Source organism: Rutidosis leptorrhynchoides, chromosome 4 (genome assembly GCF_046630445.1).
Source record: "Rutidosis leptorrhynchoides isolate AG116_Rl617_1_P2 chromosome 4, CSIRO_AGI_Rlap_v1, whole genome shotgun sequence".
NCBI lineage: Eukaryota > Viridiplantae > Streptophyta > Magnoliopsida > Asterales > Asteraceae > Rutidosis > Rutidosis leptorrhynchoides.
The window spans coordinates 569,822,507-569,894,595 of NC_092336.1; the positions used below are offsets into that span (position 1 = coordinate 569,822,507).

The following is a 72,089-nucleotide window of genomic DNA, read 5'->3' on the forward strand; positions in this document are numbered from 1 at the left end:
TCGAGTCATTGAGTTCATCAAAGATTATTATTAAATCAATTTATAGTTGGATAGTGGATATTATGAAATGGTATGCATGCCTGTCAATTTTCGATGTAAAGAAAGTTTGTCTTTTAAAAACGAATGCAATGTTTGTAAAATGTATCATATAGAGGTCAAATACCTCGCAATGTAATCAACTATTGTGAATCGTTTATAATGTATATGAACGGGTCCTTTCACGTATGTTTATGAGAAATAGAAATATGAAATCTTGTGGTCTATTAAAATTATGAAATGATTATTTTTGTTAAACTAATGAACTCACCAACCTTTTGGTTGACACTTGAAAGCATGTTTATTCTCAGGTATGAAAGAAATCTTCCGCTGTGCATTTACTCACTTTAAAGATATTACTTGGAGTCATTCATGACATATTTCAAAAGACGTTGCATTCGAGTCGTTGAGTTCATCAAGATTATTATTAAGTCATTTATAGTTTAGTTATATTATGAAATAGTATGCAGTCAACTTTCAATGTAAATGAAGGTTTGTCTTTTAAAAATGAATGCAATGTTTGTAAAATGTATCATATAGAGGTCAAGAACCTCGCGATGTAATCAACTGTTGTGAATCGTTTATAATCGATGTGGACTTCGTCCGGATGGATTAGGACGGGTCTTCACAGTTGGTATCAGAGCGGTGGTCTTAGTGAACCAGGTCTTGCATTAGTGAGTCTAACTGATAGTCGTTAGGATGCATTAGTGAGTCTGGACTTCGACCGTGTCTGCATGTCAAAAGTTTTGCTTATCATTTAGTGTCCAAAAATTTATTTCTTATCATCCTTAAAGTCTGGACATGTCTTACTAACTCTATTGCATAGACAGAGTATAGATAAATCCATATCTTAACGTATCTGTTATTGTTACCTTTGCGTGACAGCTTCCGTAGATTCCTCCGTAGTTTATGGGATTTTAGTATTATATATGCATATGTAAATTAGGTATTGCAGGGTACCAATCTATATCATATAATCTATTTCTTATCGAAAATCCTTCATCTGATCGTACGAGATGAATCCCTCAATCAGTTCGAGTCCCTCAGATTCCGATAGCTATTTCGATAGTTATTTCGACAGCTATTCCGATATGGATTTCCACTCGAGCTCCGAAAGCAGTATAACCGGAATGAATCAATCAATTAGCCATCATCTATTCTGGATGAATTAGAGATGGGTTCGTAGTCGACTTAATCAATGGAGATGAGAAGAAGGCGATCCTTTCCATCAACCAAATTCACCTCTTGATGAAGAACCTGAAGCAGGTACCGATTAAACCAATTCGAAACACCAAATTCACCCTTATTTCCCGGAGATCTCGCCATGATTATGTACTAACTCAATTTCTAAATCTTATTCATCCGCTTATTCCAATCGCCAATCATCCCGGAATAATAGAATAAGTCAACGAACTTCACACTCGAGTAATCAATTCGGAGAATATGGTGCAAAATGTACCAGCTTCAGCAACATCACCGGCACCAACAGTACAATCAATAATAACACCAGTACCATCAACAATCCATGCTTCAATATCATCATATGTACTTTGAGTATGATCTTCGTTCTACGTATCGTTCTACCTCATTTATCTTCGTTCGACATGGCGAATATGTAATCTCTAAAGTTTTAGAGATTATTTATTCTAGTTCCAACCGAAAAGCAAATGAGTTTAATATCATATTAACTCATTAAATCCATGAATACATCTGAAGAAAATATATATGTATATATGTTTTCATAAAGATTATAATTAAAAATTCTCTTGTACAAACTGTTAATGGTGAAAATATTTTAACGGGTAGGTAATACCCGAGGACTATTTAAATTTCACATTAATAAGTTACATTGTACGTTCTTCGAATCTGTTTCAACAAGTCATATACTATCCTACTTACATCCACCGATATACAAATCCGTTCACCACAGAATAACCATATTCATCCAATTACATATTTGGATTTTGATCTATCAAAATCCATCAAGTGGCATAACGAAGAAATAATGGACACAATAAAAATTTATTAGCAACAGATTAATTAACAATATGAAATTCTATTAAGAATCCACGCTAACAAAATCCTAGCTAACTGTTCCTAGCTAACTGTTAATTCCGTATTACCATTTAATTATCGCAATTTATTTATCGCAGTTTATTTATCGCAATTTATATTCTCGCAATTTTATTTATCGTCATTTAATTTCTGTTATTTACTTTACGCGCTTTATTTATCGTCATTTAATTTCTGTTGTTTATTTTACGCACTTTAAATATCGGGACATGTATACAATGTTTTGACATATCATATCGACCCATCTATATATATTATTTGGAATAACCATAGACACTCTATATGCAGTAATGATCGAGTTCTCTATACAGGGTTGAGGTTGATTCTATAATAATATATATACTTTGACTTGTGATCGAGTCTGAGACGTATACGGGTCACGACACGTATTAATTAATTCGAATATTATATATTAAACTATATATATGAATTATTGGACTGTCAACTGTGGACTATCGACTGTGGACTAATAACATTAAACAATTAAAATAAATTAAAATATTGATTATAACATATGAAACTAAACAAGTCTTTAAGTTTGCCACTTGATTTCATCTTAAACCTCATTTGTATCTTGACGATTACAATCTGCGTCCAAACCTTTCATGATTCTTGAAAACGCCTCAATCGATAGGATGAACCAACCGCACTTCATCTACGGAAGAAAAGATTGATGCATATAGATATGCACTTACAATCACTCGAAACCTGAGTGAACGTTTAAAACGTAGCTATGCAAATTTCTTAGTGTTATTATTACCCAAAATAACTTTGCAATCCCTTTCCAAATTAGCAAATTTTGTCACGGCTTCAACAAGTTAACTTTGACTTTTCGTTCGAAACAACCTTATTATAACCTTGATTTATATGTGTATTTTTTTTATTGTTACCGGGAAATCTTTTGTATTCCATCTTATTACCAGCAGACGTACCAGCAAACTCGTTACTTCTTGGCTTAAATCTCTTTGACAAATCATTATATTTATTCATTGAAACCCTATATATTGTAGCGAGAATTGCCATACCAATTACCGGGAATCAACAATCAGTACTTTGAAAACTCACAGTGTATCTACATCAACAGTTATTTGTATAACATTTATCTCTTAGAATTATGGTCTTTCATTCTAAAATTCTGGAAAGCACTCAGTCTACAAGTCAATACTTCGAATGTTGAAAAAGCTGAATGAAGCAGCATAAACCGTAGATAGCCGTAGACGACCTTAAATCATCGGAAGTATGATGATAAACAATAATATGTTGGAAAAGCTTAGAAATGTTGGAACTGGAAAACGGATTGAGCTAAACATAAAGGAAACCAAGGAGAAATACAAGTAACATACCCTAAATTCATAGAACCCAGATAAATCTAGATCCATTGAAATCTTTAGAGAATATCTTGCTCCGAAGTCATGTTAAAATTTTACGAAAAATCTTTCTCTATCAACCATCGAACTTAGAAATTCCAAAATATCATCATCAATATTTTCGATATTTCTGAGTCCGAAATTATATACCTCTTCGTGCTTTCTGTGTATCATTATATTGGAAACATTCAATAGAAAATTTAGTACCGAAAAGTAGATTATGCGAAACTATGAAGAACGCCGTGGACAAATCACAAAGAATAAGTTTGACTTCAAAGAATCCAAGTGATTCTGTTTCTGATGAAATCTTTAGCGAATACCTTGCTTCCGAATCTAAACCTTTACGGATAAATCTTCTTCATCATCCATCGATAATAGAAATTCCAAGATATCATCGTATCTTTTATCCTTCATATTTCTGAAGATATTTCATAACTATTCTTATTCTGAAATCATTAATCTCTTCGTGCTATCAGTGTTACATCATATAGAAACTGTTAGTTTCTATATTCTGTAAACTTTCGAGCTTAAAAAAATGAATTTTATTGAAGTAGTGTTGGGAACTGATGCATGAGTTAGTATAATATAATGACACTTGATCAACATGATTATATTACAGTAAGTCATGCTGAGTTTCTAAAGGGACGTGATGTTTCACAGATCATAACGTCATCATGTGCCATGTTACATAACTCTGTCATTCTGCTTGACTTCTGAACATATCAAGAAAGTATATTCTTGATAGTTCTATTCTCAGTGAATCTGGTAATTTGATAAATCAAATCGTGCTATTACGTTCCTTCTTATTTAGAACATTAATAATGTTCATTCTGAAACTTATATCTGCGAATCCTGAACCATTACAAGAGATGCCAAATCGCCAGAAGAAGAAACGAAGGGACAAAGCTCTGAAATAGAAATTGGAGTATAAATCGTAGCAAATAGGAAGGAGTATTAACTGTGGATGACAATGATTATAGGAAACAGAAAAGGGGACATTGAAATATAAAGAGAGATATAAAGCCCGATAACAACGCATAAATTACAAACCGTGTATATCAATGATTATTGCAACATAAAGACACGGGAGAATTAAAAGCACTATAACCCCAATAGTAAAGTAGAAGTAAGCAGATTCCTCGGGTGGAAGTTAGAAAAGGAGAATGATTGTTACGATAGTAAGGATAAGGACAAGGATTAGAACTGGATTAAGCATTTCCACAATCTTGTGGATGTATAAACTAAGGAAGAGAGTATGGGAACGGTGAGAATAATGGAACGGAGGAGTTTAATTTATAACGAAAATATCAGACAGAGTAATCTAAGTAGATCACCGTATTTAATTATATAGATCTTAATCTCTTTACCCGCCGAAGAATCAAATCTTTTAGATTTCGAAAATTTTCTTTAAATCCCTTGAATTTCGGAATTCAACCCTGACTACGTCACCAGTTATGACAAACCTATATTTACTCATTTCAATCTTTTATGATAGCTTCACTCGTACCATTCGAGTAATCGAATTGTTTTATCTATATTAATCATTAATTATAAAACTCTATTCATCAACTAATATTCGTCATGAAAATATTTTTTATTGTTAGCCATGACGACCTTACTCAAATTTCGGGACGAAATTTCTTTAACGGGTAGGTACTGTAGTGACCCGGAAATTTTCGACTAAATTTAAACTTAATCTTTATATGATTTCGAGACGATAAGCAAAGTCTATATTGTTGAGTCTAAAAATTTTAAACTGTTTTCATACAACCATTTAACTTTTGACCTTTCCCGGCGATTCACGAACAATTGTTTGTAAAGGAATATGTGTATATGAATGTGATTATAAATTGAAATTTATATAATATAAATTAAACATTAGAATTAAATATGTAAAATAAGATATAAAATAATTAAGTATAAATTAAAATGAATTTATATATAAACATATATATGATTGTTAGTAATAGTTATTATAATGTAATGTATATAGAATATATATATAAATGTTGATACATTATTATATAGAATAAGTATTACATAAATAATAAATTTAAAGTTAATATATTATATGTAAATACAAGTTAAAGTATAAATGTTGTATTATGATCACTACTTTCATTAAGGTTAATATTAATATTAATGTTGGTATTATTAATATTATTATTTTTAATATATATAAATATGAAATATGATACATGTAATTTATTATTGTTATTGTATTATTATTTATTCTTATTATAATTAATATAATTACAATTAGTATTATTAGTATTAGTAATATTATTATTATAGTATTATTAACATTATATATATATATATATATATATATATATATATATATATATATATATATATATATATATATATATATATATACACTTATTAGTTATCAAAAATTACGAATCTTTTAAACAGATAAATTGGATTCAGTTGTTACACTTCACTATCAATCTATTCCCTATACAGTTCGATTAAAAAGATGAAACAGTCACATAACAAATTTCTTTGCCATCTCTATCTGTTTATTTATTTTATTATTTCTCTGATTGAACATTTAGGTACTTCTTGTCTATAATCTGTTAGACGTCAACCTCATATTTACTACAAAAACAATTAAGAATGAATATTATTGCTGTAGTAATCATTCACAATCACATTACTTATATCTCCTACTATGATTAATGAAGAAAAACATGAAAATATAACAGAAAAGGAAAGGAACGACTTGGTACAATTGTCTTTCTTTTTCCTTAAACAATCAACCACAAGAACACCTTTATGAACTATATCGAATACCATTTCCCTATCCTTCAGCCGTAAACCATCACTACTCGTTCTGTTTTCGTTGTACACCAACACAAGATCCAAACCGCCACCGTCACCACTTGAAACACCATTACACCATCAAACCTACTACTACTTTTGTATTTTTTTTTCTCTTTTCTTTTTTCCTTTTTATGTCTTGCTCAACACCCACAAGCTGTTGTCCAGCTTCTGCTTCGTTTACAACTACCAACCATCATTTTCTGTCGTTGTACGAAGTCCCACGCACAAAACCGTTATCTTGTTTCTAAAACCGTCACCTTCAAACACAAAGACCACCATTGAACTACCCATTAAAAAAAATCATTACAACCATCACCAATTTTCTGTGAACTAGAACCCATCAATAACTCACTTCTCACCCGTACAGTCACCTTCCATGCTAACTGCTGCAGCTGTTTCTATTTTTTTCTTCTTGAAACCTAAATCATAAACTAAGATATATTTATAGAGTGCTTTTCTTTGTAGTTGATTTTCACCAAACACAAATACCCCACTAGCCACACATATTGCTATGATATGTTATTATTGCTACAAAATTGTGTAAATGATTAAAGCAAGTTAAAGTACCGGCTCCACTATCATCATATACGGCTGTTATAATTTTTTTTTTCCCCTTCTTCGATAATGATGTTTAAAGTTGATAAGAGATGATTAAAGCTTGATAATGATGTAGAGTGCTGTAGTTCCTATCCACCTCCTATTATTTGATTCGAAAACAAAATTTCCTTTATGATAGCTTGTTTCCCCACATGTCCATTTCGAGTTCTATGTCAAACACAAACGGGTGAGTGGATTCCTTGAATTGGGGCTGAGGGTCTTTTCTTCGACTAGGCTTATTATTTAATTCACGGGGCCACGAATTTGTTCGAGTTCATTTGGAAATGTTGCTTGGTCTTTTTTTTTGCTGTGTGCCGATAACCATGAGTGACAAAAAGGGATTGTTGAAAATAGAATAAGGAAAAGTCGACTTCCACTATGTTTATTAAATGGTCACGCAATGATGAAGATCAACTGCTATTTTTTTTTTATTCCTTGTGAAGTCAGATGAGCCTTGCACATATATTTTCTTATCACTATCGGATCATTATATGGACTACACAAGTTTTGAAACGTGGGCTGCGTATTCAGTGTTTGGTTGGGCCAAAATCTAGCTTGTTGGACCGTTATGATTTAATGGATTTTGCAATATGGGATTATCATGTTGGGCCATAACAAATTACGGCTTATATGGATTTAGTTTAGGGTATTAAATAGAAAAACTGAGATAGCAGCTTGGTTAAGGGGTGTTTTGGTGAGCGAGAGGTCGTGGGTTCGAGCCCGGGCATGGGCAGTTATTTCTTTTTGGAGCTTTTTCTAGTGAGGTAGTTAATATTATTACTCTCATTATTATTATTATTATTATTATTATTATTATTATTATTATTATTATTATTATTATTATTATTATTATTATTATCATTTTTACTACTAGTATCCTTATTATTATATTTACAACTATATTATTATTAAAAGAATCATTTTAGTAAAATTATCATTTTTATTAAAGTTATTATCTTTATTAAAATTATCATTTTAAAAATTAACATTTTTATTATTACTATTTTTACTATTATTATTATTATTATTATCCTTAATCTAGTATTATTTCAATTATTAATTTAACAAATAAATGATCTTTGTATAAAAATATATTTAACTATATTAATATATATAATACATATAACCTAACTCTATTTTTATATTATTTTTTTATATAAGTAATATATATAAAATGAATAGATATTTAAGTTATTAAAAGAACACATAAATCATAAATAACATATATCACTAATAATAATATATAAATTTGTTCGATTACAATTTTATGTGTTAATATTATATAAATGATATAGGTTCGTGAACCCGAGGCCAACCCTACACTTGTTCATTGTCGTTATATGTATTTTTACTACAAAGTACAATAGGTGAGTTCTTTTGATTCCCTTTCACTCTTTATATTTTTGGGACTGAGAATACATGCGCAGCTTTTATAAATATTTTACGAAATAGACACAAGTAATCGAAACTACATTATATGGTTGAATGATCGAAATCGAATATGCCCCTTTTAGTCTGGTAATCTAAGAATTAGGGAACAGACACCCTAATTGACGCGAATCCTAAAGATAGATCTATCGGGCCCAACAAGCCCCATCCAAAGTACCGGATGCTTTAGTACTTCGAAATTTATATCATGTCCGAAGGAGGATCCCGGAATGATGGGGATATTCTTATATACATATTGTGAATGTCGGTTACCAGGTGTTCAATCCATATGAATGATATTTTGTCTCTATGCATGGGACGTATGTTTATGAGAAATAAAAATATGAAATCTTGTGGTCTATTAAAATTATGAAATGATTATTTTTGTTAAACTAATGAACTCACCAACCTTTTGGTTGACACTTGAAAGCATGTTTATTCTCAGGTATGAAAGAAATCTTCCGCTGTGCATTTACTCACTTTAAAGATATTACTTGGAGTCATTCATGACATATTTCAAAAGACGTTGCATTTGAGTCGTTGAGTTCATCAAGATTATTATTAAGTCATTTATAGTTTAGTTATATTATGAAATAGTATGCATGTCGTCAGCTTTCAATGTAAATGAAGGTTTGTCTTTTAAAAACGAATGCAATGTTTGTAAAATGTATCATATAGAGGTCAAGAACCTCGCGATGTAATCAACTGTTGTGAATCGTTTATAATCGATGTGGACTTCGTCCGGATGGATTAGGACGGGTCTTCACAAAAAGGTTGAGGTTTTCGTATGGAGAGCGAGGAGGAAACGTCTTCCGGTATTGTTGGAGTTGGATAAACGTGGGATCGATCTCCATTCGGTTCGATGCTCGCTTTGCGACGATGATATAGAGTCAATAGAGCACGCTCTAATTTTTTCCAATCATGCGTATGACATTTGGTGCAAAGTGTTCCATTGGTGGGGTATAAACTTGTCCTCTTCTCTAAGTGTAAGCGAGATCTTCTTGGGTAATACAAATGTGTCGATGTCGGCTCTTGGGTCTTCGCTTTGGCAAGCGGTTATTTGGGTGAGTGGATAACTCATATGGAGTAATAGGAATCAAAAGGTCTACAATAATAAATGTTGGACTACTCCCGTAGCATTGTGCGAAATCCAATCAAAATCCTTCGAATGGGTCGCGAAGAGGTGTAAAAAGAAGATCATCAATTGGCATTCTTGGCTCCATAACCCTCGTGCTTTAGTTTGCTAAAAAACTACTTAACTTCTTGTTAATTCAATGCGAATTTCTGTATTATAGTTGAGTTTAGCCTGAGAATTTTTGCTGTATAGTCGAGTATGAACTCGTGGATATTCCTGGATGTTTGATCCAGTGGACTGCTGCAATATTTTTGAGTATATATATATATATATCATATCTGCTTTTCAAAAAAAAAAAAGAATTATTGCAATTTATATTTATATTCTCATGATTTCTACATTCATCGTCATGAAAAAATATATGAAATTAGCATTCCAATAAGATTATTAGGAATCAATGAAAATAATTAAGAACTCGTAATGAAAACGATAGCTTAAACCATAAGACGTTGACTTTTTTGATACGAACATGTGTTTGTTTTATTCGTGATTGTCACTTTTATATTACAGTATCAATATACAACAAAATAATTAAGTCACGTGTATGTAGCATATAAACATAAACACGAACTTCAACTAAGATCCATTCGTTTTCAGTAAACATTTTAATTCATAATTTTCTACCATATTAAAACAGTAATAGAATATAGAATTAAAGTTAAAGCAGGCCGAGGTGCTCAATTTGTGTCCATTGCTAAGGAGATTAGGAGACCCACAAAAAAGATATCCATTATTGTGGTTGCTGTACTTATTTTTCCTCACTAGTCACTACTACCTTTTTCTTTAAGCAAAGGCTAAAATAGTGCTAGATGCAAGCCCACAGTAATTATGACCAGCTTCATCATAGTTTTGGTAAATTTTCGTGATAAATTCATTCCATTTATAGTTTTTTGATACAAAACTTATATATAGTATTAGCTGCAGTAAATATTTACTTCAACAATACAAAAGTCAACATGTAAAGTTAAATAAAAAAAAATATTGATCAAACTTAATATAAACTCCACCTTTAACATTAACGTCCTTCCATGATAATTTTTTTAATTTAACTTAAAAATTGATGATTCAAAATTTTTTACTGAATCAAAATAAGTAAATGTCACGGTGTGAATTTATTATACTCCATACGTTCTAATTTAATTTTTTTCTTTTTAAAAAAAAGCCAATAAGTATATTTATATACCGAAGAAAGATACAACCAACGAAATTGGGACCCGAAGCTATACTCCCTATACATTAACGACAATTGAATTCTCGAGACAAGTAAAACAACAAACGATTTCAGAAAAACTTAGTTAAATATTTTTTTTATACACAATAACAATTTTGCCCTTAACTAATAAATTTAAAAGTTCTCACTTTGTAATATCAATCAATATCAATATTATTAGTTAAAATAGTATGGAAAACTCGACCAAGTCTACTTTTCATATTTAATAGTGAACAACTAAATTAGAATAAGAAAAATAATAATAGTGAAGTATCAAATTGGAATCGAAACGTACTTCCCCTTAACCTGAGTCTCGTTATATATATATATATATATATATATATATATATATATATATATATATATATATATATATATATATATATATATATATATATATAGAGAGAGAGAGAGATAGAGAGAGGAGAGAGAAGAGAGAGAGTGTCATAATTAAGAGGAAAGCACTTTTTTTGGGGGAAGTAAATTTTTTTCTTTTTTTCTGAATTTTTTTTTTTCAGGCATCAAGTTTAGGTGAAAATATGAACATTTCAAAAAGACACTTTGCGAAGAATTTTATTATTTTGGCGGTAAAACGCTCGAAGAAAAAAATGAAAACATTCAATGCATTGAATGTTTTGTTTCTGAGTTTATTTACATCGTTTTGTTTTCATCTTGTGTGAAGTGTTTTTTTCGAAATTTAGCCTGATTTAGAGTTTAGGCTTTAGTGTTTTGGCAAGATCAATGGGGAAGTATCCAATCGGGGGGAAGCGGGGGGAAGCAAACTTTTTTTTTTTTCGTTTTTTTGGAAAAAAAATTTCCGGCATCAAGATCACACGAAAATATGAACATTTAGAAGAGACACTTCGTGATGAATGTTATTATTTAGGCGGGAAAACGATCGACAAAAATAACATTCAAGATAATATTGTTCGTGAAGAATATGAACGTTTTTTTTTTCTTCATGTTTTGTGAAGTAAAATTTAGCCCGATTTAGAGTTTAGGGTTTAGGGTTTGGTGTTTTGGGTTTATTCCATAAACCTAAAACACCAAACCCTAAACCCTAAACCCTAAACTCTAAACCGTTCGTGTTAAAAACTCAATCTAAATCCTAAATCTAAACCCTAAATCTAAACCCTAAATTTCTATACCCTAATATCTAAACCCTATAAACCCTAATATCTAAACCCTAATATCTAAACCCCAATAGCTAAAACCTCAACATACGCTCGAAAAATACGATAATTGTTATATATTAATTCTTCGAGCGTTTTCCCGCCAAAATAAAAACATTTATCACAAAGTGTCTCTACTAAATGTTCATATTTTGCATCTCATCTATAATGTTCGTGAACAAAGTTTTTTCAAAAAACGAAAAAAAAAAAAAATTTGCTTCCCCCGCTTCCCCCCGATTGGTTACTTCCCTCTTGATCCTACCACTATAGATTATATATAGTTTTATCAGGGAGAATTTAATATATTTTTTTTCTATCCTACGAACATGAAGAAGGGTTTCAAGTCAAGAAGAGATTAACTTCTAATGAGGAAATAAGGAAGTCATCTCGAAAGACGTGAGTTATAGGGCTTACTTCCTAGCCCCCAGTCGGAGTAGTGACTAGCGTTACAGGTCGTCAGGCGACCGAAAGGTTGCCACTAGTAAGTCAGTTTGGGGGTCTGAAGCCAGTTCTCCGTGGATCGGACACATAACTTACCGAATCAGCTTCGACATGGATGATAATGCATTCTATGAAAGATAGGGTGGAGTCTAATACATCAACCTTCTACTCAACATCCTTGTACAAGTCCGCAACCACTACACGAGAGGAACTTGGTTTGGTGAACTGAAGTTGGCCTTAGGTGTAATAGGATTCCCAGTTAATGTACGCGATCGTATATCAAGGTGCTCCTTGCCGGTTGTTGGAATGACATAAGTCGGGCCAGGTCTCATTTCAAAAAGATGAAAGGCCCAAAAGTGTAAATATGGAGTTATAAATTCCCCATCTCATTGGGGGCGAAAAACGAATCGACATCTCGATGTGATATAGCCTTTTCTATTCTAGTTGGGAAAGAACGGCGAAGTCCATCCGAACCATCCAATGAAGAATAAGATGAGAGCAAAGCGCATGCGGACGGGTACAAAGAGTGTGTGTGTGTGTGTAACCACAAACTAACGCATGGGCGTAGCCTTCCTAGACGCGTGCAGCCTACCTGCTGAAGACCGCAACGTAAGTAACTCAGTGCTCCATACGCGGGAAATGAAAAAAAAAAAATTTCGTTCGAATCCATCCACATGTTCAATCTTCTTTTAGCGGTTTCCTGAGAGATCTTTAACATTAATGTAACCTTCATTTTGCTCATGCATATCTAAGAACTTTGATTATTCGCTTAATCAGTAATGTGGGTTGGCTATGATAACTAAGTGTTGCGGGCCTAGCAGGGTAACACACTTTGGGATGCAAAGGAGCTATTATTGCCCAGTTCCCTAAACTAATGTGGCACCCGGCTCGGACCACAGGGAACCGTAGCATGGAGGCTCATAATCCTTTTGTTACAGCTTGCTTTACTCTTGCAAGCAATGTGAGAAGTAATTCTCTTAGCAAGCATACCCGACAAATCAAACAAGCTATAATAAGGAAATCCATGGACATGGAACCCCGAAATAGCCAATCTACAATCAAACTTTTAATCAAGTCAAAAAATTATTTCCGGTGGGTAGCACACGCGCAATTCCTCTCCTTACAGGATAGCTTGTTTGTATTCCGCTCTTATCCCTGAATGGAAATATATGTGAAACTACTAGCATTCTATATATATATATATATATATATATATATATATATATATATATATACATCAGTTTGGGATCACCCAGGGGGGACTAAACCACTCACGCGTTCATCTCCCGTAGTTGCATAACCCGTCCCCAGCTACTAACCTGGAGGAAACCCGGACTAATCCGAGGGCATGGCGGTAAAACTCACCCCCCCCCCCCCCCCCCCGATGCGCACGCACTAAGCGATAGGTGGATACTTCATGTCAGAGATAACATTGAGTGCAATGTTGCAGTCCAATAGAGTCGAACTCCTGACCTCTAGCTAGAGGCTAAGAAGGTAACTAGTTGAGGATGAAGAGCACTGAACACGATCCGAATCAACGGAGAGGAGCGATAGAAACTCACACTTGTTGCCCTACTTCCCTCTTCCCTAAAAAATGTGTGATGAATGTTATTACGTTAGTGATGGTTGATATTACGCTGGTTCCCCTCTTCCCCCTACCGGCAACTAACTTGTTTTAACACCGCTAATTACAGTTTTAATTTAAAACAACGAATATAGTAAGGCACTCGGTACTAATCAATTCGTGTCACTGACTTTAGCCTGTTCCTCAAAACAGCTCCTTAGGTTCTCTCTCCATTTACCAAAATCAACAGCAAATTTTGTGCATCTTGACTCTTCACAACATCTTCATTCATTATCAAAGTTCGACGACGAATTTGAGGTTCATGAATTAACCTATTGCGCTATTTTCATATCAGCCATAGAAGAGTATATCTCGAGGCTGTACAAGCATGATTGCTCCATTTCGATCCAATAGACATGTTTGCAGAGCTCACGACATTTGATACACACGAAGGTGGTTTTCCCTAAATATCCCACCATGAACAGAAAGCTCGCCATAAAGGTATGTAAAGGTATTGCATACGTGCAACTTGTAAAAACATAGTTCTGGTCTTCAACTGAACTGCTGCAGAACGGACATAGGTCCTGCACTTCATAAATAAAATAATAGAAAGTGATCCGTACACAACCATCTTTTTGCCATACACAACCAAAATAATTTTTTAGACCATTTCACTCTTCCCGTTTGACCTTCTGTTTTAGACCATCTTAAGGAAGAGAAAGGTAAATAAGTCCAAAAATCTAATTTAGTGGTGTATGAATAAAAATAGGTTGCATACAGAGCATCACCCTAAAATAAAAGGTGATAAGCTTTATAGTAATCGACCAGCCATATATCCAAAATTCTAATCCTATGTTACTGTATTCTCGGTTCCCATAGTCAGAACATTAGAGTTTTTTTTTTTTTTTTTACTTTTAAATTTGTAAAATACTAAAGTATAATCGAGTTATTTGATCTAAAATGTCTTCAAAAGTAAACCAATTGGACTCAACAGTACAGCATGACCCAAACCCAGGCCCCTACTGTCCACCTTTAGAGTCTTGGCCATATTGTCAGTATTGCATGATCCGGATGTAAATGCACACAGATATACTTTTTAAGAGCCTCTTTAATGTGACCCTTGATTGATAAGATCATAATGAGAAAAGGATATGATTTTATAATATGGAAAACGATGTGAACGAATGGAACGAATTCATTTTACAAGTCTCATCTGCATTTCGAGTTTCAAGAATTACAAGACGAGTGGACCACCGACACTTACAGCATCACAAGGTCTTCGTCTGCAAAGCCTTATTTTTATCTCTCACCGGAGTGCGCACACATCATGTACTGTATGAAAAAACACCATGAACTTACTATAAGTTACAGGTGACAATTTTGAACAATTTATAAATAGATTAGTCGATATGTTTTATGTTTTTCTTTTTTAAATCTAACTGGTCAAACAGATAACGGTAAATGATTTAACTGAAAGGAAAATGGGTCAAAGGGAGGGAACATGTTGAAAATAATCCAAAGTATTCAAATGCATAAAAATACTCCGGTCCTGAATTCTTAACCAAATAAAGTTGTATTCTTAATAATGAGTTTTATCGTAAATTTGAATTGTTAATAAATGGACAAAATAACGGGTCAGACCAACCCAACCTATTTTGGCCTGCACTAGAAATTACACAGTATGACTAGTTTTGATCTTACAACAGCACCCATTTTTACGACCTATAAGAAGTCGCACGTTTTGGCAAAAATGTGTTACGGGACAGCACAACCCGGCCATTTTGACGTGTAAAAAGATTACTCACTTCATCAACCATTATCGAATTTCCTTATGGTACAAGATGCTTACCGAACATATCAGTGCTTTTAAAGACCAAGTGAAGGTTTATCTCTCTCTTCGACTATCTTCCTTGCTTTTCCTCCTCAGATACAACCTTTGGGTTAGTATCAGCTCGTTAACTCTTGTATATAGCCACAGACGACGGTTTGTTAACCGATCGTGTGGGGTTTAAAGATGACCGTTGAGTTTTAGAGTCGATTTGACTTTTGGAAGTCAAATATGTAGATGCAAAAATGGGCTTCTTTTGTACAGGGCCCGGAAGGGAGTTTCGCCGCCGCAGCAGCAAATGCTTCTTCCTGGGTAACCCGTTACTTTTATTGAAGTAATAACCTGAAGATGTGCCATGCTCCCATTCTGTCATGATGCACGAGATATCATTAGTAACCACAGTGAAAAGGCAATCCGGAATATCATAAAATGACCTCAGACAGGGTAATAACAAACACTATCAAAACAGGTTCACTCATAACTTCTAAAATACAATTCGATCTATATTATTTAAACATGTTAGATTTAATATTCTAGTAACAAATATTTGGACTTAATTACTTCATGTCAATACTCTGCTGGTCAAATGCTTCTAAACTCCATACCTATTACGGGATGTCTCTAAATGTTTAGTATAATATCATCACCTAACCAGTGTCATAACCAACAAGGTATCATCCAGAAAAAGCATAGATCATCACACTATATCAACTTGTATTCCATTTTTACACAAATCCATTAATAAAGTAAGAGGATAACTACATATTGTACCTTGGAGTGATTCTGTTATTACAAGAAAACATATTCCTCGCAGTAACATATTCTCTTAGATATCTGTGGTTACTATGCACTCATACATAATCGTACATCTTCAATGTTCTCATCATATGGTATCCTATCAATTGCCATGTAAACTGTATAACAAAAGAAAGACCCCAACAAATAATTCTACTAATGTGCCACCAAACTAGTGATTTGAGAGAGAAGATAACTTTAACAAAATGTGCTTGACTTGCAATCTATAATGGCTTCATGCTATTAAGACTTGTTAACGATCTACCAAAAACTGGGATAAGCAAAAATAAAAAATAAAAATTCTTTCAGTTTGGAGGATTCTGAAAATTAAATTTACAAAGAACAAAGCTTTGTTGATACCCTCTCCATCTAGTGTGACACTATTTTCTAAAGGAATGAAAACTTAGCATACTGTCTAACATTTGCATGAAGTTTACGGGGGTAACGCATGTCGTCAAAGGACAACAACTCATTATTTTGCAAGTAACACAAAACACTAGAGCACCTAATGAAATTACATTAGAATCCCTAGCCTTCTGAAAAGTCGATATATCCTTCTGATAACTCCGACTCGCTTTCTGCAACCAATTTGAAAGAAAAAAAAAAAAGGAACTATATAAGCATATTGAAGTACACCAATCAACACACCGGTTAACAAAAAGTATAATGCAAGATATGTGCCTTCTTGAAATTTGGAAAACAAAGAACAACTGCTTCAAAAGTACAATGCAAGAGCTTATTCTTAACAATGATCTGAAACACCAACATAAAAAAGAAAGCTAAAATCACTCAATACGAAGAATAACTACTAATGTTGACACAAATATGATATTCAACCTCTTCAATTTTTGTGAGAACACAGTAGTTATCGATAAATAGTAATCAGCGAAGATTATACTACGTCCATATCAGAATTTGGAGAAAAAAAAGATTATTGATAGAATTTATAGAATCATAGAGCACGTACACATTAAGTACGGCATAAAAGAGGGTACCTCAGTCGTATTTGTAAGATGAATCAGCTAGTTCAGATGTCGGTATACAATTCTACAAGCTATAATGTCCAAGAGACCTAAGTTACTCCGCTATTTGCCAAGATTTTGATCGTAATTTAGGGCAAGATGCTAAAATTCCCATTTCTGTAAAGAAAACCTTCTGTTAAGTCCCTGTAAATATTTGGATATTGCATATAAGGTCCTCTAAATTTATTTTGATGCTTTTGATTACATGATTATACTTCCTTTTAAAATGGTTTATTTATTTATTTATTTTTTAGTCGATACAAAAATATAAAATGTTTTCTTTTCTTTTCTTGCTTGTTGTTAAAAAGATCACATTATTCAAGGCTCACTAACCATTTTTTTTATTTTTTTTTCTAAACCGTGACACGAACAAATAATATAGGGACATCAATGTATATAACACGGCATGTTTATTTGTCACTTAATAATTCATTTCTGTATATGTCTTAATTCAATAAGTAAAATTGTTATATTCATAATTTAAAAAATAAAAAATCTCCTAGAAAATTTATTTATACGGCAAATTTGGATGATATAAAGTGTATTTACTACTAATGTTATATTCTCTTGAAAATTTAAAATCTTCCAGATAAATATGTAATCTTGATAAACACTTTCGTTTCTCATGATGGGTTTAGAAATTATGTTACTTGTACGTTACACGTTTTAAAATGTATAATTAGATGTATATAATTACATAAAAAATTGTCGAGTTATAATTATTTTTTCTCATTAAATTCAAAAAATGTTTTATATGATAATAACTATCTATAATCTTATTTTTTTTTTTTCAAAAATCGAAAACTAAACTACCTACCATATGTGAAAAAAAAATTCTTTAAAAACTCATAAACTTGTATATTAAAAATTCTAAACTAAATATAAGTAAGTACAATACAAAGTATTTTGATAAAGGTATAATCGCCTAATGTATAACCACAAGCGATAGTACTAACCTCTTCGTCTTATTATAAGTGTCAGCTATTAACATTAACCTCTCTTTTTTTTATCAAAGTAAGTATGTATATTTGTGTTATATAATAATTAATGAATATCATGCGAATGAAAACAGATTTATCACGCAATTCATTCATATAATTTTAATTAAATATTATATAATTTATATAATATAAATAAAAATATTTACGGTCAAAATTAACAAACATAGACTTTGAAAAGTCGAGAAAGTGACAACTTTGAGCCAAAAATAGAACTCTACAAATTCTAAACGGGCCATAAAAACTACTCCGCGTACATACAAAACACCGTCACCATCCACCTTCACCGGCAGATCCCCGACCAAAATTAGGGTTTCACAATTTCACAATTCCCCAAAATCGCCCAAAATATGGACCAATCCTTCTTAATCATGCTCACGAACCTCCTCCACCTTCAAAATCAACTCGATCCAACCACCTCTCTCCTCTCCGACACCACCACCGCCGCTACACCATCCAACCTCCTCACCTCCACCTCCGCCGCACCACTCCTCTTCTTCACCATCGCCTCCGTCCTCTCCTACATCTCCACCACTCGTACCAAATCCACCACACCATCACCACCACAGTCGCCTTCCACCACCTCCCAATTCTCCGTCTCCGCTTTTCGCGCGCTTTCAACCGAACGAATTTGGGCCATGGAAGCTCCGTTACGTGACGCTCAATGGCGATCGTTGTATGGTCTCTCTTACCCTGTTTTTACTACTGTTGTTGAAAAACTTAAACCTTATATTACACAATCGAACCTTTCGTTACCGTCTGACTACGCAGTCGCGATGGTTCTGTCGCGGCTGTCACTCGGATTATCGGCTAAAACGGTAGCGAAACGGTACGCATTAGAACCCTACCTGGTGTCAAAAATAACGAATATGGTTACAAGGTTGTTATCTACTAAATTGTATCCTGAATTTATTAAAATCCCTGCTGGCCGACGTAGGCTTCACGAAACGACAGCCTCTTTCGCGGAGATTACTTCACTTCCTAACATTTGTGGTGCGATTGATAATACACATATTAGGTTACATAGTTTGCCTAGTAGTGTAGTGAATCCAAATGTGTATATGAATAGTTATGGTTATAAGTCTGTGCAACTGCAAGTTGTTGCAGATCATAAGAAGATATTTTGGGATGTTTGTGTTAAGGCACCTGGTGCGTTTGATGATGCAACACATTTCAGGGATAGTTTGTTGTATAATCGGTTGATTTCGGGGGATATTGTTTGGGAAAAAGTTGTGAATGTGAAAGGGCATCCGGTTAGACCGTTCATCGTTGGTGACTGGTGTTATCCGTTGCTGTCGTTTTTGTTGACTCCATTTTCGTGGAACAGAACGGGGAATCCTGCACAGAATACTTTTGATGAAGGGTTGATGAAAGGAAGAAAAGTAGTTGAGGAAGCAATTGGGTTATTGAAAGGAAGATGGAAGATTTTGCAGGATATGAATGTGGGGTTGAATCATGCACCTCAAACAATTGTGGCTTGTTGTGTGTTGCATAATTTGTGTCAGATTGCGCGTGAGCCGGAACCGGAGATATGGAAGGAGCCTGAGGAGAGTGGTGCGGTCCCTAGGGTTTTGGAGAGCGAGAAAAGTTATTATTATTTTGGTGAAAGTTTGAGGCAGGTGTTGGCTGATGATCTTTATCAAAGACTTTCTTCTAGATGAAATCAGGTTGTTATGTAAGGTTGTTTCCGTTTTTTAGTTTTACAGTTGCTGTGACTTTGTTATAGGATGATTGCGAGGTTTAACCTTTTGGTAATAAGATGTGTAATATCTTGTATGTAACTGGTAGTTCTTGTAGTTAATTGAGACAAGCTAACTCAAGATTGGGAAATTTAATGTGTGGCAGGTTTCTTTTTGGGAAAAGGTTTGATCTTTATGCTTTTATTTTGATTTTTTGAAGCTACAGCTATACTTGCTACTGTTGAGTGTGCTTAAGATTTATGTTACTTGTTGAATCATGGCCTAGAAGATGTTTACCAGTAACCTGTAAGTTTGGTATATATATGACCTTGGAATTGATTTACTGATGTTAAAGTGGCATGGTTTTCATGGTTAATCTTTCACACAAATAATACTATGTAATAATAAGCGATTTGTTGCGATTGCTTCTGTAGCACTTGAATCATAAGAAAAGAATAATGAGTGATTTGTTATAGGTGTTTTCATGGCCCTAAGTGATTGCTTTTTTATGGTGTACGGATCAGAAGACTAATTGAATGAAATTGTAGTTAAAGCATTCACAATTAGTACAGAGGTTTACATATCTATTGGCATTATCAATCTCTGTAAGGTGTAGTTGGTTTCCCTTGAAAGTTCCAGTTTATTTTATAATACCACATCAGACCTTTTATACAGAAAACATAAAATTTATATCTCATTCTGCCTCTTAGGCCCCACTTGTTATGGAACCGCCACCCACCCCCCCCCCCCCCCCCCCCCCCAGCAACCGCCAGTGGGTCACCACCATCACCAGTAATCCGCCAGTGGCTCCTGCAACGGGAGAAAATCACGAAAATGGTGGGGGCCACATGAAATTTGAATGTATGAATGAGCCGTTGGTTTTTTGTTTTTTTTTAATTATTTTTTTTCTTTTTTCCAATCCATTTCATATATGTATACCACAATTATTTAACCAAAATCATACCATTTTACTCTCAATTTTTTCTTACACATACATTTTTTACTCTCAATTTTTACACAATCATGGTGCACACAAACACGGTTACGTTCGAGGTTCACGACGGAGGATTTTTTTTCCGATGACATGGACCGATACGACGGTGGGAGGGTCGATACCTTAGATGTGGCGGTTACCGGCCTTTACGTTTGCGATTTGTTCGATCATCTAGGCGAACCGTTGATTGCGAGGCTTCGCATTTTGCGTATTGGAATGAAGAAAAGAAGGTGTTCGAGTGGCTCGAGGATAATGATAATTGGGCTTGGCTACTCGGAACCGCCATAATCAACTCGACTAATGTCGTGTTGTATACGAAACATTGGGACGATATCCCTCACTTAATCGATCGTAGTGAGGATGAATATTATACCGACTAATCGGTATTTAGTTAATTTAATCGTATTTTTATTGTTATGTAATCGTAGTTTAATTTAATGTAATCGTAGTTTATATTAATGTAATCGTATTTATATTAATGTAATCGTCTTTTAATTTTATGTAATTTATTTTCGTTTAAAAATGTTATTTCTTTTAGTAAAATATTATTTGTATTTATTTAATAATTTTAAATTGGTTAAAGTTTGAAATGAAGTGTGAGATAGTGAGAGTTTAGTGAAAGGAATATGAAAGGAACGTTAAAAGGTTTGTGCTGATGTGACGCTGATGTGGAGGAGAGTTCAGTGAAAATTGAGGATGATAGTAAGGCCACATGCAATGGTTCATGGTTTTAACACAACTTTTATTCGCCACATCAACGTCACATCAGCACAAACCCTTTAACATTCCTTTCACTAAACTCTCACTATAATATACTCCATTTCAAACTTTAACCAATTTAAAATTAATAATAAATACAATTTAAATTATTTAACCAATTAAAATGTGTGTGCATATGATATTAAATGTGGGGCATTTGTTTCACAATTCATTTTCTTCCGTTGCAGGAGTGGCTGACGCCAACTTTAACCACCTACCCACAATCATTGTTAAACTTTAACAATTGTTAACATAGACTTAAACAAACTTTAACAATTGGCCTAAGTGGCCTTAAAGAATACACCTATCACAATACTTGACAAAATTAAAACTTTTCCTTTATTATCTTTAGTTGCTTCTATGGTCTAAAAGGTTGAAATACTGCCATCAAAAGGTTAAAATACTGCTATCAATTGGGTGTAACAATTGATCACTATGAATCATGCCCTATAAGATAACTTTATCTAGAGATGCAACTCAGGTCTTAGTTAAGTTATTCGGTTATACATGGATAGATCAATTTGCTGAAACTGCTTTTGTTAATGTATGAGTATGTTTAGTTTTCAGCAGTGGATTCCTTGGTGATATTAAGTAATCCCATTGCGTTTATATACCTTTTAATTGCAGCACTGAATGTTGAACCATTCAGCATTCAACGCGTTTGTTAAATGGTGCTAAATGGTATACTGAACCATTCAGAGCTGGAATTGTCTTTTAACCATTAATCACTTAAATTTTATGTAATATTTTATTTATTTTATATCAAATACACTTATTAAATAATTATATTGTAGTTATTATTAATGTCCAAGGTTAATAAGGTAATTTTACATCATTCACATTATTCGTTCAAAATGATTATCAAACACGTTATCGTCATTCAGATGCAATTTCATTCAGAACCTTTGAATCATTCAGATTATGAACCATTCAGCGCTTAATCATTCGGTTTTATCAAACGCACCCTAAGTATATTTTAACCAACATATACCGTCCTCCCTATCGCCCGCCCAAAATGAAAAAGAAGAAAATGGTAGAGAAATTAGATACTTGAAAACAAGGTAGATAATTAGACAACAATTTATTTGAGATAACTGTAACCAGGTCTCCTACAAATTGGAGATAACCAAGCTGCATCAAACCATCCTTTCTAGCTGCTCCTTGACAGATCTGGGTCCAACCATGACTCTATTCTAGCATTATCAAACTTTAAAAAGATTACCTACCTTATTTTTGTATTTCATCAAAAGAGTTAAGAGTCTCCCAATCCCTCAACGATTCATATTATAACTGAACAATAGAACATAACTCAATACGAGATAATGATGTGGTAAATCCCAACATTTATGCGAAGGGCTATATGTAATAACTCAAAACATTATTTATTTATATATTATAACATAAGAATGCCATACATGTTATATTCACATACAATAGTAAATTGCAGGTACTGCAATCGAAAAATTATTGAGCATAGGCGGTTCTCCCACTATTTGGAAGAAGCCCATCCTTAGCCATTTCAGCAAGAATCTTGAATACTGCATCCATATTACCCTGTTTATGGTTTATCTCAACAAGAGCTTTTGCAACCTCACCATCACTAAGCTTACAACTTCTCAATACATTTTCTATAACTTCACTCGACTCAACGTGCATTTCACCTTTTATCAGTTCTTTCACTAAAGCAATAATCGTTGCAGAATGAGGAATAAATCCATGATTTACCATCTTCTTATAAAGATCAAAAGACTTCCTCAAGTTCCCACCTTTACAATGACCATGTATCATAACATTATAAACACTTTCACTAGGCATTGTTTGCTGCTTTTCAAGCATTTTATCAAACACCTTATCTGCTTCATTCATTAAACCTTTCATACAGAACCCTTTTATAAGAGCAACCACACTCTTCAACTCCATGTTGCCACAATTATCTATCAACGTATTGTAAGTGACATCATCAGGCACCGCATTGTCATAATACAACTTGAAAAGAATCTGTTTTGCTTCACGCGTTCGTGCTTGTTTACTAAGCCCATTGATCAACACATTATACGTTACAACATCAGGTAACAAACCTTTATTTAGCATCTCATCATGCAAATCGAGCGCGTTTTTCGTGTCACCTTCTACACAATAAGCATTTATTAAAGCAGTGTATGTACATTCATCAGGTGGTAAACCTATTCTTAACATTTCTTGGAAAACATCACAAGCTTCTGTTAGTTTCCTTTGATCGCAAAGACCTTTAATCAGTGACGAATATGTAACAGCATCAGGTAAAACGCCATTTTTGACCATTTGGCGTTTCATTTCAAAGGCCTTATCTAGATCCTGATTCCTACAAAAACCAGTGATAATTGTACTATAACTTACAACATCAGGGACTAATCCTGTTATACTAATTTGATCAAGAACTTTTAAAGCACCTTCTATATTCCCATCTACTGTGTGTCCATGGATCAGAGCATTATAAGTTACAATCGATGGTGAAAAACCGTTTCTTTTCATTTCATCCAGTAACTTATAAGCTTCATCCATAAAACCCTGTTGTGAAAATCCATCAATCAGAGTTGTATATGTTCTAGCATTAGGAAACAATTTCCTTATCCTCATTTGCTCTAATAATGCCATAGCCCTATGTAAATTTCGAGCTTTACACATGCTATTAATCAAAGAAGTATAAGTAATTACATTCGGAGATAACCCGTTACTCGTCATCTCATCGTGCAAAACTAACGCTTGGTGAAAATTACCTTCTTTACAATACCCATTCACAAGTGTATTATAAGTAACTTCATCAGGAACAATTCTTTTACGTTTCATATCTTCAAGAACTTCGCTCGTTTCTTTCATCCTCCCTTCACGACCCAACCCGTTAAGTATCACATTATAAGAAATCAAATTCGGCTCTAACATTCTTGTAGACATTGTTTTAAACAACTTGAATGCATCATCAAGCCTCCTTAACTTACAATAAGCATCGATTAACGTATTATAAGTTACAACATTAGGCAAGCAACCATTTTTCTGCATTTCAGCGAAGAATCCTAAACCTTTTTCCAATTCCTTAACGCCACAAAACCCACGGATTAGTATATTATAAGTAAACACATTCGGTGAAACACCTATTTTGATCATATTCAAAAACATTTCCTCAGCTATTTTAATCGGCTCATTAGACCTAATTATTGCATCAAGAACCGAATTATACGAAAGCACACCAGGCATAAAACCATGAGATACAGCTAAATGAATTGTATTTAAACCTCTTTTAACTAGTTTTAAACTAGAGTAAGCTTTTACCAACAAATCGATTACGGCAGAGCTCGAATTACAATCGGAATACGTATCTTTAAGGCAGGAAAAAACTAAATCCCCATTTTCATCATTAGGAGTGTTAATTGCAACAGCTTCTGCAATAGTTTGAGCTGATTTGTAAAGTTTGAATCTTGTGAGAATGTGCAGTGACTGGCAGCTACATCGGAGATCAAAAAACGGATGTTTACGAGCCCAATTGATGAATGTTACGATTAGGGTTTTGTCAAATTGCGAATTGTATAGTAAATAAGAAGCTGATTGAGGAGTGAATTGAGAAGATAAGGAATCTAGGTTGCGTATGTGGTGTCGTTTGATGATAGCGATTGCTTTTACGACGAGATTGACGTCAGGTTCCGGCGATGGTAGTTGTATGAGGGTGGAGAATCGCAGGGTTTTCCGGTAGGGTTTAAGGAGGTTCATTACAGAGGGCAGTGGAAAAAAGAACAAGGTTGGCTGTGAACAATTAGTAAAAATCAAGGGGATGTGTATAATAAATTTTTGATTTTACATATATAGTCCCTACACTTTATGGACTGGTGAATCGAGATAGTAAAAGATTTTAACTTAAAAATGCAATTTTTGATAGAAAAATTACTCGTGAAATTGGTTGGATGTAAAATCGTATATTATACTGAAAAATAATGACCAATTGTGTATATTTTGACGGCTAAGAAGTATGATTGAAATTGCAATTGTTGTGTAATTGTGAATAATTATATTGAAAAAATCAATTACACGTAGCATTTGTGCCGTTAACAACAAATGTGATACACATTCTAATGATGAACCCATATGGTTTATTCTTGATCACACTTTAGGTCGTCTATCCATAATTTATGTTCATTTTTAAATTTTGTTGCTTGCCCAGATATGAATCAATTAAAGTACCAACTATGATTTGATTGATGTATTTATGTTCGGTATTATCTTTTGTAGATCAATTAAGATAGTTTTTGTTATTAAGTTTTCACCGTGAAGTCTTATTTAACTGTTATAATCAGAGAGAGTTTCTTTGTTCACTCAACTTGTAAAGGCGAATCAAAACCTTTCTTTTCTACGCTTTCTTCTCTTATTTGTGCAATTTCGTCTTTGTAATCGGAGGTCAGCCAAATATGAGATATGTTGCAGCTATAGTCAGAACTCTAACTGGGCCAATTGCGTAATATTGACCTGAGCTGAGGGTGCGATGTCTATCGAAGATGTTGAAGAAGAATAAGAAACCATGTATTAAGGACCCAAATCCGACCGTCTACCCCTCGGGATGGTATAAGGTCCGGATCGCTGTAATGCGGTTTCGGGTTTCCTGCCCGAAAGCGCGTGCGTGCGTGGCAAATGAGAGTATTCGATGCCAACAACTTGCATTTACTATGTTTTCTCTCTTAAAAATAAAGATAATCACTTTTTTTTCAAAATAATTTGCTATTTATTTATACGTTAGTAACACTAAATCAAATAAGATACTCGAATCACAATTCCAAACACCCCTAATTCTTCTATTCAGAGGCGGAGCCACATGTAATTCATTGGGTGCAATTGACACCAATGGAAAAGGATTTGTAGTGTAATCTTTTAGGCTTTTAAATCTGTAATATCGTAACTTTATCACTATGACACCATCACTTTCTCACTAAGGACACAATCTATTCTGTTTTGTGGCCCAAATAGAAGTTAGTTGGAATTCAGCCCAATATCTATTAATGCCCAATAACATGTGTTTACACACTTCTAATCAAATCTATGGCGGCGTGACCATATTTACCGTCCAATGTTTACAGCAAAACAATATCAATTATATATTGCCACATAACTCTGTTTATTAACAATCACACATTAAATAGCAACTATAATACATGTAATATTTACATAACTTCTCTTTTCCTTTGATGCTAACGAAAGAAAGATTTGAAGGAACATTATGCTAAAGGTAACTTGACTTTTTATATTTGTACTGAAACATACTTTGTAATTAAATTTTGGCGACTCGATAGTTGGATATTATTTTATGACACCGTCAATCTGAAATACTGGCTTCGCCACTGCTTCTTATTCCTATGCACACATTAGAAAAATGTTTCATGTGATAATCTAATAACTAAAGATATATGCTAATTGTTATTCAGTTCAAATAAATTATTATTGGTTAAAAATTATATTTCAAATCTCGAGGCTTAGACTTTTAGACAAAAATTCAAGAATACATGAAAATTTCACGTTTATAAGATTATATAGCATAAACAAAGTTTTGTGTGGCTTTTCACATGAATTGATCATTAAGCTTCTACAAAAGTTATCATGTTTATACGAGTAACTAAATTAATACAACCAAACACTTTAATAAATGAAAGTAGTTGTGACAACTCAAAAATTTCCGACCAAATTTAAACTTAATTTCATATGATCTCGACACGATAATGAAAGTTTGTAAAGTTGAGTCTCAAGAATTTTTGAACTATTTTTATGAAAGCATTTAACCCTTGACTATTCCCGACGATTCACGAACAATTGTTTGTAAATAAATATGTATATATAGATGTAAAGTATATGTATATTAACTTGAAATTATAAAATATAATTTAACCATTTGAAATAAATATGTAAAATAAGAAACATGATATTATATTTCTATTAATATCTATTATATATATATATATATATATATATATATATATATATATATATATATATATATATATATATATATATATATATATATATATATATATATATATATAAATTACTATCCAATGTAAGTTATTACATAATATAAATTATAAACGATAACATGTAATATTAATATATTAAAAATTTATACAACGATAATATTACTCTCATTACTATAAGAAGTATTAGTGGTAATATCTGTAGATATGAAGTGTGGTAAATTTAAATTATTATAATATTATCATTATTATTAATAATATTATTGTTATAAAATTTATAGATATTATTATCAATAATATAATTATTAGTACCATTACATTATTATAAAGTGTTATTATTATTATTATTTATAATATTAAGAAGTATTATTATTATAGTTATATTTAATAACTAATGAGGCTAAATATAATAAATATATGTATACAGTTATATATATAAACTGATATATTTAAATACAGTGTGTATATATAAATATATATATAGAATTACAAGTTATAATATAATTGACATGTTATTACATTCATTATTATTAATATGTATATTAATATTAGCATTAAAATCAGTATTATTGTTATTTGATATTAGATATTATTATTAAGAATTATTATTATTATAAATTATTATCATTATCAATATCTTAGTTATTAGAAAATAATTCAATTATTAATATCAATAATACTATTAAAATCATTTTTTTTAGATAAAGATAATATGAATATTATTATTATTGATTTTATTAGAAATTTAATTATTATTAATATAATTATAATTATTAACTATTAATAATAATTAAATAAAGTGATACGCATGATTTTAGAATCCAGAATCAGTTACAAATAGCTATTAAACTGTGCCATAACTTGTTTTACATCTACAAATCGATTCCCTTTGTCTCAGTATCAAACAAAATCCATTTAGGGTCGTTTTCCTCTTTTAATATTTTTTTTTATTTATTGGCCTTGATTGATTCTCCCTGTCTATAATCTGTTAGGCGTCAACATCTAAACAATTTAGATCGATTATATGTACTACAAGTCACTCAATTACTCAAAGAAATTCATTACTCACTGCATTACAAAAATCATAACAGGTATATATTTTTTTTTACGAATACCTCTGTTTTTTCCTTGTTTTTCCAAATATTCGAATTCGGAAATAATTTAAAAATGTAATATTGCCAAGTTATTAGGAATTGATTATATAAACTATCTGCAAATCTTCATCTTCCAATTTTTCTTAAGTAATCCGAATTTGGAGGTCAAAGTTTTAAAAATAAAAGTCAACAGGATTGTTCTTGAGAAAATTCGAATTCAATATCATGTTTTATGATCAATTGATGATCCAGAAACTTTCTAGAGGTGATTTGTAACATGTTTGATGTTATAATTTTTGGTTAAAACGTTTCAGAAATCGAAAGCAATTTTTGAGTTCTTAATTTTTTTTTTATTTTCGATACAGCAGTTTCTTTTACTTTGATTCTGTTAAAAGAAATTGTTATTAATGAGTAGTTAGATGTTAGTGAAGAATCTAAACATGGTTGGATAGTTAATCCTTTGTTGATTTTGATCTCTGGATCGATTCGAATCAATGGAGAAGAAGAAGAAATAAATGAAAACAGAAAAACAGTTTAAATTAAATTTGGAATGGGTAAAATTATGAAAGACAGCACTGGAGCAATGGTTAGGGAGGTGACGGGTATTTGAGAGGTCAGGGGTTCAAGTCTCTGAATGGACAGTATTTTTTTAGCCGATTTTTCCATGAAGGTAGCTCCATTTTTCATTATTATTATTATTATTATTATTATTATTATTATTATTATTATTATTATTATTATTATTATTATTATTATTATTATTATTGATAAGTATTATTATTAGTATTAAGTTAATCATTATTATTACTATCATTATTATGATTATTTGTAGGATTATGATTTTAAGTATTATTATGATTGTTATCATTATTATTGTTAATAATATTATTATTATCATCATTATTATTATTAATATAATTACTAATATAATTAGTATTGTTATTATTAGCATTAACATTATTATCGCTACAATTATTACTAAGGTTATAAATATTGACACTAATATCATGTTACTTATTTATTTATTACCAATACTAAAATATTTAATTTAACACATTAACAATTATAAATCACCTTTTTAATTTAATATTAGGCATTTACTTCAATTATTGAAAATAAATATATTTAACTTATGATGAGTTATAAATCATTCTTATTACCATTATATTAACAATATAATTAGTATTATTATTATTATTATTATCACTATTGTTATTATTATCGCAAATAAACATTGCAAATATTGTAAGTTTTAATACACGATATTTTATTTCTAAACATCAATATAGGATATATATAATAAATGACATATCGTATACTTTAAATCTAATATATACATAAATATTAAGTATTTATATATATAAGATGAATATAGATAATTAATACAAGAGGTATATTAATAATATTAATATATATAAACTGATTAATTGTCATTATATATTTTAATATATATACGAATGATATAGGTTCGTGAATCCAAGGCCAACCCTGCATTGTTCAATGTTGTCATATGTACTTTTACTACAAAATACAGTATAGTGAGTTCATTTGATTCCCTTTTACTCTTTACATTTTTTGGACTGAGAATACATGCGCTGTTTTTATAACTGCTTTATTAAATGCTTTTGAAATATATTTTGAACTGAGAATACATGAAATGCTTTTATAAATGTTTGACGATATAGACACAAGCAAAACATTCCTCGAATGAATTATTATGCAGACAGAAGTTCTGTGGATTATTATTGAATTAGTTGGACGTGATAATTGCCACTAATTATTGTGAATATTTTCCCCTGATTATTATTGCTTGGTAACCTAAGAATTAGAATCGGGTATGGCCCTAATTCACGCGAATCCTAAAGGTAGCTACCGGGTTTAACACCCCCACCCAGAATGTTCACTAGACGGAAGAGCTAGTGGGCGTGGTGTTTAGTACTTCGAAGTTTATATGATTATTATACAGACGAGATGTCTGTTTTGGGGATATTATTGATGCGCATTATATGTTAAGGTCGATTACCAAGCCAAGCAATGAATGTAAAGTGAATTTTATGTATTGAGAGAATGATTTTATACACAGGTTATGTGTATGTTATTTTTGTGCACGAGATATGTGTACGATTATTTAAAAATCGCGAGGCAACCTACGGGGGAGAAAAGGATATGAACCTACTCTGCTAAGCATTATGAAAAATGGTTTCGTACACGAGATAGCTGTACTGTATTTAAAATCTTGTGGTCTATCAAAATGAGGAATTTTATTGTTTACGATAAACCTATGAACTCATCAACCTTTTGGTTGATACTTGAAAGCATGTTTATTCTCATGTATGAAAGAAATCTTTCGCTGTGCATTTGCTCATTTTAGAGATATTACTTGGAGTCATTCATGGCATATTTCAAAAGACGTTGCATTCGAGTCGTTGAGTTCATCAAGATTATTATTAAGTCAATTATAGTTGGATGTATTATGAAATGGTATGCATGCCATCAACTTTCGATGTGATGAAAGTTTGTCTTTTAAAAACGAATGCAATGTTTGTAAAATGTATCATTTAGAGGTCCCTCGCAATGAAATCAATTGATATAAATCGTTTATAATCGGTATGAACAGGTCCTTTCAGTTGGTATCAGAGCTGGTTTAAGCTGTGTTGTCGGCTTAATTGTAGAGGGGGTTTTCACAGTGTTACCTGCGACGAAGCATTGGCTCTTACTTCTCGCGGTCCGAATATGGTTGGCTTTGCCGAGAGGCATGGCCGTAAAATCAGTGTCTGAGGTACATTCAGTGGTCACCAGGCAGTTAGCTGGGAAGGCACTGGGTGGGACGTGTGGTGTCCCCAACTGAGCTTTCAGTTGGTATTAGAGCGATGGTCTTAGCGAATGATGTTATGCGAGGTGTATACAAAATAGTTATATTTTTATTGCGAAATACTATTAAATACGATACAATTTTACACAAGTTATTTATTTATTTATAGAGTGGATATAACTAAACCTTGCTACAACACTATAGGTAGTGTACCTAATCGTAAAGTAGTGTAGTTTTTAGTAAGTCCGGTTCGTTCCGCAGGGAGCTAGCCAAGTTTAACGCTATATTTTTAAACTATATTTGTATAAATATATATATATATATATATATATATATATATATATATATATATATATATATATATATATATATATATATATATATATATATATATATATATATATATATATGTAATATTATTATTATTATAAAAGGGGGGGTTTTTACCATTTAATGACCGGTTTGTCGATTTTATGTCTTAAGTCACAATTAAAACCTAATGTAAAATATTAAAAATAAATATAACTTAATTTAAAGCGTAAAGTAAATGATGATAAATAAAAATGCGATAATTAAAAGTGCGATAAATAAAATGACGATAAATAAAATTTCGATAATTAAAAAGTACGATAATTAAAAGTGCGATAAGATATAAAATAAATGAATTATGCTTATTTAAACTTCCGTAATCATGATGTTTGACGTGTTGATTTTAATTTATTACCATGGGTTAATTGTCCTTTATCCTGGATTATTTGATATGTCCATCTGGTTTTTGTCCATAACAGTCCATCAGTCATGAATATAAAGTGCGAGTGTCCTCGTCAAATTATCCTTATACCCGAAGTCAAATATTCCAACTAATTGGGGACTTAAACTGTAATAAGGTTTTAATACATTGTTAATGATTACTCCAGGTTATCGACTGTGTGCAATCCAAGGTTTTAATACTTTATTATCAATTACACCAAGTGTCCTTGTATGTAATCCACCCCTATTTTAATAAGTCCATTGACTATTAATCCATTCCCGTGTCCGGTTAAATGAATGATTATTAGTATTTATAAATATCCCGCCCATCGTGTCCGATCGAGTGTATATGGTTATTTATAGATACGTCAAATTGTAAATCTCTATATTAAATTAACGAACTATCATTCAGTTAAACAAATATAAAGCCCATTAATAGTCCATAGTCCAATTTCCACAAGTGTCGGTCTTTTGTCCAAACCCCAATTATGGTACAAAGTCCAATTACCCCGTCTTTAATATTTAGCCCAACATCACGATTACTTCGGCTTAAATAAGCATAATAATAATTTAGCTACGAGACATTAATTTAAAAAGGTTGAACATAACTTACAATGAGTATTAATCGCGTAGCGTTACACGGACAGAGTTTCGACTTACAAAACCTTTAAAACATTCCTTACAATAACCCAATTATTATTAAACTTAAATTAAAATTAAAATTAAAATTATAAATATATATATTCTTTACAGAGGAAGAAAGAAAAATTTAGGTGTATATTACTCGTCGAATTCGTTGGCTATTTATAGGACCTGACCAACATTTAGCTACCAAGCGATCGCATGGAAATTGTGCTTCCAGGCCATGCGATCGCATGGCCCCCTGGGACAGCTCACAATCTTTTGTCTTCTTGTTTGCCGACGGTTTTTATTTTAATATATAAATATAATATATATATATAATTTATAGAATTATTTATATATTATATTATATTCGTGTGCATAGTTGATTTGTAATTTTAGCTCCGTTGCGTCGCGCGTTGATAGTTGGTTCATGTCCCGGTTTCGGATTTTCGAACGTCCTTGCGTACTATTTGATATCTTGTACTTTGCGTTTCGCGGCTTGTACTCTTGTAATTTTGAGACGTTTCTCATCAATAAATTGAACCACTTGGATTGTACTTTGTACTTTTTAGCTTTTTGGTCGTTTGCTTCTTAAAATCGTCGAATCTGTCTTTTGTCTTCACCTTTTATTATTTAAACGAATATCACTTGTAAATAGAACAATTGCAACCAAACGCTTGTCTTTCTTGAGGGATAATGTTATGAAATATATGTTCGTTTTTAGCATTATCAAATATTCCCTCACTTGAGCGTTGCTTGTCCTCAAGCAATATAGAACTTGAATATAACTTTACTAGAATTACTTCTTTATTCTTCACACTTTGTACATCAGTGATTTTAATACGGCGGTATGAACAATGGTAGTAACGATGTGGTTTACAGTCCCACATGACTATAAAAATTTAGATCCTTTGAGAAATTGGATATTTATGAAAACGATTGATCTTTTGAAAATTCAATCTAGCTTTTACCCTAGATAAGTTTTCCGGAATAACCCTTCACCGGTGTTTGCAAATTGTTTTTGTGGGTTTTGTGGGTTTCAGATTTGAAAATTTTAGCTCAAAACTTGCGGTTTTGTGTCACCCACTTGCTAACCTTGTATTAGGAAAGCAACACGTCCAGTTTACTTGCTCCGTATATTACCTTTCGATAAACTACCGTCCGGTTGTAAAGGAAAGCGTTGAACAAACAATTGTTAAGGCAATATCCCGTGACATGCTTTTGATTATGGTCTATATCTTGTCGGATGCAATTACTATCCTTTGTAGGAGCAATAGTAAAGACCACCCTATAGTTTTTCGGTCTGGCACAAGGTCCTGTCTTTAACCATGCTATGCAACCACCGTTCTTACGGTTGACACCCGATTTGGTTCAGGTGACCTAATGAATTCTAGGTGAATTCCTAGGGACGTTCAATGGTAATGAACGCATTTGAAAATAGGTTTTCAGAAAACAAATCGGTTTTAATTTGATCAAAATATTTTCTCGTTCAAGCTCGAGTTTAGATATCATCGAATTCCATGAGTTTGTAATTCTCAATCTTTAAGGTCAATCTCAAGGATTGAGTAATATCAGACTTAAAAGCTGATTTTTGATCTTTAAGGAGATTATCCTTTTCTGGGGGTCTGATTCATTAGTCTTATCAAGCTAATTTGCACGGAGCCCTCCCCATTTTACGAGACAGATCCTCTCATGGTTAGGATAAGTCTGACCACTTGGCGACCTTGTTTGATGCTGAGGTCCGTGGATTTTCAGCTGATTTTTGAGAAAACTTTTCAAGGTTTTTCGTAGTCTCTACAACTGGTCTTGACGACAACTTCCTGACCTAAATCAAGAAGCGCGTGTCTTTTTCTCGGATGACTGTACTTCCTTATAAATTCTATTTATATTACAATAAACTGGGTAAAACTGATTAATATCGTTCAAAACAAAAGTATCTTTAATTATTTGTACAAAAATATGTGACATATGTTCTAAATAACTTGGTAAATTTTTCCCACACTTGGCTTTTATTTTCATTTCTTTGCCTTTTTATTTTCCTCTATTCCATTTTAAATGAATTCTAACATTTTGGGTTGTTTCTCAATTTATGTCCTTTCCGAGGTAACAATAATTTCGGTGTTAACACCTAGTTTTATCGTTCATAAATATGTTTAAACATGATTTGGAATTCATTTATTTGAAAAAAAAATTAAAAATTTTACTAGAATTGGGTAGTCAGTATATAAGACTAGGGCTGTTCTTTATTATCAGAGAACATTAGATTCTAATACAACTACTGCGTTACTAGTATTTTTAATGGTAACCAAGTGTTTAAATTAAAATTTAAAAATCCGAAAGAATTTAACCCCTTCCCACACTTAAGATCTTGCAATGCCCTCATTTGCAAGAAATCAGTAGTAATTTAAATTATTGAGGGTGATTAGCGTAGAAAAATGATTAAATTTTACCAAAGTTTCCAAATATATTGTTGTTTGTGTTGAATGATAAATGGTGCATATCATTTGTTCATTCCGTCTGTTGTTACATCACACTTGTTTTTCGTTTTGTCGTCAAAATTAATAGCTTTTGCTGAACTTAATCCAGTCTTTGAAAATGCGATGTTTTACCCTGTTGTGTACATGAGATAAAATACATACAATACAAATATAAACATGCATGGTAATTTGAAATGGGACTTAATATCCCACTTTCAAATTACAAAAATTAAATATTAGTACATAATAATAAAAATATTAAACATTACATTAAAGTATCAAAATATTAAATGTTTAGCATAAATAGATAATAAAAGAGAAGACATCACCAATGAAACACTATTGATTTGGATAGGGGTTCCAGTTCATATCATTGTTTGGGTTCCATGGTTGGTGATAGGTGTTCTGGTAGGCTTGGTTGGGGTCGTACAGGTCATAGGGTGGTCGCATGTCGGGCTGATGCGGTGGATAGTAAGCAGGCCGAGTCGGGATGTAGTTATTTGGTACCTGATATGATAGTTGGCTCATAATTTGGTGCTGATGAACTTGCCAGCTATCGTGTTGGCGTCGCCTGGAAGTCTCATACTCATTCGCGGCTTGCCACTGCTCATACCGACGATGCCTATCCTCATTAGTCATTCCTACCTCATCTATACGCTGGAAAACGTCAGTAGCACTATCCCTAATGACATCCCAATGTCATCCGCTTCCTCTATCTCATCATCCGAACCCCTCTTTACCTGTGGATGGCGGCCCTGATATTGTACTGCCCGATTGCGTCTCCTAGTCAATACCTTTGCACCTTGATAGACTTGCAAACCTAAAGTCTCGTCCTGTTCTCTACATACCATCATCGGACCCCCTTGATCCCTATCTACACCTAAATACTCTCCAATGAGAGTAACAAAAATACCTCCTCCTATTATTCCCCCTTCATGTATTCCTTCTGAAATGTCCCGTTCTTATTGATTAAAAACGTTCCATATTAATTGATTTCGTTGCGAGGTTTTGACCTCTATATGAGACGTTTTTCAAAGACTGCATTCATTTTTAAAACAAACCATAACCTTTATTTCATAAATAAAGGTTTAAAAAGCTTTACGTAGATTATCAAATAATGATAATCTAAAATATCCTGTTTACACACGACCATTACATAATGGTTTACAATACAAATATGTTACATCGAAATCAGTTTCTTGAATGCAGTTTTTACACAATATCATACAAACATGGACTCCAAATCTTGTCCTTATTTTAGTATGCAACAGCGGAAGCTCTTAATATTCACCTGAGAATAAACATGCTTTAAACGTCAACAAAAATGTTGGTGAGTTATAGGTTTAACCTATATATATCAAATCGTAACAATAGACCACAAGATTTCATATTTCAATACACATCCCATACATAGAGATAAAAATCATTCATATGGTGAACACCTGGTAACCGACAATAACAAGATGCATATATAAGAATATCCCCATCATTCCGGGACACCCTTCGGATATGATATAAATTTCGAAGTACTAAAGCATCTGGTACTTTGGATGGGGTTTGTTAGGCCCAATAGATCTATCTTTAGGATTCGCGTCAATTAGGGTGTCTGTTCCCTAATTCTTAGATTACCAGACTTAATAAAAAGGGGCATATTCGATTTCGATAATTCAACCATAGAATGTAGTTTCACGTACTTGTGTCTATTTTGTAAATCATTTATAAAACCTGCATGTATTCTCATCCCAAAAATATTAGATTTTAAAAGTGGGACTATAACTCACTTTCACAGATTTTTACTTCGTCAGGAAGTAAGACTTGGCCACTGTTGATTCACGAACCTATAACAATATATACATATATATTAAAGTATGTTCAAAGTATATTTACAACACTTTTAATATATTTTGATGTTTTAAGTTTATTAAGTCAGCTGTCCTCGTTAGTAACCTATAACTAGTTGTCCACAGTTAGATGTACAAAAATAAATCGATAAATATTATCTTGAATCAATCCACGACCCAGTGTATACGTATCTCAGTATTGATCACAACTCAAACTATATATATTTTGGAATCAACCTCAACCCTGTATAGCTAACTCCAACATTCACATATAGAGTGTCTATGGTTGTTCCGAAATATATATAGATGTGTCGACATGATAGGTCGAAACATTGTATACGTGTCTATGGTATCTCAAGATTACATAATATACAATACAAGTTGATTAAGTTATGGTTGGAATAGATTTGTTACCAATTTTCACGTAGCTAAAATGAGAAAAATTATCCAATCTTGTTTTACCCATAACTTCTTCATTTTAAATCCGTTTTGAGTGAATCAAATTGCTATGATTTCATATTGAACTATATTTTATGAATATAAACAGAAAAAGTATAGGTTTATAGTCGGAAAAATAAGTTACCAGTCGTTTTTGTAAAGGTAGTCATTTCAGTCGAAAGAACGACGTCTAGATGACCATTTTAGAAAACATACTTCCACTTTGAGTTTAACCATAATTTTTGGATATAGTTTCATGTTCATAATAAAAATCATTTTCTCAGAATAACAACTTTTAAATCAAAGTTTATCATAGTTTTTAATTAACTAACCCAAAACAGCCCGCGGTGTTACTACGACGGCGTAAATCCGGTTTTACGGTGTTTTTCGTGTTTCCAGGTTTTAAATCATTAAGTTAGCATATCATATAGATATAGAACATGTGTTTAGTTGATTTTAAAAGTCAAGTTAGAAGGATTAACTTTTGTTTGCGAACAAGTTTAGAATTAACTAAACTATGTTCTAGTGATTACAAGTTTAAACCTTCGAATAAGATAGCTTTATATGTATGAATCGAATGATGTTATGAACATCATTACTACCTTAATTTCCTTGGATAAACCTACTGGAAAAGAGAAAAATGGATCTAGCTTCAATGGATCCTTGGATGGCTCGAAGTTCTTGAAGCAGAGTCATGACACGAAAACAAGTTCAAGTAAGATCATCACTTGAAATAAGATTGTTATAGTTATAGAAATTGAACCAAAGTTTGAATATGATTATTACCTTGTATTAGAATGATAACCTACTGTAAGAAACAAAGATTTCTTGAGGTTGGATGATCACCTTACAAGATTGGAAGTGAGCTAGCAAACTTGAAAGTATTCTTGATTTTATGAAACTAGAACTTTTGGAATTTATGAAGAACACTTAGAACTTGAAGATAGAACTTGAGAGAGATCAATTAGATGAAGAAAATTGAAGAATGAAAGTGTTTGTAGGTGTTTTTGGTCGTTGGTGTATGGATTAGATATAAAGGATATGTAATTTTGTTTTCATGTAAATAAGTCATGAATGATTACTCATATTTTTGTAATTTTATGAGATATTTCATGCTAGTTGCCAAATGATGGTTCCCACATGTGTTAGGTGACTCACATGGGCTGCTAAGAGCTGATCATTGGAGTGTATATACCAATAGTACATACATCTAAAAGCTGTGTATTGTACGAGTACGAATACGGGTGCATACGAGTAGAATTGTTGATGAAACTGAACGAGGATGTAATTGTAAGCATTTTTGTTAAGTAGAAGTATTTTGATAAGTGTATTGAAGTCTTTCAAAAGTGTATAAATACATATTAAAACACTACATGTATATACATTTTAACTGAGTCGTTAAGTCATCGTTAGTCGTTACATGTAAGTGTTGTTTTGAAACCTTTAGGTTAACGATCTTGTTAAATGTTGTTAACCCAATGTTTATAATATCAAATGAGATTTTAAATTATTATATTATCATGATATTATCATGTATGAATATCTCTTAATATGATATATATACATTAAATGTCTTTACAACGATAATCGTTACATATATGTCTCGTTTAAAAATCATTAAGTTATTAGTCTTGTTTTTACATATGTAGTTCATTGTTAATATACTTTATGATATGTTTTATTATCATAGTATCATGTTAACTATATATATATATCCATATATATGTCATCATATAGTTTTTACAAGTTTTAACGTTCGTGAATCACCGATCAACTTGGGTGGTCAATTGTCTATATGAAACATATTTCAATTAATCAAGTCTTAACAAGTTTGATTGCTTAACATGTTGGAAACATTTAATCATGTAAATATCAATCTCAATTAATATATATAAACATGGAAAAGTTCGGGTCACTACAGTACCTACCCGTTAAATAAATTTCGTCCCGAAATTTTAAGCTGTTGAAGGTGTTGATGAATCTTCTGGAAATAGATGCGGGTATTTCTTCTTCATCTGATCTTCATGCTCCCAGGTGAACTCGGGTCCTCTACGAGCATTCCATCGAACCTTAACAATTGGTATCTTGTTTTGCTTAAGTCTTTTAACCTCACGATCCATTATTTCGACGGGTTCTTCGATGAATTGAAGTTTTTCGTTGATTTGGATTTCATCTAACGGAATAGTGAGATCTTCTTTAGCAAAACATTTCTTTAAATTCGAGACGTGGAAAGTGTTATGTACAGCCGCGAGTTGTTGAGGTAACTCTAGTCGGTAAGCTACTGGTCCGACACGATCAATAATCTTGAATGGTCCAATATACCTTGGATTTAATTTCCCTCGTTTACCAAATCGAACAACGCCTTTCCAAGGTGCAACTTTAAGCATGACCATCTCTCCAATTTCAAATTCTATATCTTTTCTTTTAATGTCAGCGTAGCTCTTTTGTCGACTTTGGGCGGTTTTCAACCGTTGTTGAATTTGGATGATCTTCTCGGTAGTTTCTTGTATAATCTCCGGACCCGTAATCTGTCTATCCCCCACTTCACTCCAACAAATCGGAGACCTGCACTTTCTACCATAAAGTGCTTCAAACGGCGCCATCTCAATGCTTGAATGGTAGCTGTTGTTGTAGGAAAATTCTGCTAACGGTAGATGTCGATCCCAACTGTTTCCGAAATCAATAACACATGCTCGTAGCATGTCTTCAAGCGTTTGTATCATCCTTTCGCTCTGCCCATCAGTTTGTGGATGATAGGCAGTACTCATGTCTAGACGAGTTCCTAATGCTTGCTGTAATGTCTGCCAGAATCTTGAAATAAATCTGCCATCCCTATCAGAGATAATAGAGATTGGTATTCCATGTCTGGAGACGACTTCCTTCAAATACAGTCGTGCTAACTTCTCCATCTTGTCATCTTCTCTTATTGGTAGGAAGTGTGCTGATTTGGTGAGACGATCAACTATTACCCAAATAGTATCAAAACCACTTGCAGTCCTTGGCAATTTAGTGATGAAATCCATTGTAATGTTTTCCCATTTCCATTCCGGGATTTCGGGTTGTTGAAGTAGACCTGATGGTTTCTGATGCTCAGCTTTGACCTTAGAACACGTCAAACATTCTCCTACGTATTTAGCAACATCGGCTTTCATACCCGGCCACCAAAAATGTTTCTTGAGATCCTTGTACATCTTCCCCGTTCCAGGATGTATTGAGTATCTGGTTTTATGAGCTTCTCTAAGTACCATTTCTCTCATATCTCCAAATTTTGGTACCCAAATCCTTTCAGCCCTATACCGGGTTCCGTCTTCCCGAATATTAAGATGCTTCTCCGATCCTTTGGGTATTTCATCCTTTAAATTTCCCTCTTTTAAAACTCCTTGTTGCGCCTCCTTTATTTGAGTAGTAAGGTTATTATGAATCATTATATTCATAGATTTTACTCGAATGGGTTCTCTGTTCTTCCTGCTCAAGGCATCGGCTACCACATTTGCCTTCCCCGGGTGGTAACGAATCTCAAAGTCGTAATCATTCAACAATTCAATCCACCTACGCTGCCTCATATTCAGTTGTTTCTGATTAAATATGTGTTGAAGACTTTTGTGGTCAGTATATATAATACTTTTGACCCCATATAAGTAGTGCCTCCAAGTCTTTAATGCAAAAACAACCGCGCCTAATTCCAAATCATGCGTCATATAATTTTGCTCTTGAATCTTCAATTGTCTAGATGCATAAGCAATCACCTTCGTTCGTTGCATTAATACACAACCGAGACCTTGCTTTGATGCGTCACAATAAATCACAAAATCATCATTCCCTTCAGGCAATGACAATATAGGTGCCGTAGTTAGCTTTTTCTTCAATAACTGAAACGCTTTCTCTTGTTCATCATTCCATTCAAATTTCTTCCCTTTATGCGTTAATGCAGTCAAGGGTTTTGCTATTCTGGAAAAGTCTTGGATGAACCTTCTGTAGTAACCAGCTAGTCCTAAAAACTGGCGTATGTGTTTCGGAGTTTTCGGGGTTTCCCACTTTTCAACAGTTTCTATCTTTGCCGGATCCACCTTAATACCTTCTTTGTTCACTATGTGACCGAGGAATTGAACTTATTCCAACCAAAATGCACACTTTGAAAACTTAGCGTACAATTCTTCCTTTCTCAATACTTCTAACACCTTTCTCAAATGTTCACCGTGTTCTTAGTCATTCTTTGAGTAAATAAGTATGTCATCAATGAAAACAATGACAAACTTGTCAAGGTATGGTCCACACACTCGGTTCATAAGGTCCATGAACACAGCTGGTGCATTAGTTAAACCAAACGGCATGACCATAAACTCGTAATGACCATAACGTGTTCTGAAAGCAGTCTTTGGAATATCATCTTCTTTCACCCGCATTTGATGATACCCGGAACGTAAGTCAATCTTTGAATAAACAGACGAGCCTTGTAGTTGATCAAATAAGTCGTTGATTCTCGGTAATGGGTAGCGGTTCTTGATGGTAAGTTTGTTCAACTCTCGGTAGTCGATACACAACCTGAATGTACCATCTTTCTTCTTGACAAACAAAACAGGAGCTCCCCATGGTGATGTGCTTGGTCGAATGAAACCACGCTCTAAAAGTTCTTGTAATTGGCTTTGCAGTTCTTTCATCTCACTGGGTGCGAGTCTGTAAGGAGCACGAGCTATTGGTGCAGCTCCTGGTACAAGATCTATTTGAAATTCAACGGATCGATGTGGGGGTAATCCCGGTAATTCTTTCGGAAATACATCGGGAAATTCTTTTGCAATGGGAACATCATTGATGCTCTTTTCTTCAGTTTGTACTTTCTCGACGTGTGCTAGAACAGCATAGCAACCTTTTCTTATTAGTTTTTGTGCCTTCAAATTACTAATAAGATGTAGCTTCGTGTTGCCCTTTTCTCCGTACACCATTAAGGGTTTTCCTTTTTCTCGTATAATGCGAATTGCATTTTTGTAACAAACGATCTCCGCTTTCACTTCTTTTAACCAGTCCATACCGATTATCACATCAAAACTCCCTAACTCTACTGGTATCAAATCAATCTTAAATGTTTCGCTAACCAGTTTAATTTCTCGATTCCGACATATATTATCTGCTGAAATTAATTTACCATTTGCTAATTCGAGTAAAAATTTACTATCCAAAGGCGTCAATGGACAACTTAATTTAGCACAAAAATCTCTACTCATATAGCTTCTATCCGCACCCGAATCAAATAAAACGTAAGTAGATTTATTGTCAATAAGAAACGTACCCGTAACAAGCTCCGGGTCTTCCTGTGCCTCTGCCGCATTAATATTGAAAACTCTTCCGCGGCCTTGTCCATTCGTGTTCTCCTGGTTCGGGCAATTTCTAATAATGTGGCCAGGTTTTCCACATTTATAACAAACTACATTGGCATAACTTGCTCCGACACTACTTGCTCCGCCATTACTCGTTCCGACACCATTTGTTCCTTTCGTTCTATTAACCCCTGGTCCGTAGACCTCACACTTCGCCGCGCTATGACCATTTCTTTTACACTTGTTGCAAAATTTGGTGCAGAACCCCGAGTGATACTTTTCACACCTTTGGCATAGCTGCTTCTGATTGTTGTTGCTGTTGCGGTTATTATTGTTGTTGGGATGATTGTTGTAGTTGCTGTTGTTGTTGTTGTTGTTGTTGGGCCTTTTGTTGTAGTTGCGATTGTTGGGATAATTGTTGCGATTATTGTTGTAATTGCTGTTGTTGCTGTATTGGCGATTCTTATCACCGTTTTCCTCCCACTTTCTTTTGACTTGCTTCACATTGGCCTCTTCAGCAGTCTGTTCTTTAATTCTTTCTTCAATCTGGTTCACTAGTTTGTGAGCCATTCTACATGCCTGTTGTATGGAGGCGGGCTCGTGTGAACTTATATCTTCTTGGATTCTTTCAGGTAATCCTTTCACAAACGCGTCGATCTTCTCTTCCTCATCTTCGAATGCTCCCGGACACAATAGGCACAATTCTGTGAATCGTCTTTCGTACGTGGTAATATCAAATCCTTGGGTTCGTAACCCTCTAAGTTCTGTCTTGAGCTTATTGACCTCGGTTCTGGGACGGTACTTCTCGTTCATCAAGTGCTTGAATGCTGACCACGGTAGTGCGTACGCATCATCTTGTCCCACTTGCTCTAGATAGGTATTCCACCATGTTAACGCAGAACCTGTGAAGGTATGCGTAGCGTACTTCACTTTGTCCTCTTCAGTACACTTACTTATGGCAAACACCGATTCAACCTTCTCGGTCCACCGTTTCAATCCGATCGGTCCTTCGGTTCCATCAAATTCCAAAGGTTTGCAGGCAGTGAATTCTTTGTAGGTGCATCCTACATGATTTCCTGTACTGCTAGATCCAAGGTTATTGTTGGTATGTAATGCAGCCTGTACTGCGGCTATGTTTGAAGCTAGAAAAGTACGGAATTCCTCTTCATTCATATTCACGGTGTGTCGAGTAGTCGGTGCCATTTCCTTCAAAATAGTTAAATGGAACAAGTTAATCATACAGAATATTAAGAGTAGTTAATAGTATTTCGTAGCATAATATGAACTCATTTATAAAAGCTTTTTCTTCATATTAGCGTTTTATAAGTTTAAATTCGGGTAGTACCTACCCGTTAAGTTCATACTTAGTAGCTAATATACAATTCAACTACTACAATTCTATATGAAAAACTGATTGTAATAATATTTCGCGTTCAAACTTTTATACAATATTTTACAAACTTACAATACCGCTTATTTTACATAAAGCATGAAATATAGCACACAATAACTTTGATACAAGATAGTTGTGAAGACAATTCTAGCTAGTACACAAGTCGTTCGACAAAGGCAATAAAGACACGTAATTCATACGTCCAGAAACAAGTCATGCATTCTGGTTTTACTAGGACTACTTCCCATCCTTGGTCTTGTGCAACATAACCGTTATGGCCGTTGATAAGACAGCGTGTTGTAACGTCGTCAAAGGGACGAGGGTTACGTAATGTCCAACAGTCCCGTAATAATCTAAAAACCTCATTTCTTACCCCAATTACCGACTCCGTCACTTGTGGAAACGTTTTGTTTAATAGTTGTAGCCCGATGTTCTTGTTCTCACTTTGGTGAGAAGCGAACATTACTAATCCGTAAGCATAACATGCTTCTTTATGTTGCATGTTAGCCGCTTTTTCTAAATCACGAAGTCCAATATTCGGATATATTGAGTCAAAATAATTTCTTAACCCGTTGCGTAAAATAGCATTTGGGTTCCCCGCAATATATGCGTCAAAGTAAACACATCGTAACTTATGGGTTTCCCAATGTGATATCCCCCATCTTTCAAATGAAAGTCTCTTATAAACCAAGACATTCTTGGAACGTTCTTCGAATGTCTTACAAACTAATCTCGCCTTAAATAGTTGTGCCGAAGAATTCTGGCCGACTCTAGACAAGATTTCATCAATCATGTCTCCGGGTAGGTCTCTTAAAATATTGGGTTGTCTATCCATTTTGTGTTTTTAAACTGTAAAATAGACAAGAGTTAGTTTCATAAAAAAAATACTTATTAATACAAGCAATTTTTACATATATCATAAAGCATAAGAACACTATATTACATATATTACACCACACGAATACAACTATCTTATTCCGACTCGCTCGTTTCTTCTTCTTCAGTTTTGGTTCGTTTTGCCAAGTTTCTAGGGATATATGATGTTCCCCTAATACGAGCCGTCGTTGTCCACATTGGTTTAGAAAAACCTGGTGGTTTAGAGGTTCCCGGGTCATTGTTACAACTTAAGGACTTCGGAGGTTGACGATACATATAAAGTTTATCGGGGTTGGAATTAGATTTCTCTATTTTTATGCCCTTTCCCTTATTATTTTCTTTTGCCTTTTTAAATTCAGTTGGGGTAATTTCTATAACATCATCGGAATTCTCGTCGGAATCCGATTCATCGGAGAATTGGTAATCCTCCCAATATTTTGCTTCCTTGGCGGAAATACCATTGACCATAATTAACTTTGGTCGGTTGGTTGAGGATTTTCTTTTACTTAACCGTTTTATTATTTCCCCCACCGGTTCTATTTCTTCATCCGGTTCCGATTCTTCTTCCGGTTCCTCTTCGGGAACTTGTGAATCAGTCCACAAATCATTCCAATTTACATTTGACTCTTCATTATTATTAGGTGAGTCAATGGGACTTGTTCTAGAGGTAGACATCTATCACATAATATCAAACACGTTAAGAGATTAATATATCACATAATATTCATATGTTAAAAATATATAGTTTCCAACAAAAATGTTAAGCAATCATTTTTAAAGAAAACACGGTCGAAGTCCAGACTCACTAATGCATCCTAACAAACTCGATAAGACACACTAATGCAAATTTTCTGGTTCTCTAAGACCAACGCTCGGATACCAACTGAAATGTCCCGTTCTTATTGATTAAAAACGTTCCATATTAATTGATTTCGTTGCGAGGTTTTGACCTCTATATGAGACGTTTTTCAAAGACTGCATTCATTTTTAAAACAAACCATAACCTTTATTTCATAAATAAAGGTTTAAAAAGCTTTACGTAGATTATCAAATAATGATAATCTAAAATATCCTGTTTACACACGACCATTACATAATGGTTTACAATACAAATATGTTACATCGAAATCAGTTTCTTGAATGCAGTTTTTACACAATATCATACAAACATGGACTCCAAATCTTGTCCTTATTTTAGTATGCAACAGCGGAAGCTCTTAATATTCACCTGAGAATAAACATGCTTTAAACGTCAACAAAAATGTTGGTGAGTTATAGGTTTAACCTATATATATCAAATCGTAACAATAGACCACAAGATTTCATATTTCAATACACATCCCATACATAGAGATAAAAATCATTCATATGGTGAACACCTGGTAACCGAAAATAACAAGATGCATATATAAGAATATCCCCATCATTCCGGGACACCCTTCGGTTATGATATAAATTTCGAAGTACTAAAGCATCCGGTACTTTGGATGGGGTTTGTTAGGCCCAATAGATCTATCTTTAGGATTCGCGTCAATTAGGGTGTCTGTTCCCTAATTCTTAGATTACCAGACTTAATAAAAAGGGGCATATTCGATTTCGATAATTCAACCATAGAATGTAGTTTCACGTACTTGTGTCTATTTTGTAAATCATTTATAAAACCTGCATGTATTCTCATCCCAAAAATATTAGATTTTAAAAGTGGGACTATAACTCACTTTCACAGATTTTTACTTCGTCAGGAAGTAAGACTTGGCCACTGTTGATTCACGAACCTATAACAATATATACATATATATTAAAGTATGTTCAAAGTATATTTACAACACTTTTAATATATTTTGATGTTTTAAGTTTATTAAGTCAGCTGTCCTCGTTAGTAACCTATAACTAGTTGTCCACAGTTAGATGTACAGAAATAAATCGATAAATATTATCTTGAATCAATCCACGACCCAGTGTATACGTATCTCAGTATTGATCACAACTCAAACTATATATATTTTGGAATCAACCTCAACCCTGTATAGCTAACTCCAACATTCACATATAGAGTGTCTATGGTTGTTCCGAAATATATATAGATGTGTCGACATGATAGGTCGAAACATTGTATACGTGTCTATGGTATCTCAAGATTACATAATATACAATACAAGTTGATTAAGTTATGGTTGGAATAGATTTGTTACCAATTTTCACGTAGCTAAAATGAGAAAAATTATCCAATCTTGTTTTACCCATAACTTCTTCATTTTAAATCCGTTTTGAGTGAATCAAATTGCTATGATTTCATATTGAACTCTATTTTATGAATCTAAACAGAAAAAGTATAGGTTTATAGTCGGAAAAATAAGTTACAAGTCATTTTTGTAAAGGTAGTCATTTCAGTCGAAAGAACGACGTCTAGATGACCATTTTAGAAAACATACTTCCACTTTGAGTTTAACCATAATTTTTGGATATAGTTTCATGTTCATAATAAAAATCATTTTCTCAGAATAACAACTTTTAAATCAAAGTTTATCATAGTTTTTAATTAACTAACCCAAAACAGCCCGCGGTGTTACTACGACGGCGTAAATCCGGTTTTACGGTGTTTTTCGTGTTTCCAGGTTTTAAATCATTAAGTTAGCATATCATATAGATATAGAACATGTGTTTAGTTGATTTTAAAAGTCAAGTTAGAAGGATTAACTTTTGTTTGCGAACAAGTTTAGAATTAACTAAACTATGTTCTAGTGATTACAAGTTTAAACCTTCGAATAAGATAGCTTTATATGTATGAATCGAATGATGTTATGAACATCATTACTACCTTAATTTCCTTGGATAAACCTACTGGAAAAGAGAAAAATGGATCTAGCTTCAATGGATCCTTGGATGGCTCGAAGTTCTTGAAGCAGAGTCATGACACGAAAACAAGTTCAAGTAAGATCATCACTTGAAATAAGATTGTTATAGTTATAGAAATTGAACCAAAGTTTGAATATGATTATTACCTTGTATTAGAATGATAACCTACTGTAAGAAACAAAGATTTCTTGAGGTTGGATGATCACCTTACAAGATTGGAAGTGAGCTAGCAAACTTGAAAGTATTCTTGATTTTATGAAACTAGAACTTTTGGAATTTATGAAGAACACTTAGAACTTGAAGATAGAACTTGAGAGAGATCAATTAGATGAAGAAAATTGAAGAATGAAAGTGTTTGTAGGTGTTTTTGGTCGTTGGTGTATGGATTAGATATAAAGGATATGTAATTTTGTTTTCATGTAAATAAGTCATGAATGATTACTCATATTTTTGTAATTTTATGAGATATTTCATGATAGTTGCCAAATGATGGTTCCCACATGTGTTAGGTGACTCAAATGGGCTGCTAAGAGCTGATCATTGGAGTGTATATACCAATAGTACATACATCTAAAAGCTGTGTATTGTACGAGTACGAATACGGGTGCATACGAGTAGAATTGTTGATGAAACTGAACGAGGATGTAATTGTAAGCATTTTTGTTAAGTAGAAGTATTTTGATAAGTGTATTGAAGTCTTTCAAAAGTGTATAAATACATATTAAAACACTACATGTATATACATTTTAACTGAGTCGTTAAGTCATCGTTAGTCGTTACATGTAAGTGTTGTTTTGAAACCTTTAGGTTAACGATCTTGTTAAATGTTGTTAACCCAATGTTTATAATATCAAATGAGATTTTAAATTATTATATTATCATGATATTATCATGTATGAATATCTCTTAATATGATATATATACATTAAATGTCTTTACAACGATAATCGTTACATATATGTCTCGTTTAAAAATCATTAAGTTAGTAGTCTTGTTTTTACATAATATAGTTCATTGTTAATATACTTTATGATATGTTTTATTATCATAGTATCATGTTAACTATATATATATATCCATATATATGTCATCATATAGTTTTTACAAGTTTTAACGTTCGTGAATCACCGATCAACTTGGGTGGTCAATTGTCTATATGAAACATATTTCAATTAATCAAGTCTTAACAAGTTTGATTGCTTAACATGTTGGAAACATTTAATCATGTAAATATCAATCTCAATTAATATATATAAACATGGAAAAGTTCGGGTCACTACACCTTCCACCATTTTGGAAAGATAAAAACCAACACAGTAGGGGATATTAACAAAGCTTCTAGTGTTTCGAATGCACTTAAGGTAAAATAAATCGTGTAGGGTCATTTTCTCCTTGTTGTTACCTCTTTGTGTAATCGAGTTTGCTAAGAATCTATGTATTATATGAAGCTCAGCTTTATTAATATCTAAATAGGAGTGTCTTCCTCCCGCGTAAACACATTAAAATTTGACATACACCTCCAGATGGCGTTAGCGTCAAAATTTCTATCTACCCGCTCACCATGATAAATCAAATTTGTACAATCAGGTGATAGTAATTCAGCGAGAGTGTAAATCTGTAAAGCCCTGGCCATGTCCAGCATGGACATCCTGTACATCCTACGGCCAAGTAAAAACATAAGAAAACTCTTATCTTCTAACCTATCTACATCTTTATTAAAAACTATAGAACTCATTAGCTCAACACACCACTCTTTATATACAGGCCTACGAGTGGTAAATAAACGTTCCTAATCAGTAAAAGAAGAGCTGCCATACCTTTGCATTAGATGCTGCCTAACTGGGTTAGCTAGATGGACCCTTTCCAAAGGCTCCCAATCTATTACCCTTGGTACTTCTACATTTTTGGTCCAAAGCTTAAATTTGTTACTTTGGTACGTCGGGTAATCTCTCCAACTTTTATCAATCCTTAAATTGGGATGCAACTGTTCTTCATGAATTGTTGGGTGTTCTATTATATGGTGAACGGGAAATGCTACGTAGGCAATAAAAAATTGTGGCTCCGGCTCATAGTATGGTACGTGTTGATCATAATGTTGTTGTTGTTCAGGTTGGTGTTCCGGTTCGTGATATTGCATCTCTGGCTGTGGTTCCAGATCAGGTTGCTTAGACGATGATGCACCGTCCGTATCAGTATTTCTCTGCAAAACACATTAAACACAAAATTTGTGCATCCAAATATGCATTAGTGTTAGCAAAATAACAAATTAAAATAATTACAATAACATGTTTAATCCATATTAAATTTATACTCAATTTCATATTTTTTTTTTATCAATTCTACACTTTTTCAAATAAGCATATATGAAAATGTTTACAAAGTTCATAAGCATTCAACTCAAATAACATGTCAAAATAATCATTACTAGCAATTAAACAAGTTTCAAATGACATTTATATCAAATTAATCAAGTTCATGAATTTTAGACTTAAAAAGTCCACTTTGATGCTCAAAAATCATGTTTATGATCAAAGTTTGGATCATTTAGCAACCTAAACATGTTACACTACTCAATTTAGCAATAATTCATGAAAAAAATCGGCCATAACCTGTTTATATCATAAAGCCCCAAATTGCTCAAGAACACAAACCCTAGATTTCTAAAAATTTTGAAGTTTTTGGCTTCAAATCATGTTAAATAGCATCAATCTAGGTTATACATGCATAATATACTAACAATTTAACTATAATTATACTAGAAATTAACAAAATCAAATTAGGTAAAAATTAGCTCAAGAACACTAAAATTTGAATTTTAATAGTTTTAGGGGTGAAATCTTTACCTTTCTGCTTCCCCATCTGAGAAAAGACATGATTATAGCGAATTATTGTGACGAATTTCATTGATTTTGGTGAAAAATTTGTGAAATTTGAGAGTGTTTTTGGGAGGGTTTTCGTATGTATGTGTGTGTGTTTTTGTGAAGACAGAACAGCTCGTCTGCTTTTTGATCCTGACCAGTTTTTAAGGGTCATGCGATCGCATGACATTGAAGGCTAAACCCCATGTGATCGCATGACATTGAAGGCTAAACCCCATGCGATCGCATGGGGTCTGATCTTTTTTTTTTTTATAAAACCTTTAACTTATAAAACAAAAATGGAATAAATTTAAAATTTTGTTTCCTTTTATATTGAGGGCGTTTCGGTACGTTAACCTAGTCCGTCCCTCGACAAAATTTTAAAATTTGTCATTTTAAAGCGATTGTTTTAAAAGCAAAGATTTTTGGCATACTTTAATTCAATAAGATTAAAAATAATGATAATAAAATTTCTCGTCCCACCCTCGGGTAAAGCAATTTCGGTTCAACGACCTAGTCTTCAACTTACGACGAATTTTAAAAATCATATTTTTAACTTAATGAAATAAAGTAAATTTTGTTTTTAAATTCACACCAAACTTAAATTTAAAATGCATAAAATTTAAAATTTATATAAATATCATTAATATTTTTATACATTAATTTTACAATCTTTATATTGAAAATATTAATTTTAAAATATTAAAAAAACTTAAATATATTAGTTTTAAAAATTTACAATAATAATTTAATATTAATTTAAAAATAAGGTAAAAATTAAAATTAAAAATCTTTTTGGTCTTTTATCCCACTTTAATCAATCAAATATTATCAAAAATATACGCCCCTCTTTTGGGTAAAGTAATTTCGGCTATTTTACCTAGTTTTACTCCTGACGAATTTTTGAAATATTTTGGATTGATTGATTAAAGATATTTATACCTTAAGAATAAACGGTAAATTTCGCAGTGATGTAATAAATTTTTGTATGGTATCAATAATTTCGATTTCGCATACATAATTTTATTGAATATCAATTTAATACTTTATAGCGAACGATTCAGCGTTTATTATCAAAAGGTTAAAAGCAATAAATAAAATAAAAACTGTACATACTTACCTGTGAGAAAGAATTCTCAGAGACCTGCTTTAGCTGAATCATAGGAGAGTCGTGTGATTTGGTTTTCCATAGCTACATAAGCGTAACCTCGATTCTTCAATAACTTTTCTTCTAAACATATGAACGGTTCTTCTCTGCATAGAGTAACAAATTCGGTATTTGAATATGTTTGATTGTTCGAACATTTACCTTCGTGTGACCATTTTCCGCATTTATGACATCTTTCAAGGTGCCGTGCTCTTCTTTTTGTTGCGGATTTTGATTTTCCTTTACCAAAATGTATCTTATGATGATCTTTCCTGAGTTCTTTCCTTACTTCGTCCATTTTTCCTCTTATGAATGATACTAGTTCACTCGGGAAGATGTTATTATTACATTTAGTAATCAAAGCATGTAATAGTAGACCATGGTTCAGATCAAAGGAATTCTTCATCTCGTAAAACCTAAAAAAAATAAAAATTTAGAATGGAGGGAGAAGACTAGTTCTTTAGGGTCTGCTAGGGAAAGACCATTCGGATTCCATTTTAGAGAACTACACGAAAACAGACAATCTAACTCTAACAGAAATACATATTACCCTTAAAATATTCGAATCTTCCCACACTTAGTTAGCTGTGGTGTCGAAATTGTGATTAACTTCATCTTCAACTTCCATTGGACCATGTATGTAATGTTTAACTCTGTGACCATTAACCTTAAATTCAATCCCATTTGAATTTATTAATTCTACAGTTCCGTACGGGAAAACTCTTTTGACTATGAATGGTCCAGACCATCTTGATTTCAATTTTTTAGGAAATAGCTTGAATCGTGAATTGAAAAGAAGGACTCTGTCTCCTTCCTTAAATTCTTTTGAACTTCTGATTCTTTTATCATGCCATTTCTTCGTTCTTTCTTTATAGATTAACGAATTTTCGTATGCTTCATGTCTTAATTCTTCTAATTCGTTTAGTTGACTTAATCGTAGACGTCCGACTTCATGTAAATCAAGATTACACGTCTTCAAAGCCCAAAATGCTTTGTGTTCAATTTCTACTGGAAGATGACATGCTTTTCCATAAACAAGTCTAAAAGGTGTGGTTCCAATTGGAGTTTTGTAGGCTGTTCTAAAAGCCCAGAGTGCATCCTCCAATTTAATGGACCATTCCTTCGGATTTGATCCTACGGTTTTCTCTAGAATACGTTTTAAAGCTCGGTTGGTATTTTCAACTTGTCCACTTGTTTGTGGATGATATGCGGTGGAGATTTTATGAGTTACTCCATATCTTTTAAGAACTTTCTCAAGTTGATTATTACAGAAATGAGTACCCCGATCACTTATTAAAGCTTTCGGTGTTCCAAACCTTGCAAAAAGACGTTTTAAAAAGTTGACTACAACTCGTGCATCGTTAGTTGGGAGAGCTTGTGTTTCCGCCCATTTAGATACATAATCAATGGCTACGAGTATATATAGATTATTATGAGATTTTGGAAATGGACCCATAAAGTCAATACCCCAAATGTCAAATACTTCACATACTTGGATGACATTTTGTGGCATTTCATCACGTTGACTTATTTTTCCGGCCCTTTGACAAGCATCACAGGATTTGCAAAGAAGGTGTGCGTCTTTGTAAATTGTAGGCCAATAGAATCCAGCATCATAAACTTTTCTTGCTGTTAGTAGAGGCCCATAATGCCCTCCTGTTGATCCTGTGTGACAATGGTTTAATATTTTACTGGCTTCATCCCCGAATACACATCGGCATATTATTCCATCGGGACAACTTTTAAACAAATGTAGATCTTCCCAAAAATAGTGTTTTATATCACTAAAGAATTTCTTTCGTTTTTGGTATGACAACCCTTTTTCAAGGAATCCACATACTAAGTAGTTTGCATAATCTGCAAACCATGAAATTTCATTATAATCGATCTTCAATAGATATTCATCAGGAAAGTTATCTTGTATAGCTGATTCATTTAGAACTTCTAATTCGGGATTTTCAAGACGAGAAAGATGATCAGCGGCGAGATTTTATGCTCCCTTTTTGTCTCGAATTTCAATATCGAACTCTTGTAAGAGTAAGATCCAACGGATTAATCGTGGTTTAGCATCTTGTTTTGAAAATAGATATCTAAGAGCAGAATGGTCGGTATAGGCCACCATTTTTGCTAGAACGAGATATGAACGAAATTTGTCAAAAGCAAAGACAATAGCAATGAGTTCTTTTTCAGTAGTTGTGTAATTTGTTTGTGCTCCTTGTAACGTCTTACTAGCGTAATAAATAGGTTGAAATCGTTTTTCAATCCTTTGTCCTAAAACGGCTCCCATTGCAAAATCACTTGCATCGCACATAAGTTCAAATGGTAAATTCCAATTTAGAGTTATCATGATCGGCGCATTATTGAGTTTTTCTTTAAGAATATTAAAAGATTTGATGCATTCATCCGAAAAGATGAATGGAGCATCCTTTTCTATGAGTATATTCATAGAAGTGGCAATTTTAGAAAAATCTTTTATGAAATGTCGGTAAAAACCGGCATGCCCTAGAAAACTCCTAACTCCTCTAACATTGGTGGGATGTGGAATTTTAGCAATTACATCTACTTTAGCTCTATCCACTTCAATTCCTTCCTTTGAAATTTTATGACCAAGAACGATGCCTTCTCTAACCTTGAAATGGCATTTCTCCCAATTAAAAACTAGATTTGATTGCTCGCATCTAATAAGCATTCGTTCAAGAATAACTAGACATGTTTCAAAAGTATCACCGAAGACTGAAAAGTCATTCATGAAAACTTCCATGCATTCTTCTATGATGTCGTGAAAAATCGCCATCATGCACCTTTGAAAGGTTGCAGGGGCGTTGCAAAGTCCAAATGACATGCGTCTATAAGCAAAAGTACCATAAGGGTACGTGAAGGTAGTTTTCTCTTGGTCCTCGGGTGCTACTGGAATTTGAAAGTATCCGGAAAAACCGTCAAGAAAATAATAGTAACTATTTCCGGCTAATCTTTCCAACATTTGATCAATGAAAGGTAAGGGAAAGTGATCTTTTCTGGTGGCGTCATTTAATTTTCTATAATCAATACATACACGCCATCCTGTTACAGTCCTAGTAGGAATAAGCTCATTTTTTTCATTTGTGATGACAGTCATGCCACCCTTCTTAGGTACGCATTGAACTGGGCTTACCCATGGACTATCAGAGATTGTATAAATTAAACCTGCATCTAGCAGTTTAATAATTTCTTTCTTAACAACATCTTGCATATTTGGATTTAGTCTTCGTTGGCGTTGCACATACGTTTTATGACCTTCTTCCATAAGGATTTTATGTGTGCAATACGAAGGACTTATGCCTTTAATGTCATGAATCTTCCATGTAATAGCTGGTTTATGAGCTTTTAGCACAGAAGTGAGTCGAGATTTTTCATTTTCCGTAAGAGAAGACGATATTATTACAGGTAATTCAGATTCACCGTGTAAATAAGCGTATTCCAAATGGTTTGGAAGTGGCTTTAACTCTAATATCGGTGGTTCTTCTATCGATGATTTATATCGATATCTGTCTTCTTCTTTTAGCATTTGAAGTTCTTCTGTTGTTGGTTCGTATTCTTTAGCCATGAGTGCGGCTAACATTTCAGCTTCATCAATTGGTTCAGTTCCTTCTCCTAAAGAACATTCTCCTGTTCCTTGTAATTCTGAAAATTCTTCTAACAATTCTGCATGTGAATCTATAGTTTGAATATAATAACATGTATCATCTGCAGATTGCGGTTGTTGCATGGCTCTATCAACTGAAAAGGTAACACTCTCGTCCTCTATACTTAGGGTCAGTTTCTTACCGAACACATTTATTATTGCTTTAGCCGTGTTTAAGAATGGTCTTCCTAATATGAGAGGAACTCGAGAATCCTCTTCTATGTTCAGAATAACAAAATCTACTGGAAATACTAAAGTACCAACTTTAACTCGCATGTTCTCCATTATCCCTCTAGGATATTTTACTGATCGATCGGCTAGTTGTATGCTTATTCGTGTTGGTTTCAATTCTTCGAGGTCTATTTTAGCGTATAATGAATATGACATTAAATTTATACTAGCACCTAAGTCTGCCAACGCTTCTATTGAACTAAGACTACCCAGAAAACATGGAATTGTGAAACTTCCTGGATCTGATAATTTTTATGGTATCTTATTCAACAACACTGCAGAAGAATTAACATTCATAGTAACAGCCGAAAGTTCTTCCATTTTCTTTCTATTTGTGATTAGATCTTTCAAGAATTTAGCATATCTTGGCATTCCTAGAATTACATCAATGAAAGGAAGATTGACATTTATTTGTTTAAACATATCCAAGAATTTGGATTGCTCGGCTTCAAGTCTTTCTTTTCTTATTTTACTTGTTTAAGGAAGCGGTGGTTGGTATGGTTTAACAGAAGGCTTAGCCTTAACTGTATTATCTTCATTAACCTTTTCAACTACCGGTTCTGTTTCCTTTTCTTGCTCAGATTGTGGTTCTTGTGGAGTAGGAATAGAGTCATCAGAAATTTCAGGTATTTCAGGTGGTTTAAGTGTAATACCACTTCTTGTGGTAATGGTTTTAGCTGTTTCATTCCGGAGGTTAGCATTTGTATCGCTAGATAGACTTCCCAGTTTTCTTTCACCTATCAACCTTGCTAGGTTACTTACTTCTTGTTCCAGATTTTGGATTGAAGCTTGTTGATTTCAAAATGCTTGAGCATTTTGTTCATTAGTTTTTTTCTGAGATGTGAAAAATTGCGTTTGAGATTCAACTAGCTTCGACATCATGTCTTCTAAATTTGGCTTTTTATCATCAGTTTGTGGTGGTTTATTTTGAAAAATAGGTCTTTGCTGGTTGTAAGTATTATTAGATACTTGTTGATTGCTAGAACCTTGTTGGTTGTTGTATGGAACATTTCGGTTATAATTCTGATTTTGATTGTAGTTTAGTCTTAGCGGTTGATAATTACTTTGACAATTATTTCTAGGCCTTTGGTTCATGTATGAAACATTCTCTCTTTGTTCCATTGTTTGTTCAATACTGAGACAATCTTTTGTCAAATGTGGTCCTCCACACTGCTACAACTAATTCGTATTGAGTGAATATCTTTAGTCATCTTTTCCATTCGTCTTTCGAAAGCATCTAACTTTGCGGAAATGGAATCAAAGTCATGGCTAGAATCGGCTCTAGCCGCTTTAGATGATCTAACGATGTCTTTTTCTTGATGCCACTCATGTGAGTGGGAAGCAGTGTTATCAATAATTTTGTAAGCTTCAGTTGCGGTTTTCTTCATAATGGAACCACCAGCTGATATATCGATGTCTTTTCGTGTAGTGATGTCGCATCCTTGGTAGAATATTTGTACTATTTGATAAGTGTCTAAACCATGCTGCGGACATCCTCTCAACAACTTTCCAAATCTTGTCCATGCCTCATATAGAGTTTCATTTGGCTTTTGCGTGAACGTAACTATTTCTCCTTGAAGTCTCACGGCTTTAGATGCCGGAAAGAATTGTTTAAGAAATTTTTCAACTAAAACATCCCATGTATCAATCGCCCCTTCAGGTAACGATTCTAACCAATCTTTGGCTTCTCCCTTTAAAGTCCAGTGAAATAACATGAGATAGATCTGTTCGTCCTCCACTTCTCGGATTTTAAATAGAGTACAGATCCTATTAAAGGTTAGTTACCATGTGTAGGATTTGTCCTTTGATTTCATAATCTGGCGCATTAATGTCTGGTTGAGTAATTGCATGACCTTGGCCAGTGCGTTTAGCTCTCATTCGGTATTCCATACTTAGAGGTTTCAGATTTTCCATGATTGAATTTGTTGAATCTGAATCACTAGAGGATTCTGACTTAATGGTTTCTTCCTCGACAATCTCTGGATGAGTAATTTGTGGTTCAGGAGGAATGATTAGTGGTTCAGGATCTCTGAATTGTCCCTGAATATCCTCCGGATTCTCAATTGTGAGGTCGGGTTCAAAAAATGGATTATCAGAAATTTGAATTGGAGTACTTGGTCGACTGGATGACGATTCTAAAGAAAAATCAACGGCGACAATATTGGCTAGATGTCTTGATCGAGTTACAGGTGGTGAACATATGAAAGGTGGTGAACATTTTGGTCGGTGCATTCACTGAATATCCTATTAGTTATAAAAAATAAAAATTATATAAGTTATCAAATTAATAGACTTTTCTGATTTTGCCCACGTTTCGAATAGCCAATAGATGCAGCAGGTAGCCAGGACCCTTTAAATCGGAAGCCCACAACTCGCCACTAACAAATCCAACTATTACTACGAACCAGAAAATTTTGGATGTCTATCAATTTAACCACTTAAAATAATTTTTCGTCGAAGTTTAAAGAAAATAAAGAAAATTCTATGTCCTAAAAACTAGAGCGTAGAAATGAGAAAGAAAAAGAGTGCGTCGAAAAACGTCGAAAAATAAAATGTCGAAAAAAATAATAATAATAAGAAAGTAGCGCGTCGAAACTTAAAAGGTACTAAATTTTATAAACAGCGTCGCAAAATTCTAAAGTGCCTAAATCTTAATCTAAAGAAAAAGCACCTAAGGGATTTTACGGCAAAGCCTAAAAATCTAGAATTAAAAATAACTACGGCAAAGCTATATCTTAAAACTCGTTACGAACGATAAAATATACAATTTACGAATAAACGATAAAAATATACAATTTATAAAAAGAGACAAAAAATGATAAAATTACTTATTTTTATAAAAATATTATTTTTATATTATTATTTTATAAAAGTATTAATTAATAAATTAATAAATTAATAAAACTAATTAGAACTTAAAAATACAATTTAATTAAAACTAAAACTAATTATTATTAAATTAAACCCTAATTCTAATTAATTAATAATAATAATAATTAAAACCCTTAACCCTAATCGATCAGACTAGGAAACTGACCTATCACCTCAGCTCATGCGATCGCATGAGTTGAGGGTTTTATAGCCATGCGGTCGCATGGCCTGTAATTCCGATAATGGTTTTGGGCTTCGACGGGTTTGACGTGTTGATTTTAATTTATTACCATGGGTTAATTGTCCTTTGTCCTGGATTATTTGATATGTCCATCTGGTTTTTGTCCATAACAGTCCATCAGTCATAAATATAAAGTGCGAGTGTCCTCGTCAAATTATCCTTATACTCGAAGTCAAATATTCCAACCAATTGGGGACTTAAACTGTAATAAGGTTTTAATACATTGTTAATGATTACACTAGGTTATCGACTGTGTGCAATCCAAGGTTTTAATACTTTATTATCAATTACACCAAGTGTCCTTGTATGTAATCCACCCATGTTTTAATGAGTCCATTGACTATTAATCCATTCCCGTATCCGGTTAAATGAACGATTATTAGTATTTATAAATATCCCGCCCATCGTGTCCGATCGAGTGTATATGGTTATTTATAGATACGTCAAATTGTAAATCTCTATATTAAATTAACGAACTATCATTCAGTTAAACAAATATAAAGCCCATTAATAGTCCATAGTCCAATTTCCACAAGTGTCGGTCTTTTGTCCAAACCCCAATTATGGTACAAAGTCCAATTACCCCGTCTTTAATATTTAGCCCAACATCACGATTACTTCGGCTTAAATAAGCATAATAATAATTTAGCTACGAGACATTAATTTAAAAAGGTTGAACATAACTTACAATGAGTACTAATCGCGTAGCGTTACACGGACAGAGTTTCGACTTACAAAACCTTTAAAACATTCCTTACAATAACCCAATTATTATTAAACTTAAATCAAAATTAAAATTAAAATTATAAATATATATATTCTTTACAGAGGAAGAAAGAAAAATTTAGGTGTATATTACTCGTCGAATTCGTTGGCTATTTATAGGACCTGACCAACATTTAGCTGACATGCGATCGCATGGAAATTGTGCTTCCAGGCCATGCGATCGCATGGCCTCCTGGGACAGCTCACAATCTTTTGTTTTTTTGTTTGCCGACGGTTTTTATTATAATACATAAATATAATATATATATAATTTATAGAATTATTTATATATTATATTATATTCGTGTGCATAGTTGATATGTAATTTTAGTTCCGTTGCATCACGCGTTGATAGTTGGTTCATGTCCCGGTTCCGGATTTTCGAACGTCCTTGCGTACTATTTAATATCTTGTACTTTGCGTTTCGTGGCTTGTACTCTTGTAATTTTGAGACGTTTCTCATCAATAAATTGAACCACTTGGATTGTACTTTGTACTTTTTAGCTTTTTGGTCGTTTGCGTCTTAAAATCGTCGAATCTGTCTTTTATCTTCACCTTTTATTATTTAAACGAATATCACTTGTAAATAGAACAATTGCAATCAAAAGCTTGTCTTTCTTGAGGGATAATTTTATGAAATATATGTTCGTTTTTAGCATTATCAGCGAACCAGGTCTTGCATTAGTGTGTCTAACTGATAATTATTTAGATGCATTAGTGGGTCTGGACTTCGACCGTGTCTGCATGTCAAAAGTTTTGCTTATCATTTCGTGTCGAAAAGTACCTGCTTATCATCTTTAGGAAATTACATGCTCATTATTCTTAGTCTAGACACATCTTACTGCATTGACTGCATGATTAGTGTACAGACAAAACACGTATCTTAGCGTATCTGTTACTGTAAAACTTTGCCTGACATATTTCGTAAATTCCTCCGTAATCTACGAAATCTTTTGTTCTATATATACGGATATTCTATGTAATTAGAATATCATCCGATATCCGAGAATCATTTCATATCGAAAATCTTTTATCTAACCGTGTAAGATGAATTCTGCAATCAGTTCAAGTTCCTCAGATTCGGACAGCTATTCCGATAAGGAGTTTCACTCAACCTCCAAAAGCAGTATGACCGGAATGGATCAACCAATCAGACATCATAAATTCTGGATGAATTGGGGATGGGTTCGTAGTCGATTTAATTAATGGATATTGCGAAGAAGGCGATCCTTTCCGTCAACTGAATTCACCTCTTGGCGAAGAACCTGAAACACTTACAGGCGAATCAGTCCGAAACACCATTTTCAGCCTCATTTCCAGGGTAGCTCGTCATGATTATATTTTATCTACAATTCTAAACCTTATTCATCCGCTCGTTCTGACCGACAATCATCCCGGAATAGTAGAAGAAGTCAACGAATTTCGCGCTCGAGTAATCAATTTGGAGAATATGATGCAAAAATTACCAGCTTCAGCAATATCACCGACACCAACAGTACCATCAATAACAGTACCAGTACCATCAACAATCCATGCCTCAACATCTCATTCTGTACCTCGAGTATAATCACCGTTCTATGTATCGTTCTACATCAATTATCTTCGTTCTTCATGGCGATTATGTAATCTCTAAAGTCTTAGAGATTATTTATTCTAGCTCAAACCGAAAAGCAAATGAGATTAATATCATATTAACTCATTAAATTATATATATATATATATATATATATATATATATATATATATATATATATGTTTTCATAGAGATTGTAATTAAAAATTCTTTTGTACAAACTGTTAATGGTGAAAATATTTTAACGGGTAGGTAATACCCGAGGAATATTTAGATTTCACATTAATAAGTTACAATGTATATTCTTCGAATTTGATTCAACGATCATTTACTATCCTACTTACATCCACAGATATACGAATCCGTTCACCACAGAATAACCATTTTCATCCAATTTCATATTTGGTTTTTGATTTACCAGAATCCAACAAGTGGCATAATGAAGAAAACATTGGACAAAATAAAATTTGTTAGAAACAAACAAATTAACTATGAGAAATTTTGTTAAGAATCCACGCTAACTGTTCCTAGCTAACTGGCTACATTTTATTTATCGCAATTTAATTATCGCAATTTATATTCTCGCAATTTTATTTATCGTCATTTAATTTCTGTTATTTATTTTACGCACTTTAAATATCGGGACACATATACAAGGTTTTGACATATCATATCGACGCATCTATATATTATTTGGAATAACCATAGACACTCTATATGCAGTAATGCTTGAGTTAGCTATACAGGGTTGAGGTTGATTCTACAATAATATATATACTTTGAGTTGTGATCGAGTCTGAGACATGTATACAATGGGTCACGATACTTATTAATTAATTCGAACATAATATATTAAACCATATATAAATTATTGAACTGCTAACTGTGGACTATCAACTGTGGACTACTAGCATTGGACAATTAAAATGAATTAAAATATTGATTATAACATATGAAACTAAACATTTCTTGAAGTTTGCCACTTGATTTCATCTTAAACCTCATTTGTATCTTGACGATTTCAATCTGCGTTCAAACCTTTCATGATTCTTGAAAACACCTCAATCGAGAGGATGAACCAACCGCACTTCATCTACGGAAGAAATGATTTATGCATATAGTTATGTACCTGAAAACACTCGGAACCTGAGTAAACGTTTAACACGCATCTGTGCTAGCTCATTCGGCATTGCTATTACTGAAAATAACAATGCAATTCCTTTTCAAATTAGCCAATTTTGTCACAGCTTCAGCAAACCAGCTTCAATTTTTCATTCGAATAAATCTTATTATAAAGATTACCTCTTCATTATCGTTACCGGAGAACCGTTTATATTCCACCATATCAGTAGTAAACTTATCAGCAACTTCACTGATCTCTGACTTTTCGAAGAATCATTATATTCATTAAAACCTTATCATATACTCATCCACACCTTATAACGAGAATGACCATACCAATTACCCAAAATTAACAATCAGTATTTTGAATCTCGCAGCATTTCTACATCAACAGTTATATGTATACATATAACATTTGTCTCTTAGAATCATGATCTTCCATTCTGAAATTCTAAAAAACACCCAGTCTGCGAAACATTTCTCTGAGTTCTGAAAAAGCTAAATGAAGCAGTAAAAACTGTAGATGATTTAACAGTCAAAAGTTTGATGATAAAGAATAGTGTGTTGGCAAAGCTCAGAAAAGTTGGAACTAGAAAACGGATTGAGCAAACCATGAAGGAGGCTGTGGAAAATTCACAAAGACTAAACCTGCCTTCAAAGAATCCAAATGATTCAGTATCTGCAGAAGTTATTAACGAATACCTTGCTCCTTAATCGCTCTAAATCATCGTGAATGAATTTCTTCATCACAATTTGATTTAAAAATTCTAAGATATTATCGTATCTTTCATTATTAATATCCTCAATATTTCTGAAGATATCTTCATAAATATTCTCGTCCAATATTAATTATCTCTCCGCGCTATCTGTGTTATATCATAAAAGGAAACTGTTTTAGTTTCTATATTCTGTAAACCTTCGAGTTTAAAATAAGAATGCTTTTGAATTAGTGAGGGGAACTGAAGCATGAGTTAGTATAATATAATGACACTTGATCAACGTGATTATATTACAGTAAGTCATGCTGAGTTTCTAAATGGAACTTGATGATTCACAGACCATAACATCATTATGTGCCATGTTACACGACTCTTACATTCTACCAGATCTCTAAACATAGTAAGATCATATCTTCTTGATAAATCTATTTTCCCAGGACATTCTGGTAATTTGACAAATCAAGATCGTGCCATTACAAGTTCCTTCTTTAAACATTAACTATGTTCATTCCAAATTTCATATCTACGAATTCTGGACCATTATTTGCTTGACTTAAAGTCGGGAAGAGAAAACAAAAGGATAGAACCCAAAAATATAAAGGAAATGAAGATAATGGATTAATAGTGAAATATCAGACAAAGCAATCGAGACAGATCATCACATTTAACCAAAGAGGATTCTAATTTCCTTAATTTCCAAAGAACCAAATCTTATTACGAAGATTTCCTCTAAATTCCTTAATTTTCGAAAATCAACCGAGACTACGTCACCAGACAAGACGAATCTGCATTTATTCATTTCACTCTTTTGTGATAGCTTCATTCGTACTCTTCGAATAATTGAATTATTTCATCCTTATTACTCAATGGTAATAAAACTCTATTTATCAGCTTATATGAGTCATGAAAATATTCTTATTGTTATCCATGATGATTCTAATCAAATTTCGGGACGAAATTTCTTTAACGGGTAGGTACTGTGACGAACCGAAAATTTTCGACCAAATTTAAACTTAATTTCATATGATCTCGACACGATAATGAAAGTTTGTAAAGTTGAGTCTCAAGAATTTTTGAACTATTTTTATGAAAGCATTTAACCCTTGACTATTTCCGACGATTCACGAACAATTGTTTGTAAATAAATATGTATATACAGATGTAAAGTATATGTATATTAACTTGAAATTATAAAATATAATTTAACCATTTGAAATAAATATGTAAAATAAGAAACATGATATTATATTTCTATTAATATCTATTATATATATATATATATATATATATATATATATATATATATATATATATATATATATATATATATATATATATATAAATTACTATCCAATATAAGTTATTACATAATATAAATTATAAACGATAACATGTAATATTAATATATTAAAAATTTATACAACGATAATATTACTCTCATTACTATAAGAAGTATTAGTTAAATATCTGTAGATATGAAGTGTGGTAAATTTAAATTATTATAATATTATCATTATTATTAATAATATTATTGTTATAAAACTTATAGATATTATTATTATTATCAATAATATAATTATTAGTACCATTACATTATTATAAAGTATTATTATTATTATTTATAATATTAAGAAGTATTATTATTATAGTTATATTTAATAACTAATGAGGCTAAATATAATACATATATGTATACAGTTATATATATATAAACTGATATATTTAAATACAGTGTGTATATATAAATATATATACAAATATATATATAGAATTACAAGTTATAATATAATTGACATGTTATTACATTCATTATTATTAATATGTATATTAATATTAGCATTAAAATCAGTATTATTGTTATTTGTTATTAGATATTATTTTTAAGAATTATTATTATTATAAATTATTATCATTATCAATATCTTAGTTATTATAAAATAATACAATTATTAATATCAATAATACTATTAAAATCTTTTTTTTAGATAAAGATAATATGAATATTATTATTATTGATTTTATTAGAAATTTAATTATTATTAATATAATTATAATTATTAACTATTAATAATAATTAAATAAAGTGATACGCATGATTTTGGAATCCAGAATCAGTTACAAATAGCTATTAAACTGTGTCATAACTTGTTTTACATCTACAAATCGATTCCCTTTGTCTCAGTATCAAACAAAATCCGTTTAGGGTCGTTTTCCTCTTTTTATATATTTATTTTTTTATTTATTGGCCTTGATTGATTCTCCCTGTCTATAATCTGTTAGGCGTCAACATCTAAACAATTTAGATCGATTATATGTACTACAAGTCACTCAATTACTTAAAGAAATTCATTACTCACTCCATTACAAAAATCAGAAGAGATATATATTTTTTTACGAATACCTCTGTTTCTTCCTTGTTTTTCCAAATATTCGAATTCAGAAATAATTTAAAAATGTAATATTGCCAAGTTATTAGGAATTGATTATATAAACTATCTGCAAATCTTCATCTTCCAATTTTTCTTAAGTAATCCGAATTTGGAGGTCAAAGTTTTAAAAATAAAAGTCAACAGGATTGTTCTTGAGAAAATTTGAATTCAATATCATGTTTTATGATCAATTGATGATCCATAAACTTTCTAGAGGTGATTTGAAACATGTTTGATGTTATAATTTTTGGCTAAAACGTTTCAGAAATCGAAAGCAATTTTTGAGTTCTTAATTTTTTTTTTATTTTCGATACAGCAGTTTCTTTTACTTTGATTCTGTTAAAAGAAATTGTTATTAATGAGTAGTTAGATGTTAGTGAAGAATCTAAACATGGTTGGATAGTTAATCCTTTGTTGATTTTGATCTCTGGATCGATTCGAATCAATGGAGAAGAAGAAGAAATAAATGAAAACAGAAAAATAGTTTAAATAAAATTTGGAATGGGTAAAATTAAGAAAGACAGCACTGGAGCAATGGTTAGGGAGGTGACGGGTATTCGAGAGGTCGGGGGTTCGAGTCTCTGAATGGACAGTATTTTTTTTAGCCGATTTTTCCATGAAGGTAGCTTCATTTTTCATTATTATTATTATTATTATTATTATTATTATTATTATTATTATTATTATTATTATTATTATTATTATTATTATTATTATTATTATTATTATTATTATTATTATTATTATTATTAAGTTAATCATTATTATTACTATCATTATTATGATTATTTATAGGATTATGATTTTAAGTATTATTATGATTGTTATCATTATTATTGTTAATAATATTATTATTATCATTATTATTAATATTATTACTAATATAATTAGTATTGTTATTATTAGCATTAACATTATTATCGCTACAATTATTACTAAGGTTATAAATATTGACACTAATATCATGTTACTTATTTATTTATTACCAATACTAAAATATTTTAATTTAACACATTAACAATTATAAATCACCTTTTTAATTTAATATTAGGCATTTACTTCAATTATTGAAAATAAATATATTTAACTTATGATGAGTTATAAATCATTCTTATTACCATTATATTAACAATATAATTAGTATTATTAATATTATCACTATTGTTATTATTATCGCAAATAAACATTGCAAATATTGTAAGTTTGAATACACGATATAATATTTCTAAACATCAATATAGGATATATATATATAATAAATGACATATCGTATACTTTAAATCTAGTATATACATAAATATTAAGTATTTATATATATAAGATGAATATAGATAATTAATACAATAGGTATATTAATAATATTAATATATATAAACTGATTAATTGTCATTATATATTTTAATATATATACGAATGATATAGGTTCGTGAATCCAAGGCCAACCCTGCATTGTTCAATGTCGTCATATGTATTTTTACTACAAAATACAGTATAGTGAGTTCATTTGATTCCCTTTTACTCTTTACATTTTTGGGACTGAGAATACATGCGCTGTTTTTATAACTGCTTTATTAAATGCTTTTGAAATATATTTTGAACTGAGAATACATGAAATGCTTTTATAAATGTTTGACGAGATAGACACAAGCAAAAAATTCATCGAATGAATTATTATGCAGACAGAAGTTCTGTGGATTATTATTGAATTAGTTGGATGTGATAATTGCCACTAATTATTGTGAATATTTCCCCCTGATTATTATTGCTTGGTAACCTAAGAATTAGAATCGGGTATGGCCCTAATTCACGCGAATCCTAAAGGTAGCTACCGGGTTTAACACCCCCACCCAGAATGTTCACTAGACGGAAGAGCTAGTGGGCGTGGTGTTTAGTACTTCGAAGTTTATATGATTATTATACAGACGAGATGTCTGTTTTGGGGATATTATTGATGCGCATTATATGTTAAGGTCGGTTACCAAGCCAAGCAATGAATGTAAAGTGAATGTTATGTATCGAGAGAATGATTTTATACACAGGTTATGTGTATGTTATTTTTGTGCACGAGATATGTGTATGGTTATTTAAAAATCGCGAGGCAACCTACGGGGGAGAAAAGGATACGAACCTACTCTGCTAAGCATTATGAAAAATGGTTTCGTACACGAGATAGGTGTACTGTATTTAAAATCTTGTGGTCTATCAAAATGAGGAATTTTATTGTTTACGATAAACCTATGAACTCACCAACCTTTTGGTTGACACTTGAAAGCATGTTTATTCTCAGGTATGAAAGAAATCTTTCGCTGTGCATTTGCTCATTTTAGAGATATTACTTGGAGTCATTCATGTCATATTTCAAAAGACGTTGCATTCGAGTCGTTGAGTTCATCAAGATTATTATTAAGTCAATTATAGTTGGATGTATTATGAAATGGTATGCATGCCGTCAACTTTCGACGTGATGAAAGTTTTCTTTTAAAAACGAATGCAATGTTTGTAAAATGTATCATTTAGAGGTCAAATACCTCGCAATGAAATCAATTGATATGAATCGTTTATAATCGGTATGAACGGGTCCTTTCAGTAGTGACCTTCATTTTGCTTTTGAATAAAAGAAAGAGTTAAACAAAGCACTTAAAAGAACAAACACTTTTAACTTATATTATTATTATTATTATTATTATTTTCATTTTATTTAAAAGAGTTAAACTCTTTTTTAACTTATAAGAGAGTTAAACACTGATATTATTATTATTATTTATTTATTTATTTATTTATTTTAATATAAAAAACACAATAACTGAAGAACACTAAGAGGTCAAGGTCTAGGAAGGGAGCTGATGTGGTTGGTGTGCGTGTTGAAAACGTTGTTGTGGATTCGACTATTTCCGGTGATTTGGTTGATGTTTCTTCGGTTGCTATTCCTTCGGAATCGGCGGTTAATGCTCCTGATTACTTTGAGGGTCCTTCTGACATGATTAGGGATGAAGAGGTGCTGGAAAATCATTTGTTGGTGGTAACGAGCCTCTGTTTCGGGAAGATGATGAGATTGGAGTGTCTGACAAAACTGGTACCGAATTATTTGAGGAGGATCGAAATATTGGTTTTTTTAGAGTTTTGGAAAGTTATGGGAAGGAAGACCCGCTTCCTATTCCAGTACCGGGTGTGAGGATTGGTGTCTGGGCGTCAAAGGTTTCTTCTTATGCTATCGAGAATCGGGGGCAAGAAGCTTAATCGTTTGAAGGTCGATGACGTGGTTGTTAAACCAATTTTTAAGACTCGGAAAAGTAAAGGTAAAGGTATAAAGGTAGACGGGTAATTTTAGCGTGGCTTAGTTTGTTCTATGTTCTATGTTCTTAGGTTTGATGTTGTTTTTAGCTTTCGTTTTGGTTGTTGATTTTTCGTGCTCGTGTGTTTTGTTCTTTCGGTTTTCCAAGGCTCGTGTCAAGTTAGTTTGGCTCTTTGATTAGCTTTAGGATTTGTTTACTGTTCTCGAGCCTTGGGTTGTGTTTGGATCGGTTGTATTTTGTTAGTCTTTTTCATCGATTGATGAAAAAGCTTCGTTTAATGTTAGCATTATTTTTGTCAAAAAAAAATAAATAAATAAATAAAATAAAATAAAAAATAACTGAAGAACACGAAATCTTTTTCCACCCTTCCTCTTCTTCACACCATCTCCAAATAAACATAAACATTCAATAAAAGATATGCTCCTGACTCGCAGCACTCAAGACCTATCACCATCTCCATTCTACACACTTCCTGTATCTATAGCCACCGATAAACCATACACAACACCCATGCGCACAGCCCTAACCATCCTCCGTTCACTCTCCGCTTCCTTCCCCATCCACCGCCGCCGCCGTCTTCTCACCAGCTACAATATCCCCTTCTTCAACCAACCTAACAACCCACCTCGAATCACACTACCCCATATCCGTTCCCAGCACCAATCTTCAGTCAGTCATTTCGTCGAACACTTTGCAGGCGAAACAGAAACATCAGATTTTGAAAAAGATACCGAGCCTTTCAACTTTGATGCTTGTTTTGGGTCGAGTAGTGATGATTCGAAGAATCTGAATTCATCTCCTTCACTTGATTTGAAGGAATTGGATGAGCTTCCTGAACAATGGAGAAGGTCTAAATTGGCTTGGTTGTGTAAAGAACTGCCCTCACACAAGCCTGCTACACTTATTAGAATACTAAATGCTCAAAGAAAATGGGTTAGGCAAGATGATATGACTTATCTTGCTGTTCACTGTATGCGAATTCGCGAAAATGAAACCGGATTTAGGGTAAAAATTCTTCCTTTTCCATATAATCGACAGTATAAAGTTGTTTATTTATTTTAAAATCAGTGTAGTTTATGTATCTCACAAAAATGTGTTCTGTTTTTGCTTAGTACTTCAGTTAAGTTAACCTGTTGTGATATGAAAGTGATGTCATTTATTTGGTTTATTTTAGGTGTACAAATGGATGATGCAACAACATTGGTTTCGATTTGATTTCGGCCTTGCTACTAAGTTAGCAGATTACATGGGGAAGGAGCGAAAGTATTTGAAATGTAGGGAGATATTCGATGATATAATCAATCAAGGATTAGTCCCTACAGAATATACTTTTCATGTTTTAGTTGTTGCTTATCTTAGTTCATCTAATCGTGGTTGTTTAGATGAAGCATGTGCTATTTACAATCGAATGATCCAGTTAGGTGGTTATAGTCCACGCCTTAGTCTACACAATTCTCTTTTCAAAGCTATTGTAACTGCCCCCGAACACGCTTTAAAAAACTACGTGAATCAAGCAGAGTTTATATTTCATCAAATGGTAATATCTGGTTTCAAGATTCATAAGGATATTTACGGTGGTCTTATTTGGCTTCATAGTTATCAAGATAAGATAGATAAAGTAAGAATTGCAGCACTAAGAACGGAAATGCAGTTATCTGGATTTGAAGACAGTAAAGAAGTGCTTGTGTCGGTTTTGAGAGCTTGTTCGAAAGAAGGGGATATAGAAGAAGCCGAAAAAACATGGAATAAGCTTGTTACCTTAACAAATAACATTCCTTCACAAGCATTTGTGTATAAAATGGAAGTTTACGCTATAAACGGAGAACATATGAGATCATTGGAGGTATTTAGGGATATGCAAGAACAGTTAGGTTCAGCCAGCACTTTAGGATTTCATAAAGTTATAAAAGTTTTGTGTAACGTGCGTGCTGTTGAACTTGCAGATTCTATCATGAAAGAATTTATTGTAAGCGGTAAGAAAGCATTAATGACATCTTTCAGTGATCTAATGGACATGTATTTTACGTTAGGCATGCATGATAAGGTGGAGTATACTTTCCTTCAGGCTCTAGAAAATTGCCGTCCCGATCGTACGTTTTACAATATGTATCTCAAATCACTTGTATATATCGGCAATCTTGAAAAAGCTGAGGAGATATTACGTCAAATGCAGAATCTTGAGGATATTGGTGTGGACTCTGAATCTTGCAACATTATTTTAAGAGGGTATTTAGATGGTAGAGAGTATGCAAAAGCTGAAAAGATATATTCTTTAATGAATGAGAAAAAGTATCATGTTGAGTCTGATTTGATGGAAAATGTTGAACGCGTTTTGAGCTCAAATGAAGAAGTTGTTAAGAACCCAATAGCCGTAAAGTTAAGTAAAGAACAACGGGAAGCTCTTGTAGGGTTACTGTTAGGTGGTCTACAAATTGAGTCAGATGAAAATAGAAAGAAGCATATGCTCGTTTTCAAGTTTAATGAAAATTCTGGTGTACATAAGGTTTTGAAGAGACATATATGCAATGAGTATAATGTGTGGTTAGATTCTTCTAGCAAAGAAAATGATCAAATTAATACGATTGCGCACTCTTATTTTGGATTTTATGCAGACCAGTTTTGGCCACAAGGGCAACCTGTAATTCCGAAATTAATTCATCGTTGGTTGTCCCCACGAGTGCTTGAGTACTGGTACATGTATGGAGGTTATAAAACGTCATCTGGTGATATTTTGTTGAAGATTAGAGGAAGTGAAGATGGTGTTGAGCGAATTGTTAAAGCTTTACAGAAAAAGTCGT

The 72,089-nt window shown here is 32.7% G+C and overlaps 3 protein-coding genes and 1 long non-coding RNA gene across 4 annotated transcripts in view; 2 read left to right on the plus strand and 2 right to left on the minus strand.

Annotated features, from left to right (window-relative positions):
- Positions 1–15,024: 15,024 nt before the first annotated feature.
- Positions 15,025–17,568, minus strand: LOC139845395 (uncharacterized). The gene is made up of 4 exons (XR_011758297.1): positions 17,471–17,568; positions 16,452–17,053; positions 15,702–16,046; positions 15,025–15,184 (listed from the first exon to the last, which is right to left on the minus strand). It is a non-coding gene; the product is annotated as an uncharacterized lncRNA (long non-coding RNA).
- A 1,193-nt stretch (positions 17,569–18,761) lies between these two features.
- Positions 18,762–20,350, plus strand: LOC139845396 (protein ALP1-like). The gene has a single exon (XM_071835655.1). It carries the CDS (start codon positions 18,846–18,848, stop codon positions 20,154–20,156), a length of 1,311 nt encoding a protein of 436 aa, XP_071691756.1. The 5' UTR covers positions 18,762–18,845; the 3' UTR covers positions 20,157–20,350.
- Positions 20,351–23,280: 2,930 nt separating this feature from the next.
- Positions 23,281–25,668, minus strand: LOC139845397 (pentatricopeptide repeat-containing protein At5g39710). Its single transcript, XM_071835656.1, has one exon. The coding sequence runs from the start codon at positions 25,666–25,668 to the stop codon at positions 23,392–23,394; it is 2,277 nt and encodes a 758-aa protein (XP_071691757.1). The 3' UTR covers positions 23,281–23,391.
- Positions 25,669–69,684: 44,016 nt separating this feature from the next.
- Positions 69,685–72,089, plus strand: part of LOC139845398 (pentatricopeptide repeat-containing protein At2g15820, chloroplastic) — a 2,668-nt gene continuing 263 nt past the window's right edge. The window contains exons 1-2 of the mRNA XM_071835657.1: positions 69,685–70,296; positions 70,466–72,089. The exon at positions 70,466–72,089 is cut by the window's right edge and continues 263 nt beyond it. Of these exons, the coding sequence (XP_071691758.1) occupies positions 69,709–70,296; positions 70,466–72,089 (2,212 nt within the window). The 5' untranslated portion in view covers positions 69,685–69,708. The remainder of the gene's footprint in view (positions 70,297–70,465) is intronic.

Excerpts from the sequence above, each read along its gene's own strand:
- LOC139845397 (XM_071835656.1), bottom strand. The coding sequence starts at position 25,668 with ATGAACCTCCTTAAACCCTACCGGAAAACCCTGCGATTCTCCACCCTC.
- LOC139845396 (XM_071835655.1), top strand. The coding sequence starts at position 18,846 with ATGGACCAATCCTTCTTAATCATGCTCACGAACCTCCTCCACCTTCAA.